Below are 72,089 nucleotides of genomic sequence, written 5' to 3' on the forward strand. Positions count from 1 at the left end.
AAGTCTCTTCTGAATGTGTAGTGTATACAAAGATATACACACACGTTATCCACAGTGCAGAGACTTCACCCAAAGGGCAGGCTGGACAATGAGGGTATGATTTTATTCTTTTATATTAAAAAATAAACTGTGAGGTACTGATGCTGTTATTCTGTAAATGTGGCTCATCCTGCATAGTAGTGATATGTGCCCTGCACTTTCTGTGGGGTTTAAAACCATCGTGATAATCCCAGCTATGTGATCACTCCAGTCTGCCTGCAAAATGATCTCCTAGTACCATTTAAAAGTACACACAGATGCACAAAAAAATACACATGGGTAATAGAAATCTTACAAATAAAATATTTTGTCGTAGTAAGATACAGCAGAAAATGTCAAATTAAGTTATAAGACATTGGTACTCTTTGGTAACACTGTGTATTGCAGAATGATATTTACAAGCAGACTTCCAACATTTCATTTTCCTACTCATATACCTTCTAGATCTGAATTTTCCCAGTATTCTACGAGAAAATGGTAAGATTGCAGAAATGGCTGACTAAGGGATTACACATAATATATAGGACATATCTTCAGTAAGTATACCTTTGTAAAGGTTAATCCCTGAATTATGGTGTCATTGCCCTTATGGATGTCATACTTTAAGTAAATTTAACATCCTATTTTATCTTATTTCAGTGCATCCACTTCTTTCTATTACAGCAGAAAAAAAAAATCTAACTTTTATGTTCTAACTATGACTGGGGCAAGTGAACAAAGCATCCCTGAGCACTGCTGGCTGGGTGCACCTACTGTTTTCAGCCACTGGACTATGGGAATCGATGCAGGAGATGTTGCCGATATATCAGATAAATCTGCTGCATGGGATAGTGTGCAGTAGGATAAAAAGGAAGGGCCCACCTGTGCTCAGCATCTTTGTGCAAGTACCCCCATAGTCTTTCCAAACAATTTTGCCTAAACTGTCCTTTTATTTTTGGTGAATTGTGATTTACTGATGCTGTGCTTAATTCCCTGTGTAAAAGGAATGATGTGTTTTAGCCTTTCTCATGACTGTGATTAAGTGTTTTTTGCCATTTGTTATGGTGAGTCCAAAATCTCTATGGTGTTTATTTTGAATGAAATCCCTTTATTTGAGGTAGTAGCAAATTTTGAAAATCAGTATTTAAATAATACTGACACTAGAGAATGAATAATTTTATGTTCAAATTGATCACTTTAGTAGCTGGCCACTTCAAACCTGTTTTTCACAATATGCAATAACATCGCAGGGTCCTGTGTTCACCATACATTGTACAACAGCACAGATTGACTTCCATACACAGAACCAAATGGCTCAGTCTGGGTTTTCATTTAGGTCCCTTCTCACTCCTATGGCTTATAACAAGGCAGATCTGATGTAATTTTAAGAAATCAAATGGCTTAAGTTATAATTACTAAAAAAAGGTTATTTAGTGGTGCTTCTGCCCAGCATGAGTGAGATGGCTTACACAGCATCAAGGCTGAGACTAGGCTTGCTAAGAGGATGGAATTTTGGTAAGTGCTGTATTTCTAGAAGACAGCAAAACATCCTGAGGCCCAGCTACATGCTATGCTGGCAGTCAGAACCTGAAGTCCCCATTGACTCATGCTGGTTTTAGGAGGTTTTGGTAGTCAAGAGCTGGTGATGAGAAGAGTAAGAGTGTCTGGCCTCTCTGGAGGCAGTAAGCCCCACATTTGATGCAATCTTGACAACGGTCTGTACTGCCTTGCTTTTCTTCTCCCAGTGAGACCTCATGACTTTTGAAGTGGCAAGAGTGCTAATACTGATAAACCTGGAGCTGTCTCTGGACCTATCATGAGGAAAACTTTTGTCATCTGTAAATCTGCTGGCATTATTTGGTGTAGGCAGGTAAGATCCTACTTGACAGAATTTTTTGACACAAGTTACTATAGTTACCAGCTTCCCTTCAATCTCTTTGTCAGGCATTCTTTAAATGAGCACTTTTCTCTTCATCCCTCTGGCTTTGCCTCCCTCAGTCTGAGATCGGCTGTTGTCTCCTTGTCTGTCTGAGGTCACCTTACTAAAAACAGCAGTAAAATCCTGTGCTCTTCACTGATACTCATAACATTAAGCTTGAACAGATTTATAGTATGTCCTTGTACATTTTTGGAAGAAAAAAGATTGCTCAGAAAACTTAATTTTCCATCATTTTTTTAAAGTGGATTGATTGACTTGCAGTCTACTCTTGGACTTATTTGGAAGAGGGGAGTAATGAAAAGAGGCTGTAACAGATCCAGCCAGATATGAAGTGGGATGCAGAATGTGCTGCACCCATATAAAGTATGTTATGTGAGTTTCCAAGAGTCCATCATTGCCTTCCCTCACAAAAATAGCTTTTGTACAGCTATTTGCACCAGAGAGCATAGACAAACTTTCACAAATAGGCATTCCCAGCTTAGACCATTTGATGTGCATGATGCTACCAGCCAATAAATCTTTTTGTCATAGTTGAATCTTCAGGAAAATTTTGAGAAAGGAACTGATTATCCATAAGGATCCTGCTTGTGGGAAATCTCATCTAAGGCTTATCTTCTCAGTGAATCTAAATATGTTGAACACCCTCACTTAAAATCTCAATGGGATCTTCTTTGCACAGAAGTAACTCTGTTGAAGTTACCCATGTGACAATCTGATGAAATCGGAATGAACCCCTAGGTACATTATGGGGCATCAAAGTTAGAAGCAGTTACCTAGGCTCCCTCAACAGCCAGTGAGGAGAGAGGCACACAGCACTGAAGGAAAATATTTGCTCAGTTTTTACACCTGGCTCTCTGGGTAAGATGAATATAGGCATAACTGGGCTAATTTCCAAAGAAGGCAGCTTCCAACAGAAGCTTATGTATCTGTCTAGATAGCTGATAATAATGGATAAATATCTGGGCACAAAATTGAGTTCAACCCTAAGCTTTTTTGGACAGAGACATTTGTATCCCATATTCATACATGATTCATTCACAAAAGACACCAAAATTGTCCAGTTTTCAATGTAGTCCATATGTTCCCTAACTGAAAGGTATTTTTGAACAGATTAAAGAAACTAGGAAAAGCTGGTAAGGTTTTCTGCTAAGTTCATTATCTAAGAAAAACTCCACCCCCCTGGGAATGGGCATTCTTACTTTTCCCCATCTTCCCTAGCTGGTAACTTACCTATGGATTTCTACACTGCAATGTGATAAACAGATGGAACAGTGCTTTGAATCTGTGGAGATGTGGGAGTTTGATTTGCTACTGCTAATGCCAGATGTGTTTTCTTGGGAGGTTAATTTAACTTGTGAAGTTACTCCACTTCCTCCAAGTGTAAGGAGGATCCATTTCCTGACTGGATTATTATAAGGCAAATGGAAGAAGTTCTTCATCACAGTAGATTTGCATTTACCAGTCACGGGCAATAGAATTGCACCTATTATGAAATTTTCTTTTAAAGAGAGACCTTTCCCTTGCAGGTTTGAAAAGTAATCAACATGACTCCTCCTCTAAGTGGTTCTATGTCCTCTTTCCTTGTAAACAGAAGAAAACTAACGTTATGTGTTTACCTGATAAAAACCAACATGGTCTTCCCAGCAACTAGAAAGGACCTGCACGTACAGCAACAGCATGATTGTGAATGATCTCATTCATTTACAATCCTGATCCTATTCTGACAACAAATCCCATCTGTGTGTGTTTGTTTGCTAAAGAAAAGCATTAGCTCAGTGTAAGATGTTTGGATTGAAGCAGCTCACCAATATTCACTGGTGTTACATTTATGGGGTTCAATTGTAGTACTTGAGTCTATTGTTTGTTAGCTGGGTAGTAAGTTCATTACCTTCAGGATCCCAAATGTTTACAACTAGTTGCTACTAGAAACTGTTTTGATTCTGTATTGGAAACCACAATCATGTAGACAACCATTAAGTCAGTTGCCCAGGGAGACATGGATTTTCTGCTTCTCCCTTGTAATCCCCCTATTCACTTTTCTTCAGACTGTTTACTACTTCAGTATTTCAAACTCTCATTTTTTTTTTTACCCTTGCTACACAGAGGAGGTTAAGAAGTATTAATCATTGCTGGAACTGAGGGAGTTTTTCCCTTGTATTAGGAGCTGCTTTATAGGGGACATGGTGGATTACTTCAGCCTGGTCCTCTGCTCTGTAGGAACAAGGCTGTCATTCAGGTATTTCTTCTGCCTCTGGACAGCCTTCATCCCTATCACTTACAGAAATGCAGGGAATCACTTGTGTATGTTACTACCTATATCTATTTACCTTGGGAGTACTAAATATCTTAAGTTGTTGTAAACCCAGTGGTCTGAAGCCATGAAAGAATAAACTTACCTTTAATACCTGACATTGAAGTAAGAGCAAAGCAGCCCAGAATACCTGGAGAGGTATGAAGAATCCTGCCAAACTGGTGAATGCTCTGCCTGAATCTGCTTTTGAAAAATGGGAATTGACTCAATGGGCCAGGCCTGTGACAGTCTATAAATTTTCTGTTTAAAAATAAGCTATATAGTTTTACTGTTGAAGTGAATATAATGTTGGCATTCATGTTTGAACGTGAACAGCCAACCATGCCCAGAGTGAGGGAGTGCCCCTGCCCACTGCAGATCGCTGCTGGGAAAAGCAAGAAGAAGATGAGAAAAAGATAAAAATGGGGAAGAAAAATGTCATTTTACTGGGGAATTTCTTGCTTGTAGGTAAAGGGCCTATGAGGGCCACTGAGGGCCTTTAATTGTACTCTGAAAAACATCTGAAGCCTTGGAGGAGTGGCTAGAGATATGTCCAGTAGTTCAGGGTCTGAGCAATGATCTACAGATGAGAGCACCAGAGCAAAAGAGCTGCTGTGCAGCCACTATATTAACATGTACCTCTAAAACTGTGTCACTGTAGCTGAAATTTTATGAAATTGTCCACAGATCACAATAACATTAGCTGTATCATGGGGGACCCTCCTAGGTTGGGGAATGAAATGATAAGGGGAACATAGAGAGGGAAAGGACTGGGAAATTGGGTCAGAAAATTATAATCCTGCATGCTGTCATTTATTGCTTTCCCTCAGCTGTTTTGTTGTTGTTTTCCCTTTTTTCCAAATAAATTATGTTGGTTTAAACCACACTGGGTCTCACTGTTTAAATATGGGGAAATGTCAATTGCTGGTATAAGAGAGCTATTCAAGTTTCTAACCAGGAGTTCACAAGAGCACTGTTAAAATGTTTGTAGAAACCCTTACAAATTGAACATACTATGGCACAAAGCTTGAACCAGCTTTTCCATTGAGAATGACTCAATTTCTTTGGGTTTTGGGGTATTTTTTTTTTTTTTAAATTCATGGGAGTTTAGTGCTGCAGGCTGAAAGCTCACTCAGTCTGAATGAAGGTTTTCTCCCTGACTTTCCATGTAAGTTTTGAGATGACAAAAGAAGATAGAGAAGAAAGGCTACCTTGAAGGTAGAATTAGCACAAGCCATGAGCCACAGTTTGGAATGATACTAGTCAGCTGGTAAAGTTCCTTTTGATGTTTCTGAGCAATATTATCATTCCAATTTTCAAAGGAAGGGTTATGCAAGCACTTTACAGACAGTGCAAGCACTATATTCACCCTCCCCTTGATCATCTCAGTAAAACCTGTTGTATGGGCTCTGACCTCTCATCTGAACAGCCCTGCAACTCATTCTGCAAAATAATGTCTCTACAGCCTGTCTGCTGCTTCTCCTAACTTCTGTTCTCTCATAGTACAAGAGGTATAACAGATTTAGCAGATTTCCCTTTGCTAGTAAAGATTACTTGAAGGAGTGTAAGGAGGGAGCCACATAAGTTGATTTTCTGGCAATATTCTGGAAGAAAACCCCAGCCTTTTCTTATAACTCTTGGTCACATAGACCAACTAGTAGGAAAATTATTATCTTTGCCTTGTGATTTTCTCTAGTAGACAATTCTAATGTGATGAGGTACATATTCATTACTTTCCATCCATCTCTTGACCTGTATCAGTCATTTAATTTCCAGACAGCTCTGTGTATTCTATTTGAGTATGCTATTGTTCCAGCTAGTGTTGAACCATAAGTCATTTAGATTGAGGTTTCCAAGGTTAAAAATGCCCACTTGTGGCCCTAAACAAATTCATACTTGAAAGTTGACAAGGTCAGAGGAATTGTATTTTGACATTGTAAGTGAAATAAACATATTTTGTCTCACTTTCTATCTTTGCACCTCAAATTAAGCATATCAATAGGAAGGACCTAAAGGGTATGCTGTTAAAAAATGTAGAATGCGATTACTATCTCAAAAATATGTTGGAGGAAAGGCACTTGTGTGTTCAAGATAGGTTCCCAATATTTTCACACAGAGTGGAGTTTCCATATTTTCATGAAAATCGAATCTGTACGCTCTCCACTTCAGAACAGACCTTGTGATAAAACCCATAAGGAGCAGGTCTCCCTCTAGAAGGAGCTTAGACCTGATACTCCTCGCTGGATTTCTCAGTACACTGGTTTAGTTGTAATGAGGGCATCAGAATCAGTGAAATAAACAGCAGGAGATGAATTCAGTCTGCTTGTGTGTATGCTTGCTTTCTTGTTTCTGGTTTTTAACTGCCTATTTGTCTTTATTGAAGCCTGTAATTGCTGGTCCTGCGTTTTTGTCTGACAGCTTGTTGATTTGACCTATTTTATTGGATTTGACAGAATTTTCCTATTTCTTTTTCAGCTTTTATCTGTCTAATCTCTGTCAAATCTCACTTCTCAGTTGTCCTGCTTTCCCACTGAGACAGAGTATAAGCAAAGCATCTTGAACTTTAAAAAGCCTCTATTGCCTAAATACTTGTTTACTCCTGAATCCTCCCTCTTCTTCCATGTGTGCCATTGGTTAATACTGAGGATCACTGATGCCAATGCCACAGTGAGTCATCCTAGCAGAGGATGGGAGAAGTGAAAGCCTGCTCAGGTTATGTGAGGTCAGTACTGTCATTTCTGCTCTTGAAGTCCCCTGCCCATGCTGCTGCATGTTCCCATTCAGTTGTGCAATTCAAAAGTTGCATTTGGCAGTGCCCAGGCAGAGCATGGGCTCAGTCGGGATGCTATACAAGAGTTGGAAATTGTGAGAAAAAACAGAGTTTGGATGGAGCCTATACCTGTACCTACAAGGCACATATGGCAGCAGCACTAGGCTGTGAGTCTTTCCCACTCATTTAAAAGGCATACACTTTTCCAGAGTGATATACAACATAGAAACGGAGTACATGTGTCTGTCCTTCCTGTTCTTTAAACTTTCTGCTTCATTTAAGCCCTTTAAGATAAATCATTTCATTCTTCTCATTTTTGGATTGTGGCTCTTGTAGAACAAGATCTTCCTATTGTGATTTGTCTAAGGCATGATGTGCTAAGATCCTCTAGCCCTGTCTAGAATGCTGTAGATGCCATTGCAATGCTCCTTGTAATAATATCTTCAGAAGATTATGAGTTTTGGGGGCTGGGTAGGATGCTGCTAAAGCTTGTGCTTCAAGGCATCTGGGAGTCATTGGTGTGGGAGAAGAAGACTGCATATTGACTCGATGAGATTTTCTAAGCAGGTTTTCTGCCTCTTGATTCAGTGGCTGGAAGAATGCCCACTTCAGAAAGTAAGGGTAAAACTGAAACTTTTCCAAATATTTCTTTTTTTTTTTTTTCTTTTTTTTGGTAGCTGGCACACAATTTAGATGGGGCTTTTAACTTAATTAAATCAATCATTTTACCCTCTTCCTTAATTATATGCTTTGGAGATTTTAGAAGAAAAATTACCCAAAGTAGAATGTTAAAATGAACATCAGACAAATAGGGCCCCAAACAGGAAATCATGTGAACACCCTGGTGTACACCTACTCTCTCCCATTTGAGAACAACATACTGAGACTGTCTGCTGCAAAAACACTGAGGACATTTTGTTCAACTGCCTGGGATTTGAGCACAATGATACTTTCTAATGCAAAAGTATTCATCTGGGATATCTTTGCACATAAGAGAAGGCATTCATTTAGGCCACTGTAGTTACAGTTGCAAAACAGTTTCCCCTATAACCTCCTCATTTCTCATGCTCATAGCTTTCCAAAATGAGAAATTTGGACAGATTTTTGCTATGAGGAATCCTTTCTGGACTAGAATATTTCTTAGGAAAGGCAAAAAATTTGACAACTTAGTTTTGCAAAGCTCCCAAAAATATTAATTTATTTTTCCATGATGAAGCCGTGCTTTCTGCTTCTCCTGTCAATACATTATTAAAGGTATGCAATTAAAATCACATAATTTCAGAAAGTAATAATTTCAATAGTCATGTTGGACATGCACCTTTTTCTTTCTCTATCCTCATTATTAGTATCATTATACTATTTATCCAAGGCCTTTTTCCTTTCTCTCTGTTTCTGGAATGCTATTCTTATTCTGCTTAGAAGCAATTCCTTTATCACTAAAGACCAATCTCAGATGAAGTTTTTTGAGTGTGTGTCACTGGTCCTTACTGGGGCAGTATATGTTACTAATGTTACCTTCCTCCATGATTGCAGTAGGTTGACCTTAACTGGAGGCCAGATGCTCACCCAGCCACTCTCATTCTGCTCCCCTCTGCAACAGGACAAGAGGAGAAAATAAGAAGAAAAGCTCATGGATCAGGGTAAAGACAGGAAGACAGCAAAATCAGTTACAAATTACCATCTGGTCGGCCTGATCTAGCATGAGGTGTCCTTGACCATGGCAGGGGGGTTGGAACTAGATGATCCTTGTGGTCCCTTCCAACCCTGACTGATTCTATCATTCTATGATTCTATGATCTTGGGTGAAGCAAACTCAACCTGGGGAAAATTATATATTCCCAGTTAAAATAGGTTCAGATAGTTAGAAACAACGATAAAATAAAACAGCACCTTCCTCTCAAACCCCCTTCCCCCCATGTTTTTCTCAGGCTCAGCTTCACTCCTATATTCTTAACTTCTCTTAGAGGAGAAGACCTGTCTTTTATTGTCTCATCTCTTCCTTTGTTTTGTCAGCTGTAGATAATGCAAAAGAGAGAAGGATCATAACTGGCAATAATCTATTAGGCAAAATGCTCTCTAGTCTTACCTGGGCTTCCATCAGCCATATTTACCACATCAGAGATACCCTCTGCATAGTCTTTACTTTTGACAAATATGTTCTTTCTTGTAAACCTACCTTTTTTTTCCCCTTCAAATTTATAAACAGAGGAGCATGTCAACTTTCAGGTACAGATAACAGAAAATCAAATGCTAAGTTTTAACTACAAACAATACTAACACTGAAGATAAGTAACTTCTGGGATATGATATCTCAGTAAATAGTACATATTCTAATGTCTCTGAGAACAGACATACCAGTATTTTCTGAAACAGAATTATTTTCAAACATGCCTTTTTTATTTTTCTTTTAAATTTTTCACAAAAATGTTGTGCACATTTATCCTTATTTATCTGATCTTTGGATTTTCTTATTCATTGATTTTTTTTTTTAATGTGGAAGGGGAATTTTATTTGCTAGATGACTCAAATTGTAAAACTTATTACACATTTCAGTCAAAGTCTTTCATAATAACCGAAGAGCTGATATTAAATTCAGTGTCCTCAACCTCTGCTTTCTTTGGAAATATGCTTAAAAAGCTTTCAGGTGTACAAAAGTTGTAAGAAACAATGTTAAATGGGTAAATAAATAGAACTGTGACTGAGAATTTTCTCAGCTCTAGTTAAATACTACAGCAATAAACATAATGTAAAAAATCTAGTCATTATTCCCTTGAATAAACAGAAACACCTGTTCCTATAATCAAGGGAAATCAAGTTATTTTTAGTCATCACAATTATTTGTTTTTTACTGCCGTATTATGTCACTTCCTAGTATTTAAGCCTCACATGCATGCTCATACTTTTTTTTAAGAGCCCCTGTTCATTCGTGTTCAAGTTTCATACAAACTGTTCAGGAATGTTTCAATGCTTTTTTCATGTTTTAGATATATATAAAAAAGGTAGAATAAGGTACAATACTACTAATAAATGAAACGAACAGCAAACCAAGCAGCAAACAATGTCAAAACCCCCAGCAGTTATTTGGCATAATATTTATTTCAGAATCACACTGACTGTAGGCACCATGCCAAGTTTCACCATCTTATTTGCTCAAAGTTAAGGTGACATCCATGATGGAAGACCAAGTTGCCATGTGCAACACATTTTGTAGGTCCTAGATCCCTAAACTGATAAGACTAGATAAGAATGTCCCTTTTGAAGAGAGCTTTTTCTCCAGGCAAAAAGTTGTGTAATTTTTCATTTCTAGTCCGGAAGACATTCTGTGCTTTAAAATATGCTTTTTGTTGAAACAACTTAATAAAAAATAATATCTAGTCCTCTATCCTATGACCAACACTCTGTATCTGCAGTGGATATTTTATGGAAGGTTGTAGTCTCCTTTTTGTCCCTGGTGCTGAAGAAGGGAGCTACCTTGCAGAACTACTCTCGGCTGACAGGACAAGAGACATAAGGTACTGAGCGAAACTGAGATGCCCATTGTGGAACAACACGGCCCATGAAAGTATGGCATAGTCACAGAAAGATGTAAGTTGGCAAGGACCTCTGGAGATGGTCTGATTTATCCTTGAAAGACAGAAGAAGGACTAATATCAAAACTACACCAGATTGCACAGGACCTTGTCCCACCAGTTCCTTTGACTTCTCCTTGTACACCATGCTCTGTCCTCATAATGTTTTGCTAAACATCTGTCCTCTTTTCTGTTTGCCCACATCTTTGTTATATTCATAAGATATTCTTCATAAGGTGTCAAGGTGTTACAGCATATGTAACCCCCTCATTCAAAATAAATATACATAGCTTTTTGCTTTTCAGTTAGCCTCAGTTATGCTCTCTCAGATGCTAGCAATTCCAGATAAAGGTAATCATTATGTAAAATTATCTTTCACATTTCATATGAGAAGATACAAGTGTTTATTTTGTGACCTGTACTTTGTGCCCTTTGAGTGTCGTATAATTTGTATAATTCAAATAGTTACAAATGTTGTTCCTATTTGCAGGCAAGCTCTTACTGAGTAGGTAGGTCAGGAAGACAGAATATATCCCTCAGTATGTGAGAAAAAGCCACTTTCAATGTGATGATGCAGCAGTGGCTGCTGTTCTTGTACATGGATTGGTATTCACAGTGTCTGTGTACAATGTACATGGGTGTTTTGGTCTTAAAATTTTGGTATTCCTGCTTTGATGAATCCTCAATAAATGCTTTCTGTGTATTCTGTATTCCTATTCTGTGACTTAGATTCTTTATCATATGTGGAATGACATAATACCTCACCTGTGATCTATAATTTCTTGAGGGGCTGGGCTAACACTTGTAGAAACTGATTTAGGTTTTTGCATTGGGTGAAATTCTCTCTCTGCTATATTCCCCAAACCAGCTTTCAAACGAACCTTGCCTGTACAGTAATAGATGAGAAATATTCAGGAAATTTTACTATAGAACCTGTAAGACATTAAATTCAAGACAAATCATGGTAGTAGCAATGCATTTCCACTGTGTTGTATTCAGGCTTGTAGTTTGTGAACATGATTTGCTCATGCTTCAATTGTCCGTTTAACAGCAGTGTTTTAATCTGCTGCGCTGTCAGAGGGTGGCAATCTAAGAACACAGAATAAGCACATAGCCAATTAGCCAGGGCTTCTCCAGGCTGGGAGCAGCTGGCCTTCCTGACACAGCCACAGCCTTCCCTTTGTTTACTGTCTTCACACACAGGTGTCTGTGAACGTCACGCAAAACAAGATGTGTGGTCCTGAAGAAATACAGTGCTTTGTGTCGGGCTGTCTGGTATACAGAAAACCTTACAGATAGAGACAAACACAGTTCTCTTATTTACAGTTCAGCCTTACTCATGCCAGGCTGAATTTCTTCAGATATGAAGAGAAAACAGAGCAGGCAGTTTGTGTTAGTACCCTCTTGACAGGTCTACACAGAATTACAGGACTTGAAAGTTAGATGTCTATTATAGCAAAACAACAAAAATTGTTCAAGAGTACTGATGATTCATTCTGATGTCATATTCTCTTCCTCTGCTTGTATCTAAAATCCCCTCTCCTTCAATTAACCGTGCAGTCAGGTGTGACCCTGGTACTCCCAGTGTCCAGGTGTTCCCAGGCAGTGACTTCCTCCTGACCCTCATGGTTACAGTGTTTAGGTACCTTATTACTTCCTTTAATAATATACTCCCACTGTGAGCTGTGCTACCACTCAGATGACAAGCACTGGATTATATTACTTTGTAGTAATTGGTCTTGAAGGATTAATGTATGTCTGGCATTACCATTGATAAAGAATACCTAGGAAAAAGAAGCACTTCCTATCCTCCATACATGCAGGTGTACTAGGTATTACGGTGTACAAGCAGGACAGCCAAAATTGTCATTTTCACCAGTAATTAATTGTTAGCTTTGCCTTTAAAAATGAGAAATTATCTTTTCTTGTCCTGGCTCCTGCTGGTAGGGGTTTGTACCAGTAGGTGGTGGAGAGGTACTTGGCTCACTGAGGGGGGCATAGGTACGGAGCACCTCTGGGACTGTAAGAGGTTTTCTGTCAGATCCCTATGCCCTGGCTCAGAGTGGAGGGAGGATGCTTTTTCACAGTCTGAAGCAAGACAAATGTTCACTTATGTTTTTGGAGCACCTGTAATATTGTAAAAATGTTTGCTTCAGCATTATGACTGTTATCTTTCTCCCACTAGGAATGGGATTAAGGCTTCAGTTCAGTGCCTGCTGAGATGAGTCATTACACATTTTAATATCTCTTTTGGTGGCTAAGAATAAATTTTGTTTTCAAAGTGCTGTAGTATCTTCTTCAGAACAAATGCTGTCCTCTCTGCATTAGCAGAAGTGCTGAACTTGCAAATGGAACAGGTCTAGCCCCATTTTGACCATGGTTTATCTTTCATGTTTCAGTTGTATATCTTGCACAAACAAAATATGAACATAAAGATAATTTGTCACAAAATCTTTCAATAAATTAAAGTATTAAAATGTATTCCTTCAAACATTTTGCTGTCATCATTCCATGTATCACATCTCATTTATCGGGTGAGATCTCTTGGAACAGTGACTCATCTTTTCCTTATAAAGCACCATGTACACAAACCTGCGTTAAGACAGGAATAATAATGGGATCTGCTTGTCTCTTAGAGACTGGGGCAGAGTTAACTGATTCTGTTGCAGATGCTAGTCAGGATTTAGTATAGGTCATCTCTGTCTTGGATAAGGCTGGGGACTAATAATGCAGGGAGTTTAAAGTACCGAGGCCTGTGAATGAAATCTTAAAGCAATAAGATCTTAAAACAGAAATCAAGGGTCAGGACCCCAAAGAAAATGCACTACCAATGCAATCAGTTCACATTATCTCCAGCTAAGAATCATAATACCACTGGCAAGCAACCATGATACAAACCACAGTGGATCTCATAAGATAAGGCAATAGTCCTTTTCCACTAAAAAAAATGAGAGCATAGAGAAACAATTATTTGCTAAAGAAATTATTTTCACTCCTGAATATAGATATAAATTTATTTCTTTGCTACAGAGTAATAATTCCTTGCGATTAGGTAACCCAGGATAAAAGGTGGGAAGTTTGCAATTATTATTTCCTGATCTTTCTACTGATTATCTGAGGCTAGAAGTAATACATTTATTGATGAGGGTGTGGGAAAGACACAGAGTTTTGTGCTTTTCTACAATAAAACTGAATTTGAATACTGAACTGTAAACTGCTTAAACCACAGTCTCTGTCTACTATAGTGTATAAATGACTACAGTAGGGTGTAGGCATAGTATGTTGGTATTTAATGTTTGAAACAGTAAACACAGAGTGCTTTTAAATAATCAATATGAACAGATTCCAGACAAGCTAGATCATACATTCAAATTCTCAAACAATACAATCTTTGTCAGATGCCTATAATTAGGGATATAGATGTAAGAATAGAGTAAAAGAATGTGCATGGATTTTGCTCAAAATCTCTCTCAAATCTAACATATTAACACAATTATATGCTTTAGATTAGCATGCACTGGACAAACAAACCTGTTTTCTTCACTTAATATCAGATATTTATAGTCAAAGGAAAATAAAAAATGACAGAAGAGTGAATAAGCTGTTTATATGAGCTAAAGAAATAATTGTCAGATTATTCATGGTACTATAAAGAGTAGGAACGATAAGCAGCCGTGCTATTGTAGTGTGATTAGCTAATGTTAGTTAATCCTTATGAAAATAGAAAGACTTCTACAAAGGTTAAGCATTATTACTATCACTGTTAACTCAGAGTGATGGTAGGCACAGTGAAACCTCTGACCATGTGTTATGTCAAGCTTGCAAAAACGGAGATTTAGAACTGAGAGATTTAAAGATGGGATAAAGATTGTTAGCAGCTGGTGCACTCTTTCTGCTTGTTCCTCGCTAAGGTCTGAGTAGCACGTCGTTTGAAAACAAACACCATAGATAGCAGCAGAGATAGAGAATGTGTCACAGTAGGAGGCACTGATGTGGGTCAAGCTGTGTGCCAGGCTGCCTCCCTGTGGGTCCACTAATCCTGCACAATTAGGAACAACCCTGAGAGTTGTAGGTTGCCACTCAAAACACTCTGTGGGCCTGGCAGACCTTTGGACATAATCTGTATGGGCATAACCATCCTGGAAATGTTAAAATTCTGTGGCTTCATTTCTGGGCATCTTGGTGTTTATGCCATGCCTCAGGTAAAATTCCTTGTATGTACTGCATAAAATAAAAGGTGCTTCCCTAGACTGGTTTGTTCCACCAAGGTATTATTACCTGGAACTAGTTGTAAACACCTCTGGTGTTTTAAAAACATTACTAATGTTTAAAAGCATTTCCAGCCCAGAAACTGAGAGAGACACAACCTCTTGCTCAGCTAAACACTAATTCTAGTTCTGATACTAATACCAGTACTAATAGTACTAATTAAGCACTTCACAATATTGATTTTTTTTCAGTTTGAAAATAAAAAAGTTGAAATTAAAAAAAAAAGATATGACTATTGTAAAAATTATATTTTTACAAAAATTTATTCCTCTAAGTATTTCCTCTAGCTCTTCCATGCTATGTGTCTCTCTTATGGACAGCATTGGACAAATACCCAATCTTCTAGAAAAAAATAGCAAAAAATAAAGGCTGGAAAATGATGTGCTAACGTGAGAAATTCTCCATCCCAAAGTCTTATGAATCTGGCATGTTGGGCAGAACAAGCAAAGAGATGAAGCCAGAGAGGGAATAGAAAACAATAAAAGGACAAGTGCTGTAAAGCTGATTTACCACTTGATGTTTGGAGTCCTTTCTGACTTCTGGTGAGTCTTACCAGTGACTTTCAGACCTCTCAATTCATTGAGAGCTGACATTCAGAAAAGCAGTGTTATAGTAGCTCTTGAAAGAGCTGTGAGAGAAAATCAGAAGTGATTCAGAGGATGATTTAGTCATATTGATAGCAAAATATCAGCAGTAGCTAAACATAACAGATACAGTGTGTGCAGAGATAGCCAAGCCAAGTCTAAATTGGAGTTTGGAGCATGCATTTGTGATTTAGTCAATTTAGAAACCAATGCTAACTGAAGAGCATTACATTATCTCTAGTGCGCGTATTCCCAAAGGTACAAAATGTTTGTCCCCTTAAAATTGACCATTGTCAGTTTTAGGGTGTGATTCAGACTATAATTTAAAAAATGATCTCTCATTATTTTCCAGCTAATTTATGCTGTGAGAAGTGAATTAATTAATTCAAGCTTTCTTTGTATTATAGGATTTGTCATCCATACTTCTGCTGATTCATTGTCTATGATGACAAAATTGAGCACCACAGGGCAAAGCATATGTACCAGCACTGCATGTCCTCACTATTCACACCTTTGTAGGTAAATGGTCATGTAGGACTTTGGGTGCATTTTGAGGCAATGCACTATGGGATGCAGAAGTAATATATCACACAAAAAGCAGTTCACACCACAGGCACAATGAATAGAGCTTTCAACTTGTCCAGGTAGCACAAATGAGGAATTTAGAACCTAAAACAGGGGGACAACTGTGGGAAATGGGCAATCTCCTTCCCACTGTGTCATTTTGTCCATTGCCTTATTTCTGCCACACCAGAAGGTGAGTATCTGTGTCACTTTGCATGCCAGCAATTTGGATTTCAAACGTACACCCAGTAAAACGACGTGTTTCCTGATGGTGAATGCTGCCATCAGTCATGCTGTGGGACTGCAGGAATGAGAAGCTGTGATGAAAACTACTAATGAGGAATTACCTGGAAATGAAATAGGATAGTGCAACAAAGTCTAAGACTTGCAGGCACTTGTGAAGCTATTCATTTAGAACCTGAACATTATTAAATGATTTTACTCATCCGACGAGGCTTACTTGTATTTGTGGGTCTAAGGCAAATAACAAAGGTTGCAACCCCTTCATGTATAAAAGACAACTTTTATAAGTACAGACAAAAAGATAGGAACACTGCCAATGAGCCACCAGATATATTCTCCTGTGACTGGAAGGTGGGTGAAAAGGTGGTGGTGGGAGGAAGAAAGAGGGAGACTAGCAAGTTCCTAAGCTATAGAAGGACAGTGGGAAGTGGCACACTTGTCCACTAGCTTTGGGAAGAACAACACAGGACCATAAACAATTTCCTGTGATGATGGAAGGTGATGGGATGCATTCCAATGAAGTATCAGGAATACTTTATTCCCAAAGCTGAATGCAGAGACTCCAGAATGGTAGCATGTCAAGGTTAAGCTGCTTGTAAGTTTGGACACAACCATTTTGGTAATTATACTAGAAGCCATTTATATCTTAATTGAAAATTACATGGAACTGTTCAAGAGTAGCATGAATATTTAGAGTCTGGACAAACAAAACAATTGTGTAGAACAAACGAGGACAAAGTGGAATATTAAAAGACAGTCTCTGACCTGTTAATATAGACTGGCTGCTCGCTGACCACGTTACCTTTCTTTTCAGCAACACCTTTTATCTTGTTATGCAAATAGATCTTTGGACCACCTCTTTCTCTGAAGGTTTTGCAAGACCACCCTCATAGTGGACAAGAGAGACAGTCAGTGAAAGCACATATTTCTATCTGACCTTGAATTTTTAATTCATAGCATTAAGTTGTTACTGAAAATGAGGCAAAGACCAGTTTACGAGAGAAACTTGCTAGCGAATGTCTCCCATATCATTGCTGAGGCATGTTCCTTATAACACCATAGAAGGGAGCTTGGGGAAGGACTAAGGACCCACAAAAGATCTGTGGAAGGAAAGACCACATAACTATGAGCAAAGTGCTGAATTCTGGTGTTGTTCTCAGGCATGTTAGCCAACAGCTCATGTTTATAAACAGAGCAGGCTATAAACAGAAGAATGTGGCTCCATCCAAATTGCCTACTGAAGAGCCATACTGATAAGGTAATGGACTATAATGCTCAATATCTGCAATTTTTCATTATTAAGAAATTTGATACGGTCTTGTGCATGCCTGCATTTCTTAATTCCAAAATATCTCCCAAAGGATCCATATTTAAAACTTCTTACCATCAATAATAATAACACTAAAATTAAGGATGAGGCAACACAGGAAAAACATTGCAAAGGTGACAGGTAGTAAGAATCTGCTTCACAGATTCATATCATATTCAGATCATTTCCTCTAACATTTCATAGAAGTAAAACAGAAGACAAAATGCAGAGGCAAATAAGAAATAACAGTAAGATGATGGGGTTTGTACTCACAAATATGTTTTGCAACAGATCATCTCCAGATTTAACTTTACTCCATTAAATAGAAAATAAAATAAATAATAATTAGAAAAAAACATGCAACTTTACATGCAAAATCACAACATCTAGGCACTGGCCTGCATGGGTTTACAGCTTTCCTTGGGAGCCTGTGTGCTTTGTCTCCTGCAACCTCCTCCCATGCTTGGGCCTTCAGACAGAAATACTCCTCTCCTCTTTTTTTTTTTGTGCACTATGGCTCACAGCTGAGAATCCCATCAGTTGTATTGAAAAGCAACCATGGGTGGCAGGTTGTGCAAGATGCTCATTCTCCGATGGATGTAAATAGTTTTTTAAAAAGATCACTATTTCCTTGTGGTGACTGAAATATCCCAGAGAACAGATCATACGCTGCTTGTTATGAAGCTTTAAGGAAAACACAGAAAGACTTGAAATGCTTAGCAAAGCTCTAGTGGCACAATTTCAAACAATTTTGCTGGAATTCAAGTAGCAAAATCTCTGTGCTTTGCTTTTAAACCGTCCTAGGAGTACAGATAAACTCCCATCTGCAATATACGTAAATCTATGATAAATATGACTTCCCTTCCTGGTTTTTTTCACATATTATTTTCCTCCTTGATATGAAGACAACTTAATCAAAGAATTTTCATAGCATGTATTTCAATCAGCTCTGTAAATACGATGTAATTTGCATTGAGGATCTAAGATGAACACAATGAGAAGCAGCATGGTCAGGATAGACTCTTGTGTGCTCATTCCTCATGTGAAAAGACTGACTCTCAAGCCATTGTGCTGTGAGAATCAATCACTGTGCTCAGAAAAAAATGATCAAGACTAGTAAGAACTCTAAAAGCTGCTGAAAAAAATTCTGGTTTTGTAATCAGTTGCCTCTTAAACTGTGGGTGGCAGCAATGTCCAGGCAGAGGGCCCTGACATCCAATGAATGTTTCTGGAGGAGGCAGCATTCATTGCTGCTCCAAAACTGGAAGGCTGAGCTCGCAATAGACAAGCACATTAGTTTGTAAACGAAGGATTAAGTCAGGAAACCTTCCTAATAACCTAGTTCAGTAGCTCCATAATCGCCCCAGTATGATGGTGAGTAATTTGCTTTAAGTGTGAGTTCAGTGGCCCACTAATTGACTCATTTTCTTATTCTGGATGGCTGTGCTGATATTTGGAATCATTCTGTAAGATGACCTTTAAATAATGCTCCATGTGTCACACCACATGTGGCATTCCTGACTTCCACTTCTAGCTTTCCTCATTTGGACGATTTATGGGCTTGTGTAGGACAATCTTGAACATAAGTGGGTGCCTGTTCTTTTGCTGATTCATGCTCCCTTCATTGTAAGCAAAGTTAAGACCTCAGACAATCTCACTTACTCCCAGGCTTTGCCTGCCTAGAATCTGAATTTGAAGCAGAGATATCTTTGCAGAGATTTCCAGCTGTAAATGATTCTTTTATATTTTGTCTGCCTGAAAAGTCAGCTGAAAATTTTCCTAAACAAGCAGGTGTACAAAGCACAACTGAGACAGAATCAGCGTTCCCACTATTCTCCTGGTGAGTAATTCCAGGACAGCTGGGGATAGTTGAAATGAGCTGGAAGTTGAAGATGTTGGTAACTCACCCACTCCAACAAAATATATGGAAAAAGACTTGAGGGTCACCTGCAAAAATGTAAGGTTTACTTAACTATGCTTTCACGTGTTGGTTTCTAATAATGATTGCAACACACTGACATTTTTGCAAGGGCACTGAGAAAGGACAAGACAGTATACGAAACAAGTATTTCCTAGTGAACACCAAATTCCTGCACTTGTAATAAACACAGCATGCAATAAATGATCCATAAAGTTTATACTATGCTTTCCAGACATAAAATGTAAATAGCTTTTTTAATAAGTGTTTTAGGTTTTCAAACTAAGGGGATTTCCCTCATTAGCTTTGGAAATCTCAAACAACATTCTTGAATCATGTAGTCTAATCTCAATAGTCATTCTTCATAATGTTTCTCTCCAGACTTACAATGGAACTGGTTGTGGCACAGGAGGATGAGATGGCTTTGTCATGGTTTTTCACTGAATTAACTCCCCTCCTTTACTGGAAGTCTGACCGTTTACTTCTAAGGCTTACTGAAATCACCAGACATCACAGTCTTCTTAGAAGATCATGGGAATGAATAATGGTGTAAAATCAGCTTAACAAACTTGAGTAACAGGGCTGGTTTGCAAAAGCACTATTATCTAAAAATGGGAAACCAAAACTCAACTGCAAATTAGATTGTGAAAGTTTCTTTCCTCCTCTGTTTAAAGAGATCAGAACAGGGAAAAGGAACAAACTAAAGTGAACTTACTGCTCATGTGTATAGCCTGGATTTTTCAGAAGTGCACCATATGACTCATGCTCTTCTCACACAGAGCTCAATGTGAAATGACCATTGACAGCAGTGGGAACAGTGTGAAATTCTACCTTACAATTCATTGATATGATCTCACTGCAAAGAACAGAACAAAGACCTAGCTCCCATGCCAGACGATTCACGGTCTCAACACAGCAAACAGAGGGTGAGAGTTACAAAGGAGAATGATGAGAGGCAGTGCAAAGACTGTAGTAATACAGTATTACAGTGTTACACCTGTGGCATATTCACACCTTGTGAAGTTTTCAAGTGTTTTAATTTAATTTTAGTTGTTTGCCATAAGCAATGGATGACTACAGTTATGCATAATTATTTTCAGAAGAACTATAGTTTCTGCCCTCTAATTAAGGTTTGATCAATGGGAAATTCATCATGGGATTCATAGCAGGTTTCACATCCCACATCCCTCTTCTAAGCTCAGTTTGTGTAAGACTGAATTTTGAGCCCTTGTACTTACACTTCATAATTTATTCAGAAGTCCTGGTTAAAGACTTGCAAACCAAAAATAAATCATGTAATATCTATTATCAGAGAGAAATAATGTAAAAGAAAGCTAATAAAAGATTTAAAACTATCAAAGAACTAAAAAAAAAAATTTAGATCCCTTCCTATTTATATTTAACACTAGAATTTTATAGAAGGCACTGGGAAGCTTCTATCAGGAATATTATATTCAGGTATGTGATAAAAGAGAATTAGCTTCATTCATTTTAATGAAAGTAAGGTGACTATCATTAACAGGGAACTGAGCCTGACTACAGTTAGTCTCCAACTAACTCTTAAGTCCTAGGGATAGTAAGTGGTAGAAGAAGTCTTACAAGAAAATACTTAAGAGCCAATCTCCTAAACATAGCAGGTTTAGGTTTGTCAGGGAGACTTGACAATGGAGACTCTACAATAAACAGACTGGTTGTTTATGATACTACTTTCTTCCTAGCTTCCTTTGAGAGCAGCTTCTTTCAGCTGTATTCAGGGAAATCTGATAAATAACAAGTTAAACTGGCATTTTCTATCACTTGGATTAATTTTAACCAACCCAATTCAAAACTTCAAAACACATGATGAAAACACTATGCAATATTTTTTACTTGCTTTCAGAGCTTTGGAATACCTATAGTGACATAAGCTCAGAGAAGAAACACTGTTTATTTGATGGTTTTGTCAATGGGATAGTTAACACACTAGCCAGTGAGCCGGATGTGAGATAACTGGAAGAAGAGCAATTTGGAAAAATATTTCTGCCTTTTTGATTTATTTCTGAAACAGCAAATGAAGAAAATAATTTCTCACTATATTTCACTCTGACTTTATTTTGTTTTCCTCATCATGTTTACCTTATTCTGGGTAATTCTTGCGGTCAGCTTAAGCAAAATTGCAAATTTTTTTTTCATGTGCCTAAATAAAGAGTGTAATGTGTAAAAATGTGTATTTATTATGTGATGCCTTTGGTCTATGAAGAGTTACATGTCTGGTAGTGGAGTGCTTAAAGGGCTTGCCAACATCTCATCATTCCCAGTTAGTCAGAAAAATTTGCATAACTGTGCCTTAATTAAATTTATGAACCAAAGAAACTTCCTCATGCCTTTGCTTATGTTCTTTATGCAAGCAAAGTGTCCTTTTAAGAATAGCAAATAAAACATATTTGTAAAAAGTGGGTTATTTTTTATTTTCTGTATTTGTTTCATCACCTTTAAATTAACCTCAAGTCTCAAACATTGAGAGATATGGAAGAAGCTGTGTCCAGCTGTCTGCACTTTACCTAGAATCACCCGATACTGGTCATGGGGACATGCCCACTTGGTGGAGCAGATGATGCCTGACTCAGTGTGCCCAGTGTAGACAACAAAAATATTTAGATCTCTTCCAACATGTTGGGGGGAGGTGGGAAAGAATGCCTGCCTTCCTGACCACAGATATGACAATCATTCCACTTTGTACACGTGAGTAAAATACCCCAGGGTACTGTTTGTGTTCTGGTAATTTTCCATTCCCATTTTCCTCTTTTTAGTTAATCTTACTGATGCAGTCTGCTTACTTCCATAGGCAAAGAATTTGGAGCCTTCTCTGGCCTAGTCTCTAAGAACTTGATATACTCAAGCACTCAGGCAGTAGCAGTTGCACTGCAGGTGGGACTTGTGTCACCTAAGCACAGCAATTTGAAAAGGAGATCTTGTCACTAGCTCAGATTATTGTCACTGAAGAAAGTCTGAGAAAAATAAATGTGGATGAATCCAAAAGCAAAAACTCCCTTCTAATACTTTAGGAGGGGTGTAACAACACGTGTCCTCAAGATGCCCATCTCACTTCTGGTTATATTGCAATTGCTTATTAGATCAGATGCTGACTTTTCTGATGACTAATGTTGACTGGATCTGTTCCATCCTCTTTCTCATCTCCTGACTCCAGTGCTGGTGGAGTCAAAATGCCTACTCAGAGTGACTTATGGTCTATCCTGATTGAACAGTGAGCTAGCACTTTTACTCACCTCTTTCTCATGTTACACAGAAATTAATAAACATTCAAATGCAAATATATGGAAAATGAAGCCAAATATTCAGAAGGAACAGGAGCTGATCTAAAGATAAAACCTATCTCTGCATGAAGCAAATTGAACTCCTTCAGCAGGCCACTGTCAACCCAGAACAATTCTGTTAGCAGTAATGTAAACCAGAAAGGACTTTGGATCAATGTCCTTTGCTGGTATTGTTTACTTTTCTAGGAGTGACCATATTTTGCTGTTCTTTTTCATTTGTTTGTTTGTCTTACAATAAAAATAATTTTACCTCTGCAGTCTAGGTTTTCCAATTTAACTAAGGGAACGAGAGAACTGTATTTATTGAGGTGAATTTTAAGAAAAAGAATTACAGGAAAAAATATCATTAAGAGTTCAAACCAAGTAATATGGTGTTTTTCTCATTAATGCTTTACTTTCACTAAGATAGCGGGAGTATTTACTTCTGTCTAGTAGTTTATAGTTAATGGCAAGTGCTAAAATGCTACTTGCATTAATGAAACCAAGTTCTGATTTTTTTCCCTGTGTAACATTAATTTCTTGTGTGTGTTGTTTTTAATTGCCCTCAGTGTATTCTCAGGAAATTCTGTGCTAAGCCTTTTACCTTAAAGAGAAAAAAAGGTAATTAGAAGTACCAATTGATGTAAGAAAATTGTTCCACTCTCATCTGAGTAGACTTAAATTATGTTGCAGCTGATAGTATTTACAAAATATCTGTGGCAAGTACGGTATGTCTGTGCTAAAGTCAATGAAGCATACAATGAACAGGACATAGTCACATGAGGCTTGAACTCATTCCATCTTGTACTCTGGAAGTTACTTTTTTTCTTTAACTCAGATGATTGCAGTGACCAACATGTGATTCAAAGCAAGGATCACTCAGGTCAGGCCTGCAGAAAGTAGTGGCAGAATGCCTGAAAGCAGTTCAGACCAGGAATGTTTGTGCATGGTAGCTCAGAGATTGTCACAAGCAGATATAATTTTTGAGAGAATGCCGGTGCAGCTGGGGCTGACATACTAACAAGGTGTTCTGTTGAATGGTAAATGCTCCTGTGGTAATTCCTGAAGTCTTGATAGCCCTTCCTACCAAAGGGCAGTAGCTGTTCCTTTTTTTTTCATTTGTTTCCAGAGATATCTTCCCAGGTGTGGATCTCTCTGTGCACCTCTCAGAGGAGAGCTCAGTTTTGCAGACATCGACCAGTCAGCCTACAGAGAATGTCCTTACAATACTTAAATACATTTCATATGTACATACATTACACTAATACACCATACTAATGTCAATAACTATTTAAGCACCATGTTTGAAAATAAAGTCACAGTGATATAGCAGTTATGGAAATGGAGAACCTTAGGAGCTCTATAAGTCTGTGTACATGTTTTACACCATAGTTAAGTCTAAACTGAGGTCTGTGTATGAATCATGTGTTACCCTCATTCTGCCTGGGTTTTGTGCCCCACTGCGAATTCATTGCTCTCTTATTCCCTGTGTTGTACAGATCAGTGTGGCTTGACAAAGCTTTCCAAGGAAGAGTGCTTAAGTGTTTAACAGAAAGAGGCCACTGGTCATGTCCCTAGATACAGCAAGTGCAGGAACAGTAATCAGTGAACAGCTATGGTGTTTGGATGCCCCCAGCTGAATGCGCAACAGAGAAGTCTTAAACTGCTTCAGTTTTTCTGACCTATCCAAACTATTCTGGGTGTTTCCTGAAAACAGGAGTTGAAAGCCATTGAACCATTTTTTTAGCAATAGTGGCTTTTCTCTTTTCAGAGTCAAATTCTGCTCTCCCATCAAATGTCAAAAGTAAAAAGATCCTCAACCACATATGTGACAGAAAGGGCACTCATGTCTAGCATTTAATATAACTGTTTAATAACTCCCCCACTATTAGTCAGACCTTGGAATTTGGAAGATTGTTAGTATTTCAAATTAAGTCACAGCGTCCTTGTCATTAAGTTGTCCTTCTGAAGGAAGCAACACTGTAGGTATAGAACATATAAATAAACACAGCTCACACTGGAATATTTAGGGAAGTGGAACCAAAGGACAGATGTACCAACGCCTTCACCTCTCTGAAAATACTTGTGAAAAAGAAATAGTCATAGTCAAACCCCACGATCTTATGAAGGTAAAGACAGATCCTCAAGACATGCAACACTGTTAAGAACAGACACTGCATGCCAGATGGCATGCAGGCAGATTCCCTGTGAAATGGGCTGCCTGCTTCTGCTGAGGTATCTGAGGGGACAGAGAGTGATAAGTAGATGAACACTAACTCTTACTACTCATATAGGACTAAATTTATAGAAAAACTGAAACCACTAGGAAACTAATCACCAAGGCTGGTAGCCTGCATTTGAAACTGTGATAGATATGTCACACAGCACACTGCTTAAGTAAGTTATTGCTTATAATGAATCTTACATTGCTCTTCCTTCTCCTTTGCTTAACTCATTTAGGTAACTCATGTGCTGGGATGATCTTGTGAATAAGACTCCCATTTAGTGGATAGTTAATTTTTGAAAGTGTAGCAGCAGGGTTTTTTTTTTCTCCAATATTGTGCTGCATCTTTTCTCTTCCAGCCTCCTCTTTCAACAGGTAGGCAAAATGGGGGCTGAACTGCATGAGGTGCATTCAGATTCCATATAAGTATGCTTCACCTTAAAGCACAAGATGGGAAAGGATTATTTCATTTTGTTTGACAGACAGCTGAACAAGAGCCAGCATTTTGCACAGGTGGCCAAGAAAGCCAAGAGCATCTTGGCCTGTATCAGGAACAGTGTGACAAGCAGGACAAGGGAAGGGATTGTCCCCCTGTACTCATCACCGGCAAAGCCACACTTTGAGTACTGTGTTCAGTTTTGGGGCCTTCACTACAAGAAAGTCATTGAGGCACTGAAGCATGTCCAGAGATGGACAAGGAAGCTGGTGAAGCATCTGGAGAACAGGTCTTAGGAGTGGCTGAGAGAATTGGGGTTGCTTGGTCTGGAGAAAAGGAGGGGAGATGTTCTTTCTCTCTACGACTACCTGAAAGGAGATTGTAACGAGGTGGATGTTGGTCTCTGTTTCCTATAACAAGTGCTAGAGCAAGAGGAAATGGCATCAGGTTGTGCCAGGGGAGGTTTACATTGGACACTAGAAGAAACATTTTCACTGAAAGTGTTATCAAACACTGAAATAAGCTCTCTAGGGAGGTGTTTGAATCACCATCCCTGGAAGTGTTTAAAAGAGGCATAGATCTAGTGCTAAGAGACATGATTTAACACCAGAGTAGGTAGAATTAGATAATGGTTGGTCTTGATGATCTTAAAGGACTTCTTTTCTGAATAAGAACAATGAAGATATACAGGAAAAACTGCTGTAGTTTTCTGCAGGTCAGAGGAGATTTGCTAAAATGCACGAACTGTTGCTTTTGCTGAACAAGCTGATGAACAGCAAAATTCTTGTCAGAATGCTTAAATGCAAGTTTTGATAGATGTTATCCTGAAGGCAAAGCAGGGCTGAACAAAGTTTTCCTCCAGGAGGAGAGTGGTCTCATTTGGTTGATTTCAATTAACAACTTCCTTGAAACCTTGTTGACCTTTCTGGCATAGTAAACTTCCAAGTGAAAAGCAGGATGCCAGTCTAATCCACTCAGCTCCAGAACAGTTTAACTGATACCCATAGGGCACACATCTTGTGACTTGATTTGATCTTATGATCAGGGAGCGTCACTTGATGAGTTAGGTGCGAAAGACTAAGGAGGCCCTTGACCTTTTTCACAACTGATGTTCTTGTCCTCAGAAAGTGATTTTTTGTGGCATTTTCTTTTCATTTAATGAACACAAGAGCAAATGGGGACTAGCAGTGATTACACACTTATTTTAAAATCAAGGATTTAAAGTCTCTTTACAAAATGAACTTGATATTCCAGGACCAAACAGTTAATAATCACTGCTGTGTTTCATTCAAACACCCACAGCTGTACAGAGAACCAAGCATTTCCACAGTCAGTACAGAAAGTTGTTGCTACTTGTCATAATTTCTGCTATTCAAAATAGCTAACTGCTCTCCAGTAGTAATGTTTTCTCTGATGTTACTTCAAATTGTAGTATTTATAGAGAAATAATATTAGCTTTTAATTTTATTTAGCTGGTGTAACAAATTTCTGAGCCTTTCATTTGAGATACCTGGTAAAACAAAAATCAATGTGACTTTTGTAATGATTAAGTAGACAGCTCTTACCACCTATGTGATTCTGAAGAGCTTTGTTCTAAACATAAAAGTGAATATTTCTCTGCACATCTACCTCCACATAAATTAAATGTTGCAGCCATTGTTCAAAATTCAGCATAAATTTGGGAATGTTCTGTGTCATTGGGTTCCTTCATCATAACACTTTCTCTTGTCATCTGGAAATTTTAAAGCTTTTAGGAAAAACAAGCAAGTGAACAAAATTAAAGCTATCTTCTTCTTGTGTGTCGTAGTTTCTTACTCTAAAATTCAAAGGTGCTGCCCAAATAAGTTTGCACAATTTTAGTATGGCAAAACAAGAGGCAAAATCTAAATGAGCTATTTAAAATACAGTTTTAATTACAATGCTGACATCTTCAAATATCTGTCAAAGCTTTAATTTTAACAAAATTATTTCAAAAACATTCCGAGAGTCAAGGTTCTGTTTTTTTTCCCCTGATTTTTATTTACTTACACTATTTCAGGGCTCATAAAACACATAGTGATCTGACTTTGCTAATTAATCTTATAGCATTTTTGGGAAAAGCTTCCTGTAAAACACTGTCTATACAGTTGCTTTTTCTTTTTAATATTAATCAGATGCATATGAAATCTCAGACTGTTTCCAGGCTTCATTATAACACTGAGTCTGCTCATAATAGACCTTGTAATGATTTACTCATTCATTCAGTCACTCATTCATTCATTCACTTATTCATTCATCCATTCAAATGCTGAGATGTCAGCAGTCATGTGGCTTGGACCGCACTTGTTTTAGAGGCAGCATATAATCTAAATGATTAAAGAAAGTTATTCAGCTTTCTTAGGCAACTTTTGGGAAGTCTTTCCACTTCTGTATTATTTTGAGATCTATGTATGCAGTCTGGACGCCTATTGATGTTAGGAGGCATTCAGCATGCTGAAGGAAGTCATATTATAGACTATGTTTTATTTTATGTATCTTCAAAAACTCAAATTCTTTTTCTCCAAAAGGCCAATTTCAAATATCACATGAATTGATATCTGACCTAGGAAATAACAACCTTTTGTATATATATATAAGGAAGTTTTCTGACATTTGAGTGGCCAAGGTATAGCTCTATCCTGCATTGATATGCTTCCTTTTGCTAATGTAACTACTGTGCTTTGATTTGATGTTATTCTTTTGCTATGGCTAGCTGTCTGGTCAGCTTGAAGCAAGAGACTTCAAGCAAGAAACTTCACACAAGAATGAATCCCAGAAGAGCTGTATTGGCAGCAAAGAATGTGTACTGGTACACCTACATGGCTTCCAGTTTGAGACCCAGTTTGTGTGGCAGTGATAGTGATCTGGGGTTTCTTCGTACGTCCCAACACAGTGCAATGTAAATACAACCTTTTCACTTCTAATATATCTTTATTTAGGAGGCTCAACACAGATTACTTAAACAATCTTAATAATAAAATGAATAAAAATATCCCATTAAGAAAACAGACACTAAAATACAATTACATGCCAGAATTTAACTCACTCATGCAATCATTTGGCAAGTGTGAATGATATTCTGTGTTTCATTAAGCAACAATTATCATTTCATGTGGTCTTTGACCCACTTATTTCCTGACATATAGACAGATAGGGAATTTGAGGGGATAAAGAGTCTTCATTGTAATCAAAATCTTCAGAGAATTCTGTTTGATTTCAAGCCTCCACTGAATGGAGATCCTGTAATTACACGATATGGATAGAGTTGGCAGTTTTTTGGATGGGAAAAAGTATGGAAGCATAATCATACCATGCTTAGGGCTCTGGTCAGTGGTATGGTCTTCTAGGAAGGGGGTTTAAACAATTTTAAAAGATAAGCAGAATTTGTTGTATTTTTTCTCTGGATTTTTACTTGGTTTTCTTTTCTCTTTTCCTTTTCTTTTTTTCTCTTTTCTTTTCTCTTTTCTCTTTTCCTTTTATTTTCTCTTTTCTTTTCTCTTTTCTCTTTTCCTTTTATTTTTTCTTTTCTTTTCTTTTCTTTTCTTTTCTTTTCTTTTCTTTTCTTTTCTTTTCTTTTCTTTTCTTTTCTTTTCTTTTCTTTTCTTTTCTTTTCTTTTCTTTTCTTTTGGTTTTGTATAGTTGTTTGGTTGGGTTTTGCTGTTGTTTCTTTGCTTTTTTTGTTTGTTTTGAAAATAGCTGAAATATACTAGTTGAACTTAGGAAAAAAAAAGTCTGAGAAGAAATGTTTTCCTAGTAATTTTGGGGAAACTATAGAAAATACAATTAGGGTATAAGATTTTGGGCAATCTTATTACCTAAAACATCAATGTGATGAAATTATGACTATTTGATCACATACAGGTAAAATTCTTGGTTACCAAATCTGTGGTCATAAGTTGTTTAAACATGATATTCAAAAATATTCAGTTTATATGTAGAAATATGAAGAAACCTTCCCAATTCATTTTATTTTCTGGTTCTTTTGGGTAAGAATTTTTTGTTTCATTTCACAGGAACAACTTTTTTTATGTGGTAATTTCTTAGTGGTTTCCTCAGTTGTTACACATCAGCCCTCTGACTCTCAACATGGAATGTCTGCATTTTGCTATTGCAGGACTACAACAAAATCAAGTTGCAACAACTGGAATTTGACCTTTAACACACAGATCCCATTTGCTTTGAGAGAGGCACATTTAATGCTTTTTTTTTTCTGTTTTTGTTTGCTCCAGAGGAGGCAGGTTTATTTTCTGGTGACAACTGCATTTGACCTTTAGAATATGAACTTGCAAACCTGTGCTGGCTAGAAGCCAGAGCTCTTGGTCTAGAATGGAGGGCAGCTGCCAGGCTGCTAGTAGAAAGGAAATGAGATGACCACACTGCCACCTGTTTCTAAAGAGCTATGCTGTCTGCTGGGTTGCTTGTTCACAAGGTCACCTTGTTGTAGCAGGGCCAAATCATGCTGGTTGCTGAGCTCACTGGCTTTCCAGCACCCTGGGTGCATTGGACAGAACCTGTCTTGGGCTGGCCAAATAATTGACACTGCTTGTAGGAAGTGTGATACAATCTGTTAAGAATAGTAACTTGGAAATGTCAAGAACTGTTTACGCCTTTTATATGTAGATGTCAGAGATGACAAAGGGAAAGAGGTCAACTGATGCCAAGACGAGTGTCAAGTAGTTGTCCTAAACCACAAACCAGTTTCAATAAACAGCAAACAGGTTTTGTTTATACAATTTTTAAGACTGGGATTTAACGCATGAGTTCAAAACAGTTCTGTATCATGAGTGCACTGAAACTCCCAACATAAGTGACTTGCAGTTTCTGCATTCATGTCTGATGAGTCTGACTGGCTGGCTTATCAGGAATGCAGTAGGGCTTAATTTGCCAGAAAAACAGCATTTCCTGTGAGCTCTTTTTTATGAGGGTGGAAATAAGCTTTGGCATTTGTGCCCATCCCTTGTAATAGTTTTATCAGAAAACTAGCTGATTAAGAAAGAATGGGCCCTGATCAGTAGTTCTAATATTGAAACTGTCCTAGTAACATAAAGCAGAGAAAAACCCTCTTTGAGTGTCTTTGAGAAAGTTGATATTCTGGAGCTACATTTGCTCAGAAGCAGATGCATCTAGAGCTGCATAGAGCAGGGTAAAAGTAATATAAAAGGAGGAAAAGGTGAGCTGTGCAATGTCTCTCTTACTCCATAATTTGGACCACTTATTGCACCACTCAGTTTGAAAGTGGAAAATCTGAAGGTCCTGAGGTAAATCTGCCCTTGGTTGTATCTACATTGGAAACGTGAGGAACTCCTCAAAGAGTTGCACTAACACTGCAGCAGCATGCAGTGGTGGAACAGAAAAGCTACTGCTAAAGTGTCAGTTGCATTTCACACCTTTTCTAAGCCACATGAAGCTTTTCAGGTTCTTCTGCAATGCCAGTAGCTGGTCTTATTCACAATACAGAGTTACAGCCACTTTTATTGCTACTGTTTGGCCAGAGTTTGTGGTTCTGCAAAAAAGCAGGGTAGTTCCCTAAAACTGTCAGAAATAAGGCCACGTGATTTGAAGGGTTCCCCTCAAATGGAACATTTCATGCTGAAGCAGAATGAAATAACATAAATTGTACATTGCTGGCCTCCACAATGCACACATCTACTCACTTTTTAACTCAGCGACCATGCTGAAAAAGATCCATTATCTGTGCTGCTCTAGAATTTAGATGGAGATCCACAAAGGACTCAGGCTATATCCATGGAGGCACTGCAGGCAGATACAAGCAACCTCTGTCCTCACTCCAAGCTCACAAAAAGCCCATGTGACTACAGTTTAGTGACTCACTGAACCTCAGCTAACATGTTCTGCTGAGATGAGCAAACAGGTATTCTGACTGCAGGGCAAAACATTTAAAAATGTGTTTACTGCTGTCACATTTCTTGGTATCCAAACAAGTATTTATCAGTACCATTTTGTGAAACATCCAAAGGCCCCCAGCTCCTGCTGTGTTAAGTAAATAAAAACAGGAGAAGGACATGGTCCCTACCCTTCAAAGTTTGTGATCTAGCAAAAGGTAGAGACACCTAATAGAGAGAAGGGACAAAATAAGGTATTGCATTTAACCAAGGTCATCTTTGATTTGAGCTGAATGGTACCTGACTATCCCATCCCATCGTCTTCCTGCATTTTTTTTTGGATGAGGCAAAAGAAGTCTTTTCAGAGTTTAAAGACGTATGTTGATGTGGCTGGGCAAAACATTAAGAAAAACACTCCCTTCTTGACCTTGGTAATTAAAACTTGTTCATACTCATTTTTACATAACCTCAGTGGAATTGGAAAGTAAAATTTAATGTGTGTGTGCCCTTCCAAGACAGTAGAACAGATTGCAGAAACTGCAACATCAAAGCTTTTCTGAAGTAGAGTTACCCTTTCCCCTCTATTCCTTAGTCTCTGGTTACACGTATGTTATGTTACTTATTAACTGTAATTGCAGATGATTATGGAAAGCTGCTATCTTCTGGGTCAAAAGCGTGGCTGGTTGTGGAAGATGATGCCTGAAGCTACTCATAGAGGACATTACTACCTATTGGGAGTGAGTTTTTTCACACCAATGAGCATTCTTATGCTTACAAGCTATATTCTCTAAATAAAGTGAACTATGTTTTTGAATCCCAGAATATATCTGGTTGGAAGAGAGCTCAAAGATCATCCAGTCCACACTCAACCCAGCACTGAAGGGTTGACATTCTGGAGCTCCTATTACAAGAGGGATATGGACATGCTGGAATGTGTCCAGAGAAGGGCCACCAGGATGATCACAGGGCTGGAGCACCTCTCCTGTGAGGAGAGACTGAAAGAGTTGGGGCTGTTCAGTCTGGAGAAGAGAAGGCTCTGAGGTGACCTTATTGTGGCCTTCCAGGATCTGAAGGGGACCTACAAGAAAGCTGGGAAGGGACTTTTTAGGATATCAGGTAGTGACAGGACTAGGGGGAATGGAATAAAGCTGGAAGTGGGGAGATTCAGACTGGATGTAAGGAAGAAGTTCTTCACCATGAGAGTGGTGAGAGCCTGGAATGGGTTGTCCAGGGAATTGGTTGAGGCCCCATCTCTGGAGGTGTTTAAGGCCAGGCTGGATGAGGCTCTGGCCAGCCTGATCCAGTGTGAGGTGTCCCTGCCCATGGCAGGAAGTTTGGAACTAGATGACCCTTGTGGTCTCTCTTCCAACTCTGACTGATTCTATGATTCTATGATTCTGTGACACCAAACCAAGTCCCTAAGTGTCAGGTCCACAAGCTACTTGAATACCCCCAGGGACAGTGACTCTACCATTGCCCTGGGCAGACCATTCCAATGTTTGATAACCCTTTCAGTGAAGAAGTAGTTCCTAATATCTAACTTAAACCTCCCTTGGTGCAGCTTGTAACCATTTCCTCTAATCCTGCCACTTGTCATCAAGGAGAAGAGGATGGCCCCCTCCTCACTCTGACTTCCCTTCAGGTAATTGTAGACAACCATAGGGTCTTTCCTCAACCCACTCTTCTCCAGACTGAACAACCCCAGCTCCCTCAGATGCTCCTCATAGGTCATGCGCTCCATGAGCCTTGTTGTCCTTCTCTGGACACACTCAACAATTTGGTAATTTCAAACAGCCAGTGCTCAATACGTTCTCAAAATGGGCCTGTCACTGAGATCCTTGAAAAGCTTCAAAGAATTGTGAGGGCTGGAAGGGACCTCAAGGATCATCTAGTTCCAACCCCCACTGCCATAGGCAGGGACACTTTCCACTAGATCAGGTTGCCAAGAGACACATCCAACCTGGTCTTAATTAAAAACTTCCAGGGATGGGGCCTCAACCACCTTTTGGGCAACCTGTTCCAGTGTCTCACCACCCTTATGGTGAAGAACTTCTTCCTGATGTTTAATCTAAGTCTCCCCTCCTCTAGATTGGATCCATTCCCCTAGTCTTATCATTACCTGACACCCTAAAAAGTTCCTTGCCAGCTTTCCTGTATCCCTTCAGATATTAGAAGGCCACAATAAAGTCTCCTTGGAGCCTTCTCTTCTCCAAACTGAACAATCCCAACTCTTTCAGTCTGTCCTCATAGGAGAGGAGGTCCAACCCTCTGATTATCCTTGTGGCCCTTCTCTGGACACGTTCCAGCACATCCATATCTTTCTTGTAGTAGGGGTTCCAGAACTGGACACAGTACTCCAGGTGGGTTTCAGAAGAGCAGTGCAGAGGAGAAAAATCACTCCTCTCTACCTGCTGGCCACACTTCTCTTGATGCAGCCCAGGATATGATTGGCTTTCTAGGCTGCAAGTGCACACTGGTAGCTCATGTTGAGCCTCTCATCCACCAGCACCCTCAAGTCCTTTTCTTCAGGGCTGTTCTCAAGCCAGTCACTGCCCAGCCTATATCAGTGTCTGGGATTGCTCCAACCCAGATGCAGGACCCTGCACTTGGTCTTGTGGAACCTCATGAAGTTGGCATGGGCCCACCTTTCCAGCATGTCAAGGTCCCTCTGGATGGCATCCCTTCCGTCCAGTGTGTCTGCTGCACCACACAGCTTGGTGTCATCAGCAAACTTGCTGAGGGTGTACTCAATGTCACTGTTCCTGTCGCAAACAAATATGTTAAACAAGACTGGTCCCAGAACTGATCCCTGAGGGACTCCACTTGCCACTGGCCTCCAATTGGACATGGACCCATTGACAGCCACTCTTTGAGTGTGGCCATCAAACCAGTTCTTTATCCACTGAGTGGTCCATCCATCCAACCCAGACTTTACCAGCTTGGAGACCAGGATGTCATGTGGGACAGTGTCAAATGATTTGCTCAGGTCCAGATAAATGACATTGACTGCTTTTCCCTTGTCTATTGATGTTGTGACCTTGTCATAGAAAGCCACCAGGTTTGTCAGGCACAATTTGCCCTTGATTGTACCCAATCACCTCTTCATTATTCTCCTGCCTCAGCAATGCCTCCAGGAGGATACGCTCCTTGATCTTACCGGGCACAGAGATGTTACCGACTAGCCTGTACTTCCCTTTTTGAAAATGGAGTTATGTTTCCCCTTTTCCAGTCAGTGGGGACTTCACTGGACTGCTACGACTGTTGGAATGTAATAGAGAGTGGTTTAGCAACCTCATCTGCCAGTTTACTCAGTGCCCATGGGTGTATCCTAGTGGTTTTCACGGCCTTGTACACTCTCAAGTTCTAGGGTGAGGTGTCCCTGCCCATGGCAGGGGGCTTGGAACTAGATGATCCTTGTGGTCCCTTCCAACCCTGACTGATTCTATGATTCTATGATCTCCCTGGCTAGATTTAATTCTAACTGAGCTTTAGCTTTTCTAACCAGGTCTCTTGCTGCTCAGGCAGCTTTTTTATATGCCCCCCATTCTAGTTGTCCTTTCTTCCACTCCATGTACAGTTTCTTTTTGTGTGACAGTGTGCCTAGGAGCTCCTTATTCATCCAGACAGGTCTCTTAACATTTCTTCCTGCCTTCCTCTTTGTCGGTATGTTTTTCTCCTGGGCACAAAGAAGGTGATCCTTGAATAGGGACTAGCTATTCTGGGCCTCCCTTCCCTCTAGGGCTTTGTTCCATGGTACTTTGGACAGCAGATCCCTGAAGAGATCAAAGTCTGCATGCCTGAAGTTCAGGGTCCTAAGTTTGGAATACATCCTCCTAGGTGCCCTGAGCATCTTAAATTCTAGCGCATCCTCGTCACTGCAGCCAAGTCTGTCCCTGAGCCTCATATTGGTCACCAGCCCTTCATTGTTAGTGACAACAAGGTCCAGCATAGCACTTTTTCTTGTTGGTTCCTCCATCATTTGCAGGAGGAAGTTGTCATCTATGCATTCCAGGAACATCCTGGATTGCTGGTGCCTTGCTGACACAGACCAGGGCCTGTGAATGCAAAGCCACTTCTATCTGCTTCATCTTGGTTCTGCTGGTCAGGTGGCCTGTAACAGACCCCTGCTGTAATATTACCTTCCCCTGTCTTCCCTTTAATCTTAACCCATATGTTCTCAACCGGTTCATCATCCTTCCCCAGTTGGACCTCCACTGATTCCAGCTAGTGATTGATGTAGAGGGCAACAACTCCTCCCCTCCTGCCCTGCCTGTCCTTCCTAAAGAGCTTGTACCCATCTACCCCTACATTTCAGTCATTGGAATCATCCCACCAAGTTTCAGTAATAGCCACTATGTCATGGCTTTCCAGCAGCACAGTGGCCCTTAATTCATTCTGTTTATTGCCCAAGCTGCATGCATTCACATAGAGGCACTTCAGCTGGGCTGGCTGTGTCACCCTCTTAGGTGAATCCCCCTTGATTCCCTTGGGGTGTCTTGGTGCATTGTCCTTGGCTTGTCTCAGGACAACAAGTTGAGAGCCCTTACTAGTACTCTGGCCCTGCTATGCTGCTCTACTGTGTGTCACAGGCAGGCATGAGATTATTAACCCCTTCCTCCTTCAAATCTAGTTTAAAGCCCAATCAATGAGCCCTGCCAACTCCTGCCCCAGATTCCTTATCCCCCTCTGGGACAGGTGCAACCCACTTTTTGCTCACAGCTCTGGAGCCCTGTACACAGAGCTGTGATTGTAAACCCCAAAGCCCTGTCAATGGCACCAGTCCTGGAGCCATGAATTGACCTGTTGTCTCTTCAAATACATTCCCTTGTCCACCACTGATGTCAGGGGGATGGAGGAGAACACAACCTGAGCTCCTGATCCCTTTACCAGTTGTCCCAAAGCCCTGAAATATTTTTAAATTGATTGTGAGCCTCTTGTTGCTACAATCAAATCACAAGTTAATTCAAAAAAATTCCACCTAATTAAACATACATTTTATCACATCCTTTAAAATAAAGGAAACAGTAAATGTTCATATGCTCTGAAGTTGCTTGGATATAACAGGAGTAAGTTCCTGCATACTTATCACCAACACTTCTCCAGTGCCCCCTAATCCTGAGCAGACATCTGCTTTATTGCTCTTTTTAAAGGACAAGGCAGCATGACAAAACTGCTCCATTTTCCTTATGGGCAGCTTGATACTAGCTGGTTTGGGATATTGTCGCTGGGGGAAGCATTCCTGAGTAATTATTTCAGGACTGAGTTTGAGGGAAATCCTTGCTGAGAAGTAATTCTGAGATAGTCTTCAATTCTGTACCTAATTCTATCTACAAATCTTGTTATTTTTCCCTTGATAGTGAGTATTACATTCCTTTCATCTGCTTCAGGATTAAGCTCTGTAGAATTTCAAGAGTAGAAAGCAGAGCTGATTTGAAATGGAAGTCTTGGTTTTGTTTTGTGGAGGAAAAAAAGCAAGGGAGCTTTTTTCCACTCTTTTTATACTTCTAATTATTTTGGAATGGATATTTCACAATAAGTGTCACAATGCAGTGTAACATGTCTAGAGAGGCTGCACAATCTCCATCTCTTGGATCTTTTATAAAAATTTTCCTGGCCATAGCTCTGAACTACCTGTTTAAAACTTTGAAATTAGCTTTGCTTTGAGCAGGGCTGGGACTTCCAGAGGTCTCTTCAAAAAACCCCAAGTATTCAGTGATCCTGTGGCCCTAACATTTGGCCTGTGATTTTTTTGCAAAACATTAGTCATGTTCACACATTGATATAGGTAAGGAGAACAGATCTAAAACTAAAACCAAAGCTGACCTTTGACAGTAAATCTACATGGCACAGAGCATCTCTTCACAGACATACTGGCTTCACTCCCAAGGCATAAGAGACATTGCTTATGATCCAACCTGGCCACTTACAACTTCTTGAGAGCTTGTTGTACAGCATATTGTTTAAGATGATGCTCTAAAGGAGCTATAGGTGTCCAAGAATCAGACAGAAGCTGCTGCAGTAAATACAGCCCAGGTTATCTTTTCTTATGCACCTCTTGTCCAGCGGTGCAGATGCCACCCTTTTTGTTCAGCCTTCCCTGTTCAGGCAGTTTACATTATGAGATTTGACTTTAGTGTTACTCACCCTGCTCTCAGATTAAGGAAAATCTCCAGTTTAGAAGATGAAACTCTTAGAGTAGCTGAGGAGCTCAAGGAATCACCTGGCATCAGCATTAACAGAGGATACTTTCTAACACAGTTGCAAATGGTGAACAAAAGTGCATTTTTTGGGGGTTAATTTATTGTGAATATTACTGTATTTAATGAAAATAGTTCATGCTAATAGCATTAAGTATTGTAGCAGGAGTCATATAGGATGTTATAAAACTACTGGACAAAGAATGAAGTGGCATCTGGGGAGAGAAAACTTTGTTCTGGCTGTTCTTCCCAGTCTCTAAAGCAGCAAACACCCTCACACAATTTCCAGTCAATTCTATTGTAGGCACATTCCGAATGAGGATGCTGGATGGATTACCTGAGACCTGACTTTGGAGATCTTCAGTTTCCATTAATATTCAGTCATGCTCTGCTTAATCCAACAGGAATCAAAGGCACTCAGCACTTCACTTTTTGATACCTTATAGCATTGGGCCCTGTATTACATCACATTTTACCTTGCTATCAGGAAGCACTTAAATTCCTGATGATTTCAAGGAAAACATATTCATAGTCAGTAACAGAGATACACAAAAGACTTGACTAAACTGTTTAATTTTACTACAACCAAGAAAAGGTCTCATAACATGCACTTGTGAAGAGTCCTATCTGCTCACCACATGTATGTACTACTGGCATATAAAGACTATTTTACACATAATTTACAAATTTACCAGACTTTTACAGGTATCAAGCAACATCAGCTGGTTTTTGCAATCCCAGAATCACAGACACTATTTCTCTAGCAGCTGACTGGCCCAACAAAACTAATTTGTCCCACCTAACTTTTGTTATCCAGGAGTTAGGCATCTCATCTGTGCTACTCACTGAGACCTCTTTGATAGTCTGTGGAAAGACATCTGAACTAGGTAGAATTAATATTTGTCTACAAGTACCTGATTCTCTCCATTCACCACAGAGAAAAAATTGGCTGTCTGAGATCAATATTTGACATTTAATTTAGTGGAAAATCACTTATGTTTGTGTGCAAATCACTGAAGGTTGTACATTATCTGAATGTGTACAGATGAAAAAGTATACAAAATAACCTGAAGAAGATTTGGATATGGAAAGGGATTTATTTTTCAGTTTATTAAATATTGAACTTTTTAGATTAATATGTGGAAAAGAGCACTGCAGTTTCTAGAGTTACTGCTATTTTAGCAGATAGAGAGAGATGAATGTCCTCGATAGTTTTTAAGATGAGCCATTTAAAGCATTTATTTAAAACATAAGGTTCAGAGGTTTCTATGGAGATGTGGGGTGTTGGGTTTTTTTGCATGTAGTTGTATCAAAATAAGCATTTACATCAAAGGAGTGTTCTTCAAAAGAGTTAAAATTCTTTGATTTTCAATCCATAGCTTGTCATATAGTATAGCATAGTATAGCATTCCTGATCTAAATATTGAAACCAAAAGAAATAGCACTGTTTCATGACCTGTGCAAATCAGATCAAGCAGATTGATTACAATCCTATGCAATGTCCAAGACAACAATCCACAGCAAACTGCTGTTGACTTCTCTCTACCCTGATGTCAAGTACCTCTATCCTACTTTCTGCAGCTTCCCTTAGTGGGTAATGTACAGTGCTGAACCTTGCTCAAAACCATGCTGTTCTGTGAGACAGACCTTCATGTCCTGTCAAATTTTGTGGCTGTGTTGGTGAATTCCCTGAATCCTGTCTAACCTGGAAAATCTCCCTGTGTTTCTTGGGCTTTGTAACTGAGCTAAGCGTCTGGTGGTGCCCCACACCTCTGCACCTGCGTGGTGGGGTGACTACATGGATGTCCCTTGGCATCTCCTGCAGCTTGCATCATCCATTTCCCTGATATAAGCTCATATTATGAAAATGTGGGCAGATTTCCCATCTTGCTGGAGAGCTGTCACAGAGGATGTGACAACTTGCAAAAGGAACTGCCTGAGAGGGATGCACTGCCCAACAGGTGCTGCAGTGTCTATGTGTCCTCCAGCACCAGGCATAGGTGGGGACAGAACTCTGAGATACACCCTCTTCTCCCATTACCATGTGTTCAAGTGTTTATTTCTCCCTTTGAGTTGCAGGGATCCTCTGTGCTTTTTCTGACTTCATCTGTGGCTTTTTTTTTTTTTTTCCCTTGCTCCTCAAAGAACTTCTGCTTGTTTTCCCACTTTGGACCTCACATTTTTGCAAATGCATGACTTGAAAAATTTTCTTTGCTTCCGAGCACCTGCAAATGTCTTTGTTTGGGATGGTGTGACGCAGATGGGGGTCACACTTGGGATTGAGGCATCTACTGGTTAAGCTCTCCAAGTCCATTTAGAAACTTAAATATTTGTACAACTATCTTAACGAAGGGCAAGGGGTAACACCCCTCTGTTTTTCAGAAAAGAAAATGTTTTAATGCTGAAATGTTTCTCTAAATCCTATTAACCATACTTCCTAGTGAAGTTAGATAGCCTTTAGATAAAAGTTCAGGAAAGTGTATTTGCTGAACCCATGAATATAAGAACAGACCTTTAGGTATTGATTTACTGTCATCAACCACTGAAAACCAGAAAAGCATTTTACTTTAAAAAAAAAAAAGGTTTAAATTTTTTCTATACCTTTAGACCTCCTCCCTGAGTTAAAAAGTAACCACTCTAGTTAACAAATATTAATCAGATAGCAGCAAGTTCACTTTGCTGATTCTCCAAATATTCAAATATAGTTGACATCTGATCCACAGCAATTTCAGCTCATGTGATTACAGACATCTACCAGATCAAATCAGTTCAGCTTTCATTGTTCACTGCCATTGGGCTAAGATAGAAAATCATAAAAAGCTGGAAAATCTACATATCAAGACCAGCACATGACAAATTTAAAGCAAAAGTCTAAATATTTTGCATATACACAGATGCCATAGTAAACATACTCCAAAGAACATTAAGGGAACTAATTTATGAAATGTTCAGTAAGAACATTTTGTACACTTTACTGAAACAACATTCCATTGTCTAGAACAATAATCTGAAGGAACAATTAATATTATCACTGGCTTTTGGGAACAATGATTGCAAGAATCTGATTTTATTGACCTAAAATGAAATACACTATATCTAGACTATATGAAAGATAATATAAAGAATGCTGTCTATATGCAGAAAAAAGGTGAGCATTAATTACTGGTGAAAATATATATTATAGTGGATAAGAAGAACTTGAAATGTATAAAAAAATTTTGTTATCAAGGGTTTTCTGGATTTTACAGTAATCACTAAATTAAGTTACACAGCGATATATGGAATACTTGTTTCTTTCACATACTACATCAGAGCTGCAGAGATCATTGCAATCAACTATAACATGTTTTCCAGTGTGAAATAAATAGGTCTTAAGAGTTCCATTATTTAATCTCTCTATGTAGGGATTTAAGCACATCCTTCCCAGCACCATTAACTGAGATAAGACTTATGTATGCAAATCCTAAGACAGCATGTGGAGAACAGACTGGTAAATTTTGTTGGAATAGCTATCAGCTAGGGAAAATACAAAAAGGAACCTTCTTGTAAGAAATTAAGTGTTCTGGGTTTGATCTTTATGCTCAGAGCATGGCAGATGGAAAAAAAGTATAAATTGTAAGATTAAGATGTAAAATAGTACAATAGAGAATATTTCTCCCTGTACTCCTGTCATGGACGGGCAATGCCAGCATGCAGTGTGGACAGTAACTGAAAGCATGCTAATTTGAAGGTGTGCTAGGAGTGGGAACAAAGGGCTATATTCAGTTAATGATCCAGAGGTACCCCATTTAGGAGCTGGGATTGCTCTGATATTTAAGGTCGGGAGGGTGATGTGTGAATCAGGTTCAGATGCCCAGGAAAGGCACAGCCTAGTTTCCTGCAGAAGCAATGAGGAGGAACAAGTATACCAACATTAGGTAGCCTGTTTCCTCCTTATATATTACAGGATATAGATTCAGTCTATGGAAAACAATATTTCAGTAGAATTTTAGATTAATAAAAATAAATGTGTTAAGCATTACCATCTCTGTAGAGCCTATTCCTCTGAGCAGTTCATGAAGTCATGAGGGGGCAGACATCTCATGAGGACTACAAAGATCTGCTGATGTTATGCAGGGAGAAAATTACAGGGCCAAAGCCCAATTAGAACTTAATCTAGCTACTGCTCTTAAAGAAAATAAAAAATTCTTCTATAAATACAAAAGGAGGACTGGATGTGGGGCCAGTGACCAAGGATGAGGAAAAAGCTGAGGTACTTAATGTTGCCTTTGCCTCAGTCTTTAGCAGTAGAACTAGTTGTTCCCTAGTTGCCCAGCCCCCTGAGCTGGAAGACAGGGGTTGGGGGCAGAAGGAGACCTTTGCAATCCAAGAGCAGTGACCTGCTGTACCATGTAACCGCACACATCAAAGGGTACCGAAGGAGCTGGCACATGTACTCACCAAGCCTCTTTCTATCACTTACCTGCAGTCTTGGATCTCTGGGCTGAGGTCACCTGTACAAGCTTCAACAAAGCCAAGTGCCTGCATCTGGGCCACAACAACTCCATGCAAGCTTGGGGAAGAATGGCTAGAGAGCTGTACGGTAGAGAGGAACCTGACAGGAGGATGTATATGAGCCAGCGGTGCCAGGTGGCCAAGAAGACCAACAGCATCCTGGACTGTATTACAAACAGTGTGGCCAGTAGGACCAGTGGGGGTGATTGTCTCTCTGTACTCAGCATTGGTGAGGCTGCACCTTGAGTACTGTGTTCAGATTTGGGCACTGCAGTACAGGAAGGACATCAAGATTCTGGAGCAGGTACAGAAAAGGGTTACTAAGCTGGTGAAGGGCCTGGAGAACAAGTCCTTTGAGAAGTGGCTGAGGGAACTGGGACTGTTTAGTCTACAAAAACAGAAGTTGAGGGGCGAAATATTGCTCTCTACAACTACTTGAAAGGAGGTTATAGAGAGGTAGGCACTGGTCTCTTCTCACTATTAACTAATGATAGAAAGAGAGGAAACATCTTCAAGCTGCGCCAGGGGAGGTTTAAGCTGGACATTAGGAAAAAAAAAATTCGTGGAAAAAGTTGTCAGGCACTGGGACAGGCTGGTTGAATCACCATCCCTGGATGTGTTTAAAAGCCATATAGATCTGGTGCTTGGGGACGTGGTGTAGTGACAGACATAGTGGAGTAGGAGAAATGGCTGGACTTGATGATCTTGGAGGTCCTTTCTGGCCTGGATGATTCTACGATTCCAAGTTCACAACTCCCAGTATCACCCTCGCTTTGGGGCACATGTTGCTCTGCTTATGTAATCTCTATGGCTTCTGGCCTTTGCCATTCTTGATTTATGAGTAATCAGTTAGCAGAGCCCTTCTATACTTCATGCTTATTTTTATTTTCCATTTTTATTTTCTCTGCTCTGGGGTTGAAAAATGGCTGAGATACTTTACCTTTTTTCACTTTTAGTGTAGCTTTTCACTCAAGATCTCACCCTGCCTGTAACTCAAACCATTTGTGCATCTTTTGTATATGCCTTAGATATTTTCTACTTATTCACTTGCAAGTGGACACAAAGTTGGGAATATATTGCATGTCTTTCTGGATGTCAAGATAAGAACTGCCAGAAAACCTTGCTGCCACCTTCTCCTTTATTAATCATGGTATTATTCAATTAATATAAATAATACAAATTTTGTGCATCACATTATTACAGTACATTGTTAATCATACACCCTGGAGACCTACTGAATATGAAAAATATATGGTGACTTTGTTTTCCTAATCAGCTAAATAATTTTAAACAATATATATAATAATTTTAGGGAACCTGTGATTTAGGGCTGATTGGAATGTTGTTGGAGTCTAATAACTTTTATTGATGTTCTTAAGTATGTTTTGAGAAGGAAAACTGAGAGAAAATAGCCCTACTAGCTTTTCTATCATTATATCAGTGAAAGAAGCAATCTTGTAATAGACTATAGGGCCCACTGTCAGGTACTAAAACTCATTTGTACTGAGAATGGTACAAAAAAGTAACAAAAGGAATTCCTTGTTCCTGAAAGCCTAAATAAATTTTCTGTTATACAACCCAGCTAAGCAGAACAGTTAATAATTTCAGCAGCTATTTGTCCTCCTAGTGTGTAACATTAATTAATATTTATTTTAAAAGTAATAATTTTATTTGGCAAATGACAATGGCCTTTTCAGTTTTCCTCTAGCAAGAATTTCTAAGTTCAGATAATATCTGCTTCCCTACTGCTTCTGTTAATAGAGAATGCTCCTTCTGTTATTTTGAGCTATGAAATTTAATTGCCCAGATGGCTGACACTTATTTTCAACAGCTGCTGAACAAACTCTTTAAAATGCTGTAATTGCATATACAAGAATTCTTAATTTAATGTATGCCTTGTGGCATTAAAAATATAAGTGTATATAAGGGAGATAAAAAAGCTCAAGGGCCTTCTGAAGCATCTTCATTCGGGGAGAGGCACAAAGTGCTTTATTCCACTCTCACATTTATTACAGACAGAACTAAAGCACTTCGTTTATATGGACAATTCCTCAGCTGTAAAGGTAGAAGTGTAAGACAATTTCAACTCTTCCTTTCAAGAAGTGCTTTTTCAATGAACCTGAACACCTGAATGCCACACTGTATCTTGGGTAGTCACTGCGTAGTGCACTTCCTGTGTGACGAGCACAATGTATTTTCTCCCTATAAATATTTTCATCTCAGAATTTGTAGTTCAGTATACAAACACAATTTTTCTCTAACAGGGAAAAGTCTTTGGGTACTGTCTGCTGTGTACTATCACAGACTTTTTCAGCATCCTACTGTATATTGTGCAGATGATCTATTTGAGTAGATTTTTTTACTATGGCAAACAAATACTGTGGTGAAATCTTTACAAGAAATCATTCAGAAACTCTCTCTTGTAGTAACTAATGCATTGTCCTTGGGGCAGTGTTTTGGGATTGTATCATTCACTTTCCTTCTTACTCCCTGAAGGGTTCCCAAAGTTTATGCCTTCCACTGTTTTTGTTGAGGTTCACGAAAAGCTGACAAAAAATTTCAGCGAAGTCCAGCATGAAATAGTTGTGAGCAGAAAACAGTATAGTGCAGTAGCAAATAGAGATTTTAACCATTTGACTATTAGGTAATTAAAAAAAAATATTTATACTATAGTTAGAAACCTGTGGCAGAAAGCAGTTTATACTAAGGATCAGGAGCTGACAACTGGGGCCTGCCTTGATGTGTTACTTACTGATGTGCCAAAGAATTGAGAACTGCCCTGGAGGGGTAGACATATGAAAGAAAAGTAGTTATCTGACATCAAAGAATACTGTCTAGATTACAGCAACAAGATATAGCTGCTCAAGTGCTAAAGCTCTCTGAAATAACAACAAAATAAAAGGCATTTGTCCTACTCTGTTGGGGTGTGCCTTTTCCATTATACAGGTCACAGAGTAATAGTTTAGCTACCTAGGCATGTCCTCTTTCCAGTGATACAGTCACGGACTTTGCCTAACCTAGGTCATATAAATGCTGCCAGGGGATCCATTAAGTGCACAGTGTAATTCCCAGTGTTCCCATGGAAGAATGTTGTGCTTTTTTTCTTAGCTGTATGCTTGCTGTCGATGAACTCCTGCACTGAATGACTTCCAGGATAACAGCTCTAAAATTAACTTACGGGTTCAGCAGAGAGCCAAGTAAAGATTTCTTGCTTAGTAGAAGTTCTGAAAAAAGAAGAAGATGTCTTAAACAGGCTGGTTTTGCTGATCAGTAACTGCAGGTTTACTCTTCCTTTCCTTTCTAAAGAATCTCAACAGAAAAGAAGTCATACTGATGAACTTGTGAGAAAAAAAAAAAGGCAAAAAAAGCAAGCAAACTCAGTAACAAGAATTTACTAATAAGTCTTCCTCCTCTACCCTTGATAAAAAGCTCTAGGTATTTGCATAATTCACTTTCTGACTTTTGGGACTTGACAAGTTATCTGGTTTTGGGTTGTGCAGGAATGGTAAGAAAAAGAGAAGTGGTGCAGAGGGCCAGAGAATAAATTCATATGCCGTTGTCACTTCTGAGCTGCTGCACAGCAAACAGCATTTTCCCTGAAACAGTGTGGAAGCATTACCAGATTAATATGGAAATGTAGGTTAAAAATGTTCTCTGTCACTGGGAAAGTACAAGAATTACTTAGCTGTTACCAAGGGATTCTGAATGAGTTTCAGGGCAATTGAACACTGAATTTCCTAGTGTATCAAAATTGCAGAAGGTACTATGAGTGGGAGAAGCTTTTAAAATGTTATTAATTACTTCATCAAAGGTTTAATACTACTATTAGTAAGGAACATGCCTTTCTTCTCCCTTTTCCAGTAACTGTCATTGCATTTCCTTTATCCTTTCAGCTCATGTATTTGGACATTTATTGTACTTATTTTCCAAGCTTGAGGTTATAGAATATTCTGGGGTGACGAGCAAAATGAGTGGAGGTAGGTAAACATAGAATTATAAAGATGGTCTTAACTAAATTATGCTCCAGTGTAAAAAAAAAATTTCTGAGCTGGAAATAAGACATTTCAATTCCCAGATCATCTATTGCCACCTACGCATGTGTTTGTGCCCTTTATAGCCTGCTTAATCGTGATCTCTTACCCTACATGAAGGAAATGATTGTTTTATACCCACATCATAAGTAAGATAACTGAGAATTTGCAAAATATCTGCTGTCAAAATTGGGAAGAGGTCAATCAGCCCTGGTTTTCTTCACCTAGTAGACTGAGGAGTGAGCACACATTCAGCTCTTTCAGCTCCACTTGAAAGTGGAAGATATCTTCTCAAAACATGGCAACTGAATTGCTTGTGATCGTGTAAGTGTTCCTTTACAGAGGTCTTGGACATTAATAGAGTCATTAGATTGGAGTGCTGTTTGAAAGAATTGGCCTGGAGTAAAATATCCAGGGTAGCAGAATTATCTGAAGGAGCATAGAAAGCATTTATGACAGCATTTGATTATCTCTGTTCCTCTAAGAAAGTAAGACCTCAGGTTCTTCTTCTCACACTGGGAACAAACACGTTTCCACTATAATTTTTGCATCTTCTCAGAACATCTTGTATTATTCTGTAGACATCCCTAGAAAACTCTTTTCCTTAATTAGAAAAGGAAAAAGCATTACAAGGCTGCTAAACATGCTTATCTTATACCCACTTATGGTAGAGAAGATATTACAGAATGTTTTTTATGGTTTAAGCTTGGACCAATTTTCATGCAACGCTTTCATGCAATTTTACAGATTTTGAATGCATTTCTAACACTTTTTACTGTGGGTCTTTTTTCTCTTTTTTTTTTTTTCCTGTTTTTGGTGTGTGTGTTTGTTTTTTCTTTAACTCTCCCTGTTATCTGAGATCTTAACCTCAACCTCGAAAGGTCAAGGTACATTTCAGGTGAATATTATGGGAATTGAATGATTAAGTCTTGATAAGAACTGGAATATAGCTGAATCAAAATACTACCTATGAAACAAAACTTCAAAGACTTTGTCAATTTGAAGTTTAAATACGGTTTCAGTTCCTATTTACTAAATCACCTCTAGTAACAGAAGGGGCCAAACCAGCCTCCATTTTTTTTTCAGAAAACAGTCTCAAGAAAAGGGAAATCCTTCTGTCCTGAAACCAGTAGCTTCATTTGTCTCCACTGGTAGAGGCAACTTACTCTAAAAGTACAAATGTGTCAGTAATTCCTACAGCATTTCAAGAATCCAACCCCTTTGTTGTATGAATTTCCTGCATGGTTAGGTAAGAGTGAGCAGGGAGAGAGGGAAGATCCAACACAAGGTTCCTCTGAGTACCAGAAGTCTGCAGGCAGCAGTGTCCAGGTTATGAGGATTGTTCAGCCACCATGACCAGAAAATAGCCAATATCCCCTGCTATGAACGATTGAAAGGGCTCTGGTTTTGGGGTGGCAGTAACTGCCTTGCAGGATTTCCACCTGCTTGCAGGCAGCTTGTTTTGCACTGGCACTCCTGCAGCCATCAGATGGCGGTAGCTTTCAATTGTAACTGCTGGTCTACTTTGTATTCCAAACACTGGGCAAAGAGAGAGGTTAAAGATCACATAGCACTTCAGCTCTTAACATAAATCCAGTTTTGCAATAAAACTTAGACCATAGCGTAAAAGATAAGTTGGAGTTATTTAAGTTGTAGGGTGTGAGCCCGAGGTATCCTCCGGGGGCTCGTTCCAAGCTCTGAGTTCTGGGTAGCAAATCTTGTTGTATAGCTGCATCATCAGCAGCTGAGTTTTGGTATTTTGTTTTCCAAAAGTACTAGTGCAATAATAATGAACCTAGTAGTAATCTTTGCAAAATCCCTTCTCACTGCCTACTATATTGAAGTAGGATGAAAGCAAATTGGCAGCAGGCATTTAGAAAATTAGATATGAACTTTCAAAAGTACATGCTAGTTTGCCCTGTAATAGCTGGGAAGCGAGAACATTGTGTCTCAGCATTGAACTTTTTTTGTGGAATCAAAATATTCTCTCACTATAGCCTGGTTCACATCTGCTGTGGTCTTTAATGTTGTTAACAATACTTGTGATTGCAGTAATAGAAATGTAGTCAAACAATGCAGTTAATCCTACTGCAATTACTGAGAAAAAAAAAGGAAAGAACAAATCTGAGAAAAGAAAATTAATGTGAAAAAAACACTCCTCTGCGTTCAATTAATGTTAGGAATGTGAAATAAACTCACATGAGCGAAGTGCAGACCTGTGACAGAAAGGCTGGATCAAAATCAGGACCACAGAGAAATCCAGAGGAAAAAAAATACTCCCCTTGGCTGTAAGGAAATTTAGAGCAAATCATATAGCTGAGGCTGTTATTAAAGTGACCATGGGTTCCAGGCTAGAGGTACCAGCATTATTGGAAAAGAAATTGCTTAATCTCAGGGTTAATACTCTGGCCTGTGCCTATGCATTCATGTATTTAACCAGGCAATGCTTATGGAGTTGAGGTCCTCCAGCTTCATTGCTTTCTTCTTCCCAATAAACCTGACAGAGAAGCATAAATAATTTCCCTGCAAGAAGTAAAAGAGAAGATCCACTCAATCTCCCTGGTTTCAGCCAAGGGGTACCGGTTCATTTTAGGCCATGTTTTCTGTTTTCTTTGAGCATTTTGAGAAGCTTCTTATTCCCTTTCTTTCACCACTGCCTTACATTAAGCTTTACTGGAAATTTTCTGCTCTTTTCTTCTGTGGCTTTAGCTTCTGTCTGTCAGCTTCTCAACAACTTCAACAAGAACATTTCCGTATTCCTTGTTGTCACAAGAAGATGTGTCCGTCCTACTTTCTATAGTCTGATAGTGACACTAGCCTTCCTGGGTTAGGGTTATTTACATTAGATGTCTGCACCTGAACTGCACACCCATGCTGCCTTTGGCAGCTATTCACAGGAATGGACATTTGTGCTGTGACTCATCTGACTTGTTTTAGATCTCTGCATTGGGATGAGATGCATTACGGAAATGACCATAGAAGGTACCAAAAATAGTAGGGAGTTATACAAATAGGTTGGGTGAAGTTGTTGGCATTGTGGCTGGGCAAAGTGAGGTGAGATGAATGCCTCTGGTATGTTTCTTTGGAATGTAGGATAGAGAAAACATATAGCAAGAATTTATTCCAAAACATTTTATAACAAGTCTTAAGTAATTTTCAGGAATGATTAAAGAACCCAAACAAACTTTACCCAATACCTGATTTTTATTACAAACATAGGTGCACTGTTTTCAGACTATTAAATAATGCTAAGAAACATAGAATCACAGAATGTTAGGGCGTGGAAGGAACCTCAAAACATCATCTAGCCCAATCCCCTGCCAGAGCAGGATCACCTACAGTAGGTAACACAGGAACACAGGTTTTGAACGTCTCCAGAGAAGGAAACTCAACAACCTCTCTGGGCAGCCCCTTCCAGTATTTTGTCACCCTCACAGTGAAAAAGGTTTTCCTTATGTTCACATGGAACTTTCTATGCTCCAGCTTGCACCCATTGCCCTTTCTCCCATCATTGGGCATCACTGAGAAGAGCCTGGCTCTATCCTCCAGAAGCTCACCCTTCACTTATTTATAAACATGAATGAGGTCATCCCTCAGTCCTCTTGAAGCTAAAGAGACCCAGCTCCATCAGCCTTTCCTCATAAGAGAGATGTTCCACTTCCTTAATTACCTTTGTGGCTCTGTGCTGGACTCTCTCAAGCAGTTCCCTGTACTTGAACTGCGTGGCTCAGAACTGGACACAATATTCTAAATGTGGCCACACCAGGGCAGAATAGAGGGAAAGGAGAATCTCTCTTGACCTACTAACCACATCCCTTCTAATACAGCCCAGGATACCATTTGCCTTCTTGGGCAGAAGTATCTTTTCCTTATATGTTGTTTTCTGCTGCCTATAAAATACACACTTTTAATCTTTATGACTGATAAAAATGGTAATCTAGCAGAAACTTTATGGTATGTTGGTAAAATAAAACAAAATAAATTATAGACGTAAGAACTTAATCCATATATATTATAAAACTATCCCCAGTTCAGTGCAATCAGATGTTGAAATGATAAGCTGTCTAAAAACTACCTTAGGGTGTTCTTTTTGATAGATATATAAACGTTTTACAACACATCTTTTTGATTGTTAAAATGCATTCTTTCATCATAAAATAGTTTAGGTTTTTAAGTTAGTCTCCTAATAGCGTATGTCAAATCTTTGGGTTATGTCATTGCTCACTACATATCAGGACATAAAATAATGGATTTTACATGGCATAATAATGTTTTGCAATTCAATTCCTCAAATCCCAATGCATATAGCACTGTTTACTTGGCCGGTCATCTTAGTATTGTCTGGGTCTGCAAACACTAAACTACACAATTAATACGTTATAAATTCACCTTTTTGCCTCTTGCAATGAACCACCACACTGTCACTGTGGGTTCTTCAGCCCTCTTCACTAGTAAGGCTGGTGCTGAGATCTTTCTGCTTTATCCCAGTTCACCTCACAGAAATGATTGTTGTTTTCTCTCTGGCTCATCCATTTGACTCAACTCCCTTTTGTTTCTCTCAGTGGCTTATGCTTCACTGGTGCATCTAATCAGTGCCTTGCCTTGAGGTCTCCACGGAGTTCATCCCTTTCCTATGTGGCCATTCTAGTCTGCTCGGTTGTTCCTAACCCTGTTGCTGCACCAGTGATTCTGTACCCAGTTTTCTTTTCATTAATTTTTCTGTCTGCTCTTTGCACTGTCCCCAAGGAAATTGTTTCACCTGGGAAGGTGTGGCCTGCAGCTCTCTTCTCCTCAAATTACTTCTCAATACAATCTTTTACTAATAAGGCTACAAAATTGAGCCATTTAAAAATTACTTTATAGAAATGCAGGTAAGGCCATGTCATAAATTCACAATTCTGAAAACAAAATGAACAAAGTGTGAAGTATATCTTATGCATATTTTTGCTTCCCCCCCCCATTCTGTTTATTTTTCTGTAACCATAAGTATTCATATAATGTATTTATGAAGCCTAACACAACTTATCTGTTACTGAAATATTTAAGATTAGCAGAGATGCAGAGGTGCAACCTATAGGACTTAATGCTGATTATGTGACAATATTCAGTACAGCACCATGTGCACAAACTAGATGTTTTTTAAAGCTTTCCTCTTTTTACTTTCAGTGTTTCTATGAACTCTCATATTGCTACATCTTCCAATTATACCTCAGAATTCATAGTATATTAGTGTTCCTGATACCAATGCAATATAAATATATGCCATTGCTCCCATTTAACAGATGAGGAACTAAAGAATGGAGAAACTAAGGTCCAATGAAGAACACTGACATCCAGAACAGAGAACAACTGATTGGCTAGATTATTAAAAGCAAACTGAAAACTACATTCAATAAATTTCACTCACTATAAACATCATTATAACTGACTACACATTGCAATTCTGTTAAAAACAACCAAACAAATAAGGGTTATTTCTAGATTTATTTCCAAGATTTAATGCACAGTATCTAAATAAAGATAACAGTTACCCAAGAGCCACCATACAACAGTGGACACAAAATACTCAAATTTCGTATCCTTCTCAGTGTGAAAAAAACATACAATAACAGTAATGAGCAAATATACCCCCAAAATTCATCATACCCATGTAATATCTATGATTAAACAATGAAATGGCATTAAACTTAGAAAACTATTTAAATAGTTAACTAAAATTGTAAAATCATTTTGTATACCACCTTAGAATCCCACAGATTATGCACTACTCATCAAAATCATTTATGAAAGGACAGTGCTCTTCAAGTTTTCTTTGCTAAAATAACGATTGAGAAGTAGAAGACACAGAATTAATAGAAAGAAAAAACTCATTTCCTCAGAAATGGAACAAAGCTTTTCCCAAAGAGAAAAAAAACAACCAACCAACCAACCAACAAAGAGGGCAAAGTATTTCAAACATTTCAGAAGCAAAGAAGTCTGCTAAAGACAGTTTTTATTAGTGAATAGCACTGTACTAAACAAAGAATCTGGTAGAAGCCTATAGTTTAAATACTGATTTTTTTTTTTTAATATTATTAGTCATTATAGGAAAGATTAAAGACCTACCCATACTGCAGATTTTCTTTATAAGTTAAAAATGCAAGGACTGTGGCAGGGTGACCTGCTGATACAAAAGACTATCAGCTTGATATGAATACAAAATAGTGGAAAATCAAAAATTGGCAATCAGCTGTTAATAAAGGGTCTTCCTTGCTACACTAAACCAGTAAGTCTGACGTGCTTATAAGGAAAATGGCTAGAAATTAGAATCATAAACAGTTAATAGAAAAAACTACTGATGATATGTTGGACAATGATATATTGAACAAGAATCAGAACAACTTTTCTGGAAAAAAATCATACTTTGCAAAACTGGCAAACATTTTTTTGCAAACTTTGCAAAAATTCTCTGAAGGAGCCAAAAATTACCTGGATAATGTTGATTGAAACTTAAGAACTTGAATTTTCAAAAAGAGATAAACAGCAGGGTAGAAGGGTAAACCCTGTCTCAGATTACTTGGTGAAAGATAGGAAGCAAAGAGTACAGTACATAATAATTTTTGGCAGTAAGGAAGCATCAGTACTCCAGGCATCTGGATTCATAAATTCTGTGAAAAGGTGGTGAGCTGAGAGGTGATTTTTTTGTGTAATAATGCACAGTTGACCAGAATAGTAACAGCGTAAGCTGGATGTGAGGAGTGACAGAACAATTTTGATACTGAGCAATGAAATGGTAGATTAAATCAATGCCAATAAATGGGAAGTCATGCTCTGAAAAAAACCAACCTTTGCTCTTCGTACACAGTGGTGGACTCTAAATCAACTATTACTACTCTTGAAAGCAAACTTAAAGTCCCTGAAAGCATCAGTGGTTGCCATGTTCTCTGTTAGGGAAAAAAAAAAGTTACAATTAAAGTTGGAATTATTGGGAAAAGAATGAAGAATTAAAAATTTCACATAGATGTGTAAATCTACTGTACACTCATATCTGAAAAATAAAGGTGGTTCTGGGTAATCCATTTCTAAAAAAAGTATAGAGAAGGGTAGCAAGGATGAATTGTGCTATGAACAATTTCAGTACAAACAGAGATTAAGTAGATAGGACTGAACAAGATGATTGAGAGGAAATGAGGAAGCCTGTAAAAAAAAAAAAGTGGAAAAATGAGTAAAAAAATTATACAGTGTTTCTTATAGCATAAGAATTAAGAAGGTAACTGATGCATTTAGTAGGTAGCAGACTTGAAACAAATGAAAGGAAGTACATTTTCACACAATAAAGCTGAAAAAGACATGGAGTATAGATAATTATAATTCATTACATTTTGGCTACAGGTTCCGGGGTTCTGGCTCAGAAGTGCTGAACTGCAGAGGCTTGGGTGATACATCAGACAAAGGAACATTTGACTTGATCTGTTTCCTATATTTTGTACTTAACAATTTATTAGGAGGCATTTATTCTAGAAAACTAAATAGAGCCAGAGCAGAGACTCAAGTCTGAAGATTTTAGCTGTTCTTACACAAGTTGTTCTGTGCAATTTGTTTATGAGGCCAAAAAACTTGCCCCTGTTCATTTATTGACTATTAGAGCCATAGCATCAGTGGCCACAGTAAGAGTGAGAGTGAAGGCAACTCTTTGGCCTTAGTAGGGCAATTACTCACTTTTAACATTGGCCACCTTTTATTTGGCTGGTGTAAGTTTTTTTAAGCATCTTTGGGCTAGTTAAATATTTTGCTTCTTTTAATTCCATCACCTCTTTTCAAAGGCATTGTCCATAAGTGCTTTTCGATTTTTTGTTGTTTGTTTTATCTGGAAAAGATGTACCTACTAAATTCTACTTCTGCTTATTTAATAGAGTATGGTGAGACATCACAGTCCTGTACACAGAGGAGTGATTCTGGTGTAAAGGAAGAGAGACTTGTTCATATATAAGTGATAATTTGTTTGTTTCAAGTCCAAACTACCATAATTTCATCTCCTGTCAGAAACACAACTAGCGGCAGATCTCTGACATGGGTTTTGTTCCGATTCCACCCAAGTGCTAGGGTAACTCTAGAAATAGAAAGAAAACAAATGTTTGTTCTCATGCTATTGTTGCAATAAAACAAAAGCTTCTAAGCTTTGGAGGAACTGTGGAAAGCTATAGCATTTCTTATTTTACATGATTGCTACAGATGAAAAAGTGTTTTTCTGAAGAAGCTTTTCTCGTTCCTGTGACAGCAGTTCCGAAGTGTTGGACCGACCCTCATAATTTCTCACTAATATTCCATGTTGTGTGTCTACTATCACAGTTCTAATCAAACTCTAAATTTTGCTGCTTAACAGTGCTTCACAGCCTGTCTCACAGGCCATCATGATTTCAGACCACAAATTGAGAACCAGTGACATATTTGATAACATTTGAATTTTTCAGCTGATGCTTTTACTTATAGCTAATCCCAGGAGCACTGTGCTGAGCCCATTTCTCTGACAGTGGTGTTGATTATGATATTATCCTAAGCCATGAAAAACATAAAATTCTTTTGTTTCCATATATGTGTCTCTGACTAAAACATCTGCAGGTCCTGACAAATGTATTTATTTCGAATATACAGATTGTTATATCTCTAACTAAAACTGGATGATTTCACAGATGTTTAATAGTTTGGGAAAAAAGTCAAGAAGTAAAGGTTTCACCGTTAACTATATGCTTATTTGAAGTAAATTTATTTTCTGAAAAATAAGAGCATTTTAAAGATACTGTTGTTGCAAGTGATTTTTGTCAGGAACTGTTTGTATGTTTTCAGAGAACTATGGTGTGAATGTATAGCAATGACAAGAAATGAAGCAAGTATCAGAAGTGAGACTATGATCACAAATATGTAGATGATTGTGTAGCGATGTATGACTAATTTCATTCAGAGAGCAGTCATCTGAGTACATACACTCCCTTTAAGTTAAAGAGGCTTTAACTATAACATAAAAACCAATGTGGCACAAAGTGTTTGGATATGCCTTTAATGGAGAGGAGATAAGCTGAGATAAGAAAGGAATTGGAAGAATTTTGACTAAGGACAAGAAGTATTCTCAGACTCTGATGTTATACATGAGATTAGGGCTACATTGTTGGAATAACATGAAGTTTTTCAGTAAGTCTACATTGTGGTATGGCTGCTACATAAATTACAGCCATTGCTCCAGGTAAATCTAGGATTTTGACCTTGACACATAACACGATTCTGATCCACTGATATAATTAATACTTCTAATGAAGCAAATTAATTTGTAGCTAAACATAGTTTCCACTTCCATGCTCACAAAGATTTAGCTTTTAGGCAGTAAACTTGGTGTGATTCTTACATGCATGAGTATGGCTCTGACTCACAAGTGGACGTTTTCCTGAGACTGGCTCAATCCCCAAGGATATGGGGATCCATCCAGGCTGTGTACCTGAAGGGAAGTGGTATGTCCTGAATGCATACAGCAGTCAAAAAAAAATAAGAAGTGCCTTCTTTTTTTTTAAAAAAAACTTTTTTCCATTCTTTTGATTTGGAGCTTATAAACCACATAATATCACTTCTGATTGACTTTGTGTCACTTAACTCTTCCTTTCGTACAAATGCAGGGAAATGGGATCATTTCCAGTGATTGTAAGGTAGCCTCAAAATAGCTGTGACCATGGCTGAAGAAAATTATTTTTTAAAAAACCAAATATCTATTCACCAAAATAGTCTGCAAGTTATGAAACTCCTCACCACTGCTGAGTGAACCTAGTGTAGACAGGACAGACACATGTATGGTCATGGAGAGTTGAGCTTTAAAACTTGTGGTCTGAGAGGAGAGCAGATATGATAGTGTGGGCTGTTTTAGAATATCAGGTAATGAGAGGACTAGGGGGAATGGAATAAAGCTGGAAGTGGGGAGATTCAGACTGGATGTGTTCTTCACCATGAGAGTGGTGAGACCCTGGAATGGGTTGTCCAGGGAGCTGGTTGAGGCCCTGTCCCTGGAGGTGTTTAAGGCCAGGCTGGATGACCAGTGTGAGGTGTCCCTGCCCATGGCAGGGGGGTTGGAACTAGATGATCCTTGTGGTCCCTTCCAACCCTGACTGATTCTATGATTCTACTAAGAAACCTTCCTGAGAGTCCATGTAAGTGCTCAGGTGGCTAGTCTCACCTATGTCCCTTGTGGCACTCTTCTACATAGGTAACTTATTTCAGTCAACAAAACTACAGACACCTCAGAGTCAGTGCATCATAAATGTCACAAACTCCAGTTGGAAAGCTTTGTCAAGCACTCACTGGCTCTCCTCTGCTTATCTTACTGAAAACCAGAGAAAATATACCCATGACATGTTCCCTAAAAGAACCTTTAATGGCATGTGTACAGCAAACTGTTTGAAACCAGAAAGAGTGTGCAAACAATAAGGGGAAGGTGACCATGATCAGATTATTCACTAAAAGACTGGTGTAGGAGGATGGTGATACTTAGCCTGGGAAAATTGGTGTGAGAGAGTCATATTCAAAGATATACAAAAACTTGCTGTAAAAGTCTACTGTGTCTAGGATGGCTTATCCTGGATAGGCTTATCCTGGAGAAATACCAAAGTTATTAAGAACAGTTAAACAGTGGAGTAGATTGCTCAGAGAAATTATGGGTTGTCCATCATTTGAGACATTTAGAAATTGGAAAAATATATATTAGGAATCATTTGAACACAGCCTTTGGGCTAAGAGATGAGCTGGATGACCTCTTAATGTCCTTTCTAGTCTTATTTTCCATGATTTTTTACCGTGGCACTCTGCCCAGACTGATGTGTTTGAGTGCAAGGCCTTGTTAACACCATTGTGCTACATTTCAAGGCCGAAATGTTCTCTTAGTTAAATTATTGAATCTATTCAGTGGTATCTTGGGCGTCCCTGAACTAGACTCCAACATGGCCTGTAGATCTGCTGTTTAGCATCAAGTAACCACATTAGACACTTAAAAGATATACTCTGAAAAGTACATTGGGAACAATATGTATTGAGAACACCTTTGTGTTCAGGGGTCAGCTGGGGAGACAGCTCTGTTAACCACTGTCAAACACCATCTGTGAGGGAGTCACACGAAGTGACACTTCATCCAGGCATCACACATTCTTTCCACAGTCCAGCACATGTGACTGCTTAGTTCGGTCTGTGACAGCCAGCTTTGCAGGGGGATGAAAGCAGCTGCAATAGGCTGTCCTCAGATTCTCTTTTTAGCTCCTTCTGTTGAGCTTGTGCTTTAGGGGTTGCACACCTATGTGTTGAGTGCTACTGACACACAACTCTTTGCTTGCAGACCACAATCTGCTGTTCTCTCTTAGAGGGGTTGTCTTTCTAGCCTCATCACTTTTCCTTTGATAAGCAGCTAGTGTTGCTCTGCTGTTTCTGGTTTACAGGGAATTCCTAGGGAATACTGCAAATACTGTGGTGATGTGGCCTAGTGTCAGCTGAAGTGTGTGAGAGGATGCAATGCACTGCTTCGACAGGGAGAGAAAAATTGGGTCATATGAAACCTAGTAGGTATGTCAGCCATTCTTTATTTGACATAACTGAATAAAGTTGTTGTTTTCTAGTACAAAATACACAGCTGGAACACAGGCTACATGCACAGCTACTATGCAGGCACAGCCATAGGTCCAGGGTCTGAGGTTCTTGAATCATATGGTTGGGTAAGCAGGGCTCCCACTCTCAGACACCTGCCACAAAAACATCCTTTGGCTTCACACTGTCCTCCACCTCTGGCTAGTGATAGTGATCTGTGAGATGCAGTGACTAGATCCGTTGGATCTTGAACTACACTTTGTGAGCACTTCAGCCATGGTTCCTGTGCTCAGGTAAGGCAAAGCAGTCATCAGGGCAGATGTCCTTGAACAAGGACAGTTAGATCTTTCAGTCCCCCAGCTATTATAAGGAAGATGTCAGCAGAGTCTTCTGTCGCAGAAAAGGTCACAGGTTTTCTTGAGATCTGTCAACAAAGCTAGTAGCCCTCAGTCTTGCTCTGTGACCAAGAGAGAAATTCAGCATGGGGATTTCAAAGCACTACATGATGCAGAACCTGTGTCATCCCAAGGGATTGTTCCTGCAAGGACAGGTAGTAAGAGTAATGATAACATTCTTTGGATATAACAAAAGACCTCAGATCACAAGATGTCTTGAGTCACTTAGGAAAAGCAAGAACATCCAAGTATGATTCACCTAAACCTTTTAACACAGATCTAATAGTATTCTAGTGAAACAGCATTCAGCTGTTGCTATAAATTTCATAACACAAAGCTTTTTCTTCTGTCTGTAGGTAATTTAAACTTACTGAATTGTAATTTATGCAGGATATATTTTTCTGTAAAAGAGAATGAAAATTACGTATGAGCTTCTTCTTACTAGAACTGAATTAACCTGAGTGTAGGATTTTAAGAATACATCTTCTCATTCTGGTTCTGAAGCTACTTTTTATTTAAAAACAGCTCCTTAAATAACACTGGCAAATGATAATTCACGTTTCATGGCACACGCTATTTCTTTTCAAAGTTTGTTACAGATCTTGATATGCATTCATGAACACAAACACAAGTCTGCACATGTGTCTGTGTGCAAAAGTTCAAAGAAATTGAAAGAAAAAAATGCAAAATGGCTTAAAAATCTGAAAACTAAAAAAAGATTAAGGTGCTCTTAAAATGTGATTTTGCTCCACAGTGTGCTGGCAGACATTTTCACTGAGTAAGAGTACCACGCCTAAAAGCATATTTTTCATTAAAAGAACTCAGGAGTATTAATTTGTCACTGTATAATAACTTTAACCTTGGAATACTCTTCAAAGATAAATAACATTATTATCGTAATGCAAATGTCTCTCAGCTCACAGTGCTGGGGATGGAGGGATACATAGGTTGTACTCTCCTCAGAAACAGGAGATTGGAACACTGCTGTTTCCTTACTTCTCTCCTTGGTGATTGTGGTCTGAATCAGAGGCTGTAACATTTTTTTACCCTGTTTCCTTAGGATGACAGAAATTTTTTTTTAGTCTGTGCATGACCACTAACTGTTGCCTCACTGTTCCAGAGTCAGCAACTCTGTTCACAGGTGCAAGGAGAAGGACTTCAAACTGCTGCTACTCCTTGGCCAGGGCACAGTCAGACACTGGTAAAGGCTTCATCAAAACTGTTAAATGAATTAAATGTGATTTTAAACAATTTTTAGTTTCTGCCTTCAGTTACAACACCACTTTACACCAAAATATATTACTATGCTACTGGCTGCTGATTTTCTAGGCTGCTGAGCTGGCCTGCCTTAATGATAATGAGATGGATTGTCAGTAATATCTTGCTGGTATCAACCATGTAGCAAGTCTGCATATCAATGTACTTTCATAAACATTTGTTGTGATCTCTAGAGGAATTTTGCATATTTGATTCTCACTTTTACTGAGTAATATGTTAGTCAAAATGAAATATACTTCCACTCCACACATTGTTTTGCCTATAGACAAACAGGCTGACTAGCCTTGTATCTGCGCAGCTACGCTGTACTCTGTTTATTTGCAAGTACAGTCAAAAAACACAGACACATTTTGCTGTGTCTTGTATTTAGGCAATATAGGGGTCACACTTACACAGAGCATCAACAAGCTCCAGGTTCATGTGATCAGGTTTTGGGTTTCTCTTTGGTCAAACTTTGACTTAATAGAAAACAAAAACTCAGACTAAATCCCCACCTGGTATAAACTGATACAGCTCCACTGAATTCTATTTGCACCAGCTGAGAATGTAGTCTTGTGTTTGTTGACTGAAAATCAGTTCAAATATCTTATCCAGACTACGTGTGGTTAAAATGACTGCATCTATTCTGACCTGAACAGCTGAAGGTGTCACTTTTGGCTACGGAAAGTTTTGTCTAAATAGAGTAGGAGGTCCCAGTTCACAGTTGGTGGTGCTGTGGCGTGGCTGCAACTTGTTTCTCACTACATTAGCCACTGATAAAAGGACTGCAATATAATTCAGGAAACTCCGTTTCTCTTGTTTGAAATCAAGTTGGACAAACCTGGTGTAACTTTTTGATTTGATTACTCTGATACTAGTTTTAAATCTATGCTAGCTGAAAATGGTTTCTGTAGCATAATTAAGAATCACACATTAAAAGCAAAAAAAAGAAAATGAAAAAATCCCTAAAAAATGCAATATTAGAGAGTTTCTTATGGAAAGGTAAAGGGAAGAATTAGTCTGAAACAAATTTAAGAATTAGCCTGAAACAAATGTAAAGATAAAAACTATTTCCATTTGTTTTCATTATGTATTTGATTTTATTAATCAAGGATTAATATAATTGCTGTAAGTTACATGAATGAACTGTAACAGACTTGGAAGTGAGTTTGAATGCAGTAGTAATCAGAGGTGTCCCTGAATATGCCCTGTGGCATTAATGTTCCATAGTAATCATTGGTGTTATCAAACCTGTCTGATTGGTGCTTGGAATTGGCATTTTCCCTGAACATCGCAACTTTTGTACACATAGACAGATTAGAGTTATATAGTAATAAAGTTTTTCTGCTGCTTTACAGCAATATGTCATTGCCCTTTCTGGCTGGACACAGGATTCTTCCAAAGTTAATATTGCTTTCGTTGAAGCATCCAGAAGAAGAACAAGGTAGAGAAAAATTGACAGCATGATCAAGGTATGGCCATCCTAGTATGGAGGGCAGCCAGAAGGTCTCATTAGGCTCTAGGCTCTATGGGAAAATGTGCAATGGGTGTCCATACCACAAAGAATATAATACATCTGAATAGTTTTAAATGTGGTTACATTTAGATAATTATCCTACAATACCTTTTGGACAATCAACAAATAGAGGTCTTGCCACATATATTACCAGTACCTGTCATATTGCAAATCACTTTGAATATAACTTCCCACTAATTTAAAACAATCTTCATCACCAGAAGAGCTGATATTAGATGATGTTTCTTGTTCTGCTATTTTGCTAAAGGCTTCCTGCACATCCTTGATAAAGCCTTTAGAACGGTTTCAATGGATATCTCTGTGATCTTCATACAAAGAAAATCATATTTGTGGTAATTTGTCTGTGAAGTCTATGAATGACTTGGGAAATGAGTGTTGCTTGACTATGTATTTATTGTTGTTTTTTATTACTAAGAAAAAAAGTTAAGGTTGTAAAGAAGAGGTGAAAGATGGCATTTTAAAAGACTGTTTATGTTAGATCAGGTTAAGATCTTCTTTGTATTTGACATATTAACAACTAAGAGACCAAAATGAAATTTTTATGTTAAAATTGTAGGAGAAGAAATATCTCTGAACACCATATTTCATACAAGTCATAATATTAGTGAATGTTTTGTGAGAGCACTGTTTAGCATAGGAGAGTAAATTGCAATTTACTAACCATTTTCCAATTTGCTTTCATAATGTAACGTTTTACTCCACCGTGCATCACTGCTTTGGATTATTTGTCCATTAGGTAACTCATGGACTCCTGCCAGCCCATTGGCTCCCCTGGAACCAGTTGTGCTTGCTAACCCCGATGCTTTGGTTGTTTACAACCCCTTTAGCTTTGTATTGTTGGGAAATTCAGTATAAAGTGAAAACTCCAGGAATATAGCATTCTACTTGCCTTATTGTTTAATAGCAAATATATAGACAAAATTATTAGAATTTTCAGTGGGTATGTTGTTGGTCTTCAACAAAGTAAAATGCTTATAGAGATGTGCCCAGAAAATGATCTGCTAGGGTTGCCTCAACTCTTTAATGAGGCAGAACCAGAAAATTGCCTGACCAGAATGCTCACTAGCAAAGTTTGTTCTTTCATCAATATATGCTATGTTTCCAAGCTACACTACCTCACATTGCAGAGCATCAGAAACTGTTATATTAAATTTTATATAAGCATCATAAACTACAGACCTTCTCCAGATAACATTCAGTTCATAACGATAATAAATACAGCAGAAAACACTTTATTCTCCTGTCTTAGTAATACATAAGGTCTTTGAGAGATGTTTTGAATCTAGACTGTTCCATCCAAACTGCTCTTCACTTTTCTTCTTTCTGTTTGTCTGCTAATCATCATTTTCTTTCGTCATATCACGTATCAGCCACATTTAATTTGCCTCTCTCTGCCACTGTTCCAGCTGCCTACATTGCTCATTCCTAATTGTTCCTAACATCAGCATCCTCATTTCTCGTCTCTCTTTTGCCTGGCAACAGACCCCCACCTTTACCACTATTGATCTAATTACTTCTTCTAGATTGGCATTTAATGGAAATATTCGTGTCTTTAGTAGAATTAATTAACAGCACACCTCAGGCAGCAGTATTTCTGCTTAAGGGGAGAACAATTAGTAGCTTATACAAATGGACAACTTCTGAAATGATTAAAGTGATCTGTAAAACCAGGCTCTAAAAGGCCTTTGTTCCCTTCCAAAACAAAACAAACCCACAAATGAAAGTACTGTAGTTAGCAAATCTGGTATTGAAATTCAAGAACCAGGAAGATTTTCTGTGCTGTAGTGCCTATACATTGTTTCATTCTCCTCCTTTGGCTGTATTATTATTTGTAATAGTGAAAGAGTATAATCTTTTCATGATGACCTGGAGTGGGGGAAAATTTAAAAGAAATCCCCAAGTGAAGCAATGATTCATTGGTGGGCAGGCAGCAAGGCTGCTGTTTTTTTGTGGTAAAAAGCCAAGAGGCAGTGCCAAACATTTCAAGCAATTAAAGAAGCTAGAATAATTTTGGTAAGATTTTACTGTGCTCCAGCCATATTTTGTAATTGTTGTGTTCTAACATTTTCCCAGGATTTTCAGTTCAATATATAATAATTTTTGGTAAAGGACAAAATGAACAGATTTTTAAATGATGCTTTGGTCTAAACTGGATGCAAGCAGCCAAAATCTCTAGTGAGAGTTGGTGGTTGAGGTAAATATCTAGGGTTCTCATCTGGGCACTGGTTCTACTCACTACAGCAGATGTCCATGGATGACACAGCTGCAGTCCAGTACATCAAAGAGGATATGCATACTGAGACCAAAATGGCAAAATATGTCAGTCTCTGTTACAGGAATCACATTTAGGTAGGAGGCATTTGTATGGAGAAAGAGGTCACTACTGTATTTTGATCAAAAATCTCATTGTAGAACAAAGTCTACTCATAGTTTCCTGTGAGTTCAGCAGAAATGGAATTCTTTCTTCCTTCATTAACCTAGAAATTCCAGTTTATTACTCACAGACCCATGGGTCTGTCTCTAGAAGGAAAATTCATTGTTCAAAGGCAAAATATCTGTTTATTTCTTGTGGTTCATCAGTTCATCACAGATAATTTTAGGCCTGCTTTAAGAGCACAATAGAAAAAATTTTCTGGTATCTTGTGCCTAAAAGATGACTTAAATATTTTGGATCTAGTGTTCTATGGTAGGAAAGTAGTTATACATATGATATATGAAGAAGTCATACTCAGACCACTGGGCATATAATTGAACAGCATCCATTATCTCTATTCTCTCTTTTATCTCCTTAAATTTACATGGCTTCTGACTATGAGAATATTTTGAATGGGGATGTACACAGCCAAGAAAAAATTTAAGCAAGAAAGTTGTACATTAATTGTGCAGCTATGCTCTATTCCTGGTTAAAAAGAGTGAGAGCTGTCTGAAGTCTCAGATAGATCTTTTAAAACCTTTACCACACTGCGAAACCATGGGACTTTCACACACCAGGTCATATTGTCTACTGTTGCTACTAGTTGGACAAAGCTGGAATGAGAGAGCTGGAGTTATGAGATACCAGTAAATGTCAATGTTAATGTTATCCAGTGAGACAGCTACTTCTAGCCTGAGCCAGGGCTCATTCAAGGACAGTCAGCTGATCTATACTATTGCCACGTGTTTGTGGTAGGAACAGTGAGATCTTCTGAGGAAGAGATAGCTGGAATAGGCAGTCCTTGTATGCAGATACTTGAGTAAACATTTAGACTGGGGAACAGTGAGTCATATTTTAAAATCCCTTTGTAAGAGCTGTGCTTTCTCTTGACAATTTCAGAGAAGACAAACTTTTAGAACTATAGGGAAGAGAGTCCCTTGGAAGAACAGTAAATTCATACCACTCCTGCCAAATTATACCAAAAATCAAATTTATGGAATAAAGTTCATTAAGAATTCTTTTTTTCTGTGGACATAAGGGTTCAGACTCTGGATTCGAGTGCTCTGCAAAATGTTGATCAAGAGATTGCTTGCAAAGGATTTTTAAAGGTCCTTTGTCATTCTGAACTTCTCATTTTGCTCCTAGCTCCACTTTCTAGGCAGCACAGCCTGGTGCCACTGATTTATTCTAGAGGAGTTGAAGGGGTGGCCAAGGTCAGTGTGCCAGAGGAGCACCAAAGTTACTTAAAACTGCTTATGGGCACTTGTCTGGCTGTCTAGGAGCCCTAGTATGGGTGCAATTATGCACAGGACAGTTGTGGTCACCTTGGGGCTGTGAAGTACTGGCCTAACTTCTCTTGTATATGCCAATTTAAACATATGTTGGACAGATCGTTGCCCACAACAGAGTGGGTTTTCATTGCATTGCTGTCTTGTCTTGTTTGTCCCTCTATGTGTCTCCTCATCTGGAGGAGGTTCATTTCTGTTGTGTGGCCGTAAGAAACCTAGTGTAGAAACTCTTTTCCTTGTATGGCTTTGCATAATAGTATGACATATACTCTTAAATATTTGGAGTAATTTAATTCCTCTTGTGTGAGGAGGTCAAGCCTGTATCATTACAGTTTTCTTTTTCACAATTTCTTATAATAGTGCTTTATTTTTTTCAGTGTTAAGATTCACTGAGTCGGTTAGACGTGAGATAGACAGACGAAGAAATAAGAATTCCTAGATTGTTGTTTACCTTTCTATTATACTGCCTGCAGCTTTTCAATGAGTGCTTATTGTGGAATCGTAAAGAAAATAGTTATGTGGCAGTTTAAGGTGATAGGTACAACAATTTTAAATTAAATGTTGAAGACCACAAAAAAAGCATACTATAAAAAGGAAACCGCAGTCTCAAGTCTGATACATGTCGAAGTTTCAAATCCAACAATTTCCATACAAACTTTTTCAGTTGAGTACAGTGTATTACAGCACTTTTTAAACCTCTCATAGGTTTCTATGACTGCTTCTATTCTTCAGAATATGTCTGCACTGAAGTTCAAAGGGTTGTCCTCTGTGTAGTCATACCTAAGTGAGTTTCAAATGGTCTAGGTTAAGCTCAGAGAGTAGTATAAATGACCTGGGTAAATGACATGTGTTGCCATTAGGAAGCTACTAAGTGCAATGCAGAGGTAGAGACATCTTCCTTCAAAGGACTGAATTGTCTTTTCAAACAGCTTTTATGCATCATGAAATGGAACAAATCTTAAAATCACAAGTCTGCAAATTATATGAAGTGAGGTCACAGGCTTTATTTGGCTCCCACTCTGAAAGTCCCCCCCATCTTGGAATTATCCTGCTTTAAAACAATCCCTTCCTGCTACAAAACACTGTCAGCTACGCCTCAAAAGACAAAGGCTAGAAATTACAAAAAAATGCAACTAACCAAACACAGAAGTGATATACATATAATATCACTGATTTCAACTAGTTAAGCAGTAAATCCAGGTACTTTGAATCTTACACCTGCAGTCTGTGTATGCGGGAAGGGAGTTTAATGATAGCCAGGAGTGAATACTCAAGAATGTTTTTATGAATGGAATTTGAGATAAGTACCTCAGGGTAGAGCTTTAGTTTTTGTGCACTGAAGAGAAACACAAGTTACCTAGCTGCTATTCAGACACAGCATGAATATAGAAAAGAGCTAAAAAGTTATACCTCAACCTCCAAAAGATTCATTGGGTTATCTTGACAAGTTGCAGTTGTGTGACTCCATCAGTACAGATGCACAACTGGCTGCAAACATGCACACAGCATTTCTGAAATGCATCACAGTGTCTGTGGAATGCAGCTGTTATCCCAGCAGTCTCCATATACTTTACCAGATCAGGTGTATATCTGCACTTGTTTGCCTTCCCTGTTCATTCACATCCCTGCATCACAGGATCGTTCGCTTTGCAAGCGACTGCCTGTTGCTCTGCAGCCTGACTCATGCAGCTTCCAGTGAGTGCTGTGGCAGAGGACTATGGGCTTGGGGTGCCCAGACAGATTGTTCCCTTACAGAAACACAGGCACTGCCATGTGGGAATGGGCTTCATGTGGGAATCGATCTGTACTCATGGTAACTCATTACTCTTATCTGCAGGCTTTATGATATTATTATCTTCTCTCTTTGCTTACTTCTGTCACTGATGAGCTACTTTCTTCTTCTGTATTGTAATTTGGTGCTCACAAGCAGGAGTTTGCAAGAGTTTTTCAAGATCAGTACATGCAACCTATGCAGCACAAATTCTGGAATGGTTCTTGCTTGACAGGTAACCTAATAGTTCAGTCTTTAGGAGTGAGTGAGTGAGTAAATATGCTAGCAGAGAGAGAGCCCCAAGGAAATGAAAGTACAAGCTGTTAGGATCACATGATGTGAGAGAAAGTTAATCAGACAAACTGACTTGACTTACTGACTGGCTCCTGGTGAAGTGGTACACCATCACCCAAAGAACAGCATACAGTCTCCAGGCAAGAATTTAAGCAACTTTTTGTAAGTTTTTGGACAATTCTTCAGTGTAGACATGGCTTTTACTTCCTAAGTTCAGCAATTTGGATTTCATGAGAAATGCCTTTTAAACAGAACTTTGTTGACATTATTTGTTAAAATGTCAATAATAATGAAATTTGATTTTGAAAAAAAAGTCAAATTTTTTTAAAGTCTATGTCCCTTTTAACTCTTTTTTTATTTAGATATTGTTATTTTAAACTTAAAAGGTATATCAAACTTTTTCCAGAGTTAAGCAAAATTATTTTGATTTGAGCTTAATTTATGATCTGTAATGAAGCATTTTCAAAGTCTCTTTTTGTGAAAGAGTTCTAACTCATAGGTTTCCTGTCCCTATTTTGAAATTTTCACTGCCAATATTTCCTTTTAAGGAAATTAATTTCTGTGATGAACTTTGCTATAAATTGCTATATATTCTTCATTTTGAGTGAAAATAGTAAACATATGTGGCTCCATGCCATTTATTGATACTTTACTAGGACAATGCAGGCAGGGAACTGGTGAGAAACAGTCAGTCACCTCTTTTGTTCATGATCTGTCCCAAACCAGTGACTCAAACATTTTCAATTGTGCTCATTCATACACAGAACATTACAGGTTGAAGGGGACCTCCAAACATCATCTAGACCAACCCCCCTGCCAGAGCAGGATCACCTACAGTAGCTCACACAGGAACACATCCAGGTGGGTTTTGAATGTTTCCGGAGGAGACTCCACAACCTCTCTGGGTAGCCTATACCAGCATTCTGCCACCCCCACCTCAAATATAAGGTTTTTCCTTACATTTAGCTGGAACTTCCTATGCTCCAGCTTGCACCCATTGCCCTTTGTCCCATCACTGGACATCTCTGAGAAGAGCCTGTCTCTGTCCTCCTGACACTCACCTTTCACATATTTGTAAACATGAATAAGGTCATCCCTCAGTCTCTTCTTTTCCAAGCTAAAGAGACCAAGCTCCCTCAGCCTTTCCTCATAAGGAAGATGTTCCATACTTTAATCATCTTTGTGGCTCTGTGCTGAACTCTTTCAAGCAGTTCCCTGTCCTTCTTGAACTGAGGGGCTCAAAACTGGACACAATATTCCAGATGCAGCCTCACCGGGGCAGAGTATAGAGGAGGAGAACCTCTCTTGACCTACTAACCACACCCCTTCTAACACACCCCAGAATGGCATTGGTCTTCGTGGCCACAAGAGCACATAGCTGGCTCATGGTCAACCTTCTATCCACCAAGGCCCTCAGCTCCCTCTCCCATGTGCTGCTCTCCAGTAGTCAGTCCCCAACCTATACTGATACATGGGGTTGTTCTTTCACAGCTGCAAGACTCTACATTTACCATTCTTGTATTTCATTAAATTTCTCCCTGCCCAACTCTCCAGACTGTCCAGGTCTCGCTGAATGGCAGCACAGACTTCAGGTGTGTCAGCCACTCCACACGGTTTTGTGTCATCAGCAAACTTGCTGACAGTGCACTCTGTTCCCTCATCCAGGTCATTGATGAATATGTTGAATAATACTGATCCCAGTACTGACACCTGAAGGACCCCACTAGATACAGGCCTCCAACTAGATTCTGTCCAACTGACCACAACTCTCTGACTTCTTTCCTTCAACCAGTTCACAATCCACCTCACTACCCAATCATCCAGACCGCAAGGCCTCAGTTTAGCTGTGAGGGTGCTGTGTGAGACAGTGTCAAATGCTTTACTGAAATCAAGATAAACCACATCCACTGCTCTACCATCACCTATCCACCTGCTTATGTCCTCATAGAAGGCTATCAGGTTGGTCAAGCATGACTTTCCCCTGGTAAAGCCATGTTGACTGCTCCTAATGACCCTCTTGTACTTGATGTGCCTTGAGACAGCACCAAAGATGTTGCTCCATTACCTTTCCAGGGATGGAGGTGATGATGACTGGTCTATAACTACCCAAGTCCTCTTTCTTGCCCTTTTTGAAGACTGGAATGACGTTTCCTTTCCTCCAGTCTCCAGGCACCTCTCCTGTTCTCCATGACTTACCCAAGATGATGGAGAATGGCCTATTGATTTCCTCCAGCTCCCTCAGCACCTGAAACTGCATCCCATCAGGACCCATGGATTTAGGGATGTCCAGATCGTTTAATTTCTCCCTAACCCAGTCCTCATCAACAAATCGCAGAAAAAAAAATCACAGAAACATTCAGTTTGGAAAAGACCCTCAGGATCACCAAGTCCAACAGACAACCGTACACTACAAGGTTCACCCCTAAACCACATCCTCAAGCACCACATCCAAACAACCCTTAAACACATCCAGGGTTGGCAACTCAATCACCTCCCTGGGCAACCCATTCCAATATCTGACCACTCTTTCTGTGAAAAAAATTTTTCGTAATGTTCAGTCTAAACATATCCAGTCTTTATTTGGGGTATACTTGCTAGCATACACACACGTGCACACAAAGGGAGTACATGTGCATGTATGTGCATATCGTCAGAAGTTACTTCTCAGTTGTGCCTATCAAAGTGGTGTCTGTGGTGGAAGTGAACCATCTGCTTCAGAGCACTACTATTTTTAAAACCTGCAGTGTGGCAGTTTAACACACACAATGTCATTTCAAGCCCTCCTCCCCCAGATGAACTCCAATATGTCACTGGGTCATCCCATCAACTCTACGTTGTCTATGTAAACAGAAACTCTATCTCCCTGCACTCTGAGTCAGCAGCTGTACTGAAGCAGGACCTATATTTAAGACTTACAGAATGTGTAATTTGATGTTAGTAAAACCATAAGAAGGTATTTGCCACCTGACTCTGGAATGATGAGCATTAATGAGAGCTTCTACAAGTCCATCTTCAATTACATAGATGAAACTTCTGTGGCATTTGCTTGACTTTTCCAAGACTGGAGGAAACCCATCCACCTTGATGCATTTTTCTGAGAGTAGTCTGATCTTCTCACCTGACTGTATGCCATGATATGCAATGTGTTCGTTAGCTTTGCATATCAGATATGAAATGTGCATATCAGATATGAAATGTGCATATCAGATTTATCTTCAGTTTTGAGATTAGGACTAATATCTCCTTACATATCCTAAATATATTCAATATATAATGCACATATGAAATTCAAATCTGACTGAAAACCTCTGTGGTGTACAAAAATCTGACAGGAGCATGAGAAATCCTAAGGAAGTGTTATGAGGACGAATGCTGACATACAGCTACTTGCATTCTGCATCACATTAGAATTACAGCAGACATTTTTGTGCCCTCCTGCCAGCATAGTTTATATGACTTCCTCTCTAGCATTATCATTAAAGGCACTCAAAGAAAAGAGCACAGAAAATTATTCTCATTGTCATTATGGGAGGGCAAAGATGCTTGTGCTAGAAACTGCTATGAATGTTTTCTTGTTATGGGACATATAATAAGTACAAATGGGTGCACAGGTTCCTTTTTCCTGTTGCATTTTGGGGGAAAAGAAGTGTCATGCTGGCTTTTGTTACAAGCCCTAATGGAATGGAAATACAGGTAATGAGATCTCTCAAATTTCCTGTGGCTGATGATATGGTACTACTGACACTGGTCTGTCCTTCACTCATAAGATGGCACAGTTTTATCAGTATTTTCAGTCTTTTACTGCTCAAAGGGTTAAAGTAATTTATACCAAGAAGTGAGTGCTCCAGAAAAAAATCAGCACAATGCTTTGTTGCAAGTTATTTTGTGTGGGAGACTGGACGAAATAGAATTAGCAATGTTCTCCACATCGGGAGCGCATGGCATGATCTTGTTAAAGAATTATACTGCCTCATAATCCTCAAACAAATAACATTATGCTATAATGGATTGTTCCTTACTTCCTAAGCAGAGATGTGAGGTTTGTTTTTTTCTAGTAAACCTAATTTTCATTTCAGGCACAAGATTAATGATACGTTGATGTATGTACTTTTCCTTTTCTTGAAGTTTACAGCTGGAAAGAGGAAACTTGTTTTGTGAATCTGTTGATGTAAACAAAATTTTCTCTCCTGATTCATAATTTGTCAATTTTTGATTTTCTGCTGCTTTGAATCTGAGCATTGATGGAAGAAGCTGATGATTAATCAAATGCGCTTGCCATTCTTTATAACACAACCATGAATTGTTACATAGACAATTTGTTTTTAGGACAGTATAAATAGATCAGTAACAAACTATCAGGAGGAACAAAAGTGGTAGAGTCAAAAGAAACAAGGAAAAGACAGATAAAAGAAGAACCCAACAAAAGCCTCCAATAAAATGGCCGGCATATTTGCAAATGAGAAAATTAATTAATTCTCACTATGAAAGACCAAATGAAACCACTCTGGCTTCTCATGGGAGCTGGAGAATTGCATTCATTGTGAAGATGTGGATTTCCCTCTGAAGGGGAAACTCCAGGTAGTAGAGATGCAGTTTAACAATCCACATGTTCCCTCTTCTATCTTTGTCAGGTTTTGGCTTGCAGGTGGGGGAAATTCACCCATCATCTTCTGTCAGGCTGCTGCTTCCACACTCAGTTCTAAGCAGCTGCTAGGTCAGCAATGCTTAGAGCAGCATGAAGGCTGGTGAAACCAAACCTAACATACAGCTGCATTATTGTCCTAATGTTTCTTTCTACTGTTCCTAGTGAGTGTTTACTAGTCTTCTCTGCAAGGTTAGAACCAATTGAAGGCTTGATAATTTTGACCTTGGACAATAAAGCAACTACTGCTGTAGTAATCAGGCTGAGAAAATGACCCCAGACCTGGTTAAGGGCACGAAGGTTCTGGACTGAACATAGAAATCAAGACAAACACCTCATAATAAAGTTCACTCTCAGGTGGAATATGCTTACATATAGCAAACAGCTGATCCCTTCTCAGAAATTGAGGTCCTTGTTTGAAGATGCAGAAATTCATTGATTCATAGATACACAGAACACCATGTTGGAAGAGATCTCAAGGATCATCCAGTCCAACTTTTCAGGGTAAGAATATAGTTTTAAGGAGATGGCCAAGCACCCTGTCAAGATGGGCCTTGAAACTGTCTAAAGTAGGGGAATCCACCACCTCCCTTGGGAGTTTATTCCAATGTCTAATAGTTTGAATGTGAAGAAAATTTTCCGGCATCTAGTCTGAATCTCCCCAGTAGCAACTCGTACCCATTACTCCTTGTCTTTACCATGTGACTCTGTAAAGAGGGAGTCTTCCTTCTCATTATAGCCACCCTTTATGCACTTGCACATAGTTATGAGGTCTGCCCTAAGCCTTCTCTTCTCAAGGCTGAACAAACCCAGTTCTCTCAGGCTTCCTTTATATGACAGGTCTTCCAGTCCTCTGATCATTCTCGTGGCCCTTCTCTGGACCCTTTCCAGCCTGT

Source organism: Indicator indicator, chromosome 3 (assembly GCF_027791375.1).
Source record: "Indicator indicator isolate 239-I01 chromosome 3, UM_Iind_1.1, whole genome shotgun sequence".
NCBI lineage: Eukaryota > Metazoa > Chordata > Aves > Piciformes > Indicatoridae > Indicator > Indicator indicator.